Source organism: Cupressus sempervirens, chromosome 3, assembly GCF_028749045.1.
Source record: "Cupressus sempervirens isolate cs-2001-9-10 chromosome 3, ASM2874904v1, whole genome shotgun sequence".
NCBI lineage: Eukaryota > Viridiplantae > Streptophyta > Pinopsida > Cupressales > Cupressaceae > Cupressus > Cupressus sempervirens.
In genome coordinates this window covers 31,147,274-31,219,362 of record NC_143120.1, presented here as the reverse complement: position 1 = coordinate 31,219,362, position 72,089 = coordinate 31,147,274, and positions in this window count along the sequence as shown.

Here is a 72,089-nt window from a genome sequence, read left to right as displayed (position 1 = left end):
AACCCTAAAATTGGAGAGGGAGAATCGAGCGGTAAAGGGACTCCAAATTTCTATTTAAGGAGTCATAAGGTCACAAAGCAAAGTAAGGAGGTGGTCAAACATGAAAGCATGAAGTGTTGAAGTAGGTGCTAAGGGGAAAGAGAGTATAGTTACTCTATTTTGATAGATGACCACATATAGGATTGCATTGGTATGATGAGCAAGAAGACTCAAGGAGACGAAGCTTGAGATGACAAGCTGTCAGAGCTGAAGTGATTAAAGCCAAGCAAAAGGATTGAACTGAAGTGTGATCTAAAATCTAAAAGATATGTTGTAAGTTGTATCAGATCAAAAGCCATTATTGTTACTCTCTAGATATTGTCACAGTTACTATAAATCCTATGGGCTTAGGTTGGTTACTTTAGATGTTGTAAATCCTTTAACAAGGTGACATTCCATGTGAATGTTTCAACGTCCTTTAACTAGGCCCATTCCTAACAATATGGTTAAATCCTCTAACAAGGTCACATTTTACAGTGTGTTGTAAGCCTTTAATAGGGCAGGCTTTTAACAGGGTATCACTTTAGAAGAGTGAGAATTAAGTAGCATGTTATTGGTGGTTTTTCCCAAATTGGGTTTCCATGTAAATCATTGTGTCATGTGTTGATCTTGCATGTTTTATTTATGCATGTTGATTTGCTGTAACTTGCTAAGATGGTTGATTTAGGCTTGGATGGATGAATAGTTTAATGGGCTCACTATAATTGGTGAAAAAGTATTATTAGGCCATTTAGACCTTGGATAACTGATTCACCCCCCCTCTTAGTTATTGTAAAGTATTCTAACATTATCCCCTTTTAACAAATATCTTCTAAATAGATTTCAATCTTTGAGATATGATTCACACCTTTTCTCAAACATTAAATTGGAAACATCTATGTAGAAACTTGACTCTATCTATACAAGCTTACTTGATTTGCAATCAACATACTATTAGAAACTCAAACTAACAAATATTTTTCCTTCACTCAATCTCTTTAGGCTCTGATACCAATTTGAAAACAAAGAGAAATACAAATATAAACTGAAATAAAATTGATCTTATTTCCTTATTTCCTTGTTGAATACATTACATAAAACCTCTATTTATAGAGGTTTGAGAAGTCTCTAGATTACCAAACATATTTATTATATATATATATATATATATATATAAATAGTATATTGTATTTAATATGGGTGGCTAGAATGCCTGAATGTCTCCTACTGAATGACTGATTATGGATTGTGGATGGTAGGTTGGTGGGAGAAATTAATTCTACCAATATGTGGGCCAATTTTTGTTGAAGCTTCAAGAGAGCACACAATGATCTTCATGTTGGAAGTCTTAGTTGTAAACCAACATACAAAGAGAAGGGGGGTCTGAATCAAGATTTGTAACAATTTTTAACATTTTTCACAATACTAGTGCATTCACCACATTTACCATATCATATACAATTTCTTATGCATGCATAACTTATAAAATCAAACTCTAATAGCATATAAATCTAATCTATCAATCACATGCATGAAAAGTAATCACATGACACAAAGATTTTGGTTACCCAGAAACACTTCAAGGTTAAGTTAAGACTGGGCTGGGGATGACACCCACAAATATTCACTACTATAATAATAAAGTTAACTTGTTATGGTTCCAATGCTTGACCATATCAAATGATCTACCCTATGAGGGGTTTTCGCTTTTGAAATCTTTTAAACTATTAGATCTCACCTTGCTAGAAGATTCCACACTTACAACAAACTAAGGACTTTGTTAGGAGATTTTCAAACATCTTTTAAGACCACTATGTTAAGAGATTTACCCAATACCAATATGTTAAAACTAATTTAGTACCTAATCCTCTGTCTTCTTTGATAGTTTTTCTTGGATATCCTCTTTTCAATTTGATCTAATCTCTTATATGATATAGCTTTTCTTCTCTTCACTACTTTGACTAGGTCACTTTCTTTGTTCTACAATAAAAGAACTCTTTTCCTCTTCTGCAATGTTCATACATTCACACATGAATTGTATGAAAAGATTGTTCACTCTTTCATATCACCATACACTTTGTCATACAAAAATAGGTCAAGTTCTTCCCTATTTAAAGATTTCTTAAAGAGTTTTCTAGATGCTTCTTTATTTTGCCTCTCCATTAGATTCATTCATCACTAAACATAGGGATCTATGATCCACATCATAAAATATGTAATGATCTTTGTAATAAACTCTACAAGTCTTAAATATCTTGTCTATGCTGGCCTTAAATAGTTTACCTCAAAGTTTGTATCATTTATAAATTGAATGTGAATTCTGTGTTGCTTAACATTTATTATTTTTGATACTTAGCACTCACTATATATGTTGTTGATGCTCAGTCTTTACTATTCTCAACACCTTCTTTGTAACTTGGCTTCAACATACTCAAACTACTTGGTTAACATTAGACCTATCTTACATTAAAAATACTCAGTGACCATAGGCTTGCTTGGCTCCTATAAAGCTTGGTATATACATGTTTATATATAATTCCTTACATGACTTGGCCTATATAGAGTACCTTGGTTGTAGTGATGGCCATCTAACTCTTCCTAGTACATGACTAAGTATTTGACACTAATAGACAACAATAGTTAGAGATATCACGAATCTCCCCCTTTGACCTTAGTGGGAAAAAACTTTGTCATGATTACATCATTTAAAATGCTAAAATGAGTACTCCCCCAGAGCCTATGATTTAGTTCAAAATAGAACTACAAAACTTTGACTATGTCAAATGAACAAATAATGAACAATATATATGCATGACTATAAGTAGGTTGATTATTTTAGTGTCATACCATGTTTTCCTTCTACATTTTGAACTCTAATCTCTAAATCTTGACTTGTTCGATTCAATACAGTTTCCCTTTGAATTTTCTTCTTTCCCCCTATTTATTTTTCTAATTTCCCCCTTTTCTTGTGACTTATTTCTGTTGTTGGGGTTGAATGGGTGGAATCCAACCATATTTGTCAATAAAAGGTTTTTGAACCTAGGTGATCATAGCAAGTGCATAATCCCAAGTGATTCTTATTGATTCCAAAATCTGATTTTGCAATTGTAACCTAGCTACCAAATCAATCAAACTATTAGCCACTAAAATATTATGATCTTCATTGATAAGATCTTGTGTTGATTTGATTGCTCTCTATATAACCTCCAAATGAGGTATCAACTATGATTGAATGGAGATCAAATTTGATCTCATGTTGATGTTAGTTTCCTGAAGCTCAACCAATTTTACTTGAGCATTCAATAACTTATTATAATAATTTGAACTAGATTCAAATGTCTACAAAATAATGTTGCCTGATTTCTTCATATCAGCCTAAATCTGATTGATGTATGCCTGAAGATCACTAGTGAATCTTGGTACATCACATAGAATATTGCACAAATGTTATACTTGTTGGTCAAAAGAATAGTCTTGACAATTGAGTATCAACACACTTAACCATTTTCACTATATATGCCAAGTACATAATGTATGCTGAGCCAGAATTTCAATAGGTGTCGAGCCACAGTTGGTGCCGAGCAAGTTAGAACGTAGTATGTACTGAGTGATCCATGAAATATTCATGTGCTAAGTAATCCAAAAATGGTTAGATGCCGAGCAATATAGAACATACATGTGTCGAGAAATATAGTGTTTAATAGGTGCTAAGAAAACTAGGAAAGTAATAGATGCCAAGCAATCCAAGAATTAGTTCATACCGAGCATCAGTAATATAATGAGTGATGAGTAACTCAGGATCAACATAAGAGTTTGTGTCATCACAAACTAAGATGTAAAATAGTTTTTTCATGACTCACAAAGGGATAAGAAGATAAGATTGAATCCTTACAATTACCTATGAAATTAGCATGTAGGCAATCAGAAAATTAGAGATAACATGCAACCAATAGGTGAAAACAAAGGATTTGAGTGACAATTTTAAGTTCATGATTGCATAGCTAACCCTAAGTCCACAATATCTTTATAGGAGACCAAAAAACCATGTTGAAGTTGTTGAAGAAGTTGTTGAGATCACTAAGAAAAGAGTTGAGAAGGTTATTGATGGAGTTATCAAATTGAAAAATAGAGCAATCAACAAAGGTGTCAAGGACTTAGTGAAATGGAGTACAAATATACATCTAGTTGATTATAATGGAGCAGGGGATACATTTAGAGATTAGATCAAGTAGAGATCAGAATGAGAAGAGCAGATCTAGTACCTAAATCCAATAATTTGAGATTGCATTCAATTAGATCAAATGTTCTAATACTCTCTCACAATTGTATTAGAGGTTGAAATCCTATGCTGATAGGTTATCTTAACAGCTAGGTAGGAGAACCTTTGGAGAAGGTCATGAAAGTCCTATTAAATTAGGTGGGTTGAATAACATATTGTAAATCCTTTAATAGGGTGGCACTTCATGTAAGTGTTTGTAAATCCTCTAACTAGGTCACTATTGACAAAGTGTAAAGCTTTTAACAGGGCATACCATCAAAAGTGGTTGAACATTGATTGTTGCAATAATTTTTTTGGGTATCATCCCCATCCTAGTTTTACCTTCTTATTCATGGAGGGTTTCTCAGTTATCAATCCTAGCATTGTGTGTTATTACATGTGATTAATTTTATGTTCTTTTATATGTTTACAAGCATGCAATTAGTTTTTCAGTTATATGTTTAAAGGAGAAAAAGGGTTAACAAGGTGTGGTACTTCTAATTCACTACCCCCCCCCTCAAAAGTACTCTTCCCATTTGAATATTCCAACAATTGGTATCAGAGCACTGGTTCTCACAAGGAGAAGCCTAACAGCTTGGAGAAAAAGGTCAGAAGCTGGAAGTCTTCAAACTTGGGAAGATCATTAACAATCAAGTGATTGATGTGCAACTAGCTCTACAGAAAGTAGAGGAAGCCAGGGAGGAACTGAGAAAATCCTTGAAAAGAAGGAAGGAGATAGCCATAGCTTAAAATGACATACACTACAATGAGATTGATACCACACAAGTGTTTTACAATGGAGATTCCGAGGAATTTGATGCAACAATAGCAAAATTAATGGAGAAAAATAGAGCACAAGCTGAAGAAATCAAATTAATCAAGCTTGAACAAGAATCACAAGCCATAATCCTTTGTGAAATGACTGAACAAAAGAAAAGAGCTATTGAAGACAAAGCCATGATAGTAGATGACAAGAAAAATCTCACCAATAGGCTAGAAGAGAAGACAATTGAATTTGAAAAGATCTCAAATATGCAACTAGATACCTTAAGCTAGATGATGAATGCTCATCATGAGCTAAACATGAATAATGAACAATTATAGAATGAATTGAAGAGAGAAAAGGAAATAGCAAAAAGTTACAACAAACCCAATGAGGCCATCAAGTACTCCGAGCAATTGGTGAAATCACCAAGGGCTAGTAATGATACTTTAGGACTTGGCTACATCAGCACTGAACAAGGAGAATCATCCAAGATTGCAGAAGAAAGAAGCAACAAAGGTAAGAACACTAAACCCGCTTGTCATTTTTGTGGTAAAAATGGACATACCTCTAATGTGTGTAGAAGCAAGAATAGTCATTAGCATGATAAGGCTACAAATGAAAACAAGTGCAAAAAGAAAGGACATTCAACACAAGACTATAGAACCAAGACCATGAGGACACCAAGATTTGAGGGTCACTGCTACAATTGCAAAAAGTATGGACATAAAGCATTTGAATGCATATCAAAGCCTATATGGACACCTAATTAGCTTGCAAGAGGAATCAATCATGCACATCACTACAATTGGGATTACAATACCAAGTATAGCTATCACTATTGTCAAAAGTATGGACACATTCCTGAAAATTGCATAAGGATACATTTCAAGGGAAGTTATAGCAGGTGGCTAAACTAAACTACATGTTTTAGTTGTTTGAAGATTGGTCATATCAGAAAAAACTATCCTACAAAGTCAAAAGCACCAAAGACTGAAGTCAACAAAGGAAAAGAGAAGATTGATGTTGAACAAATAAGAGGACAAATGAACAAGACATGGAAGAAGAAAGGTGAATGTAGCACATCAAATGGAGGGATCACTTCATCCAAGAGGTCAAGTGATCAAACCTCATACAATTAAGCACAAGACAGATACATGGGGCTAATACATATAAAGATGTATCATACATTAGCCCAAGAAAACATAGAAGTACTGCAAAAAGGAAATATGCATGAGAAAAGATGCCAAGTTAAAAGTTAGAAAATGATGTCGAGCTACCTTTGGTTGTCGAGTGAAACTCTAGTATATGCTGAGTTGAACAGTCTGGTGGATGCCAAGTAAGACATATTAGTGGCTATCGAGCAATTGACAATTTCAGTTGATGTGGAATAAGATGTGATAGTGGATGCCGAGTGTATAGCTATAATCACAAATGTAATAAATGCTAGGTTTTTAAACCTAATAAAGTTGAAAATTTTTCATTTTTGAATCATTTGAACACAAAGGCGATTCTACAGTAATCAAACAATGATTTGTAGTGATTCCAATTGTGATTCAACTCGATTTCATCAATTCATAGGTATTTCATTCAAGTGTCAAGCTACATAGAGTTTGAAAACTTATTTAATTTTAAACTCTAGTTTGGTAAATTATGGCATCTGGGTCAAAATCTACCAAAGGAAAGGAAGGTCTTGAAATTCAACTAGTCACTAATGAAGTCAAATAGCTTGAGTTTAGGCCCATCCTTGAAGTTTCCTATAAGAATGATCCCATTGGTACCCTATCTATAATACCTGATAAAGTTATTATGGTCCAAGATGTCAAAAAATGCTATAACTATAAGATTGGAGCCATAGGTGACTTAGAAATTGTCAATGCATTTGATAAACTGTGTGATAATGGAAAACTTAAAGATGAATTCTCTATAGTTGAGAATAAGGGTCTGACCAAAGCCCTAGTTTTTCCTACTATTTTCAAAATGGAATGGATACACATAGTGTTGAGCAGAATCCATGATGGAGCTTTTTGGTTAGAGATAGGGCCAGTGAAGTTTACAAAAAAAATTGTCCATAGGGTTACTAATATTCCAACCCTAGATTGGCCAAAAACCCTTAGAAGCGACAAAAGGGAAGCCATAAAGAAGAATACAGGTGCAAAATGGAATAATAGGGGAATGACAATAGACACCATTACATAACCCCTACTAGATTATACTGTGAGAGTCATATCCCATAAATTCTACTAGTCAAGTAGAATAAACAATGTACCATGTATTGCAATGGATGTAGCCTATTAATTAGTGAAGAAAGATCATACATATGATCTTACAGAGCTCATGTTACAGTAGATCAATGAGAATCTAGGAGCTATAAGGAAGTCTAAGAGAGCTCAATGCAAATTTGGCTCAATTTTGGTTTTTATGTTTTTCTATATTATGAAAGAATTCCCTTCAATAGGCAAGGTGAAATGGGATTAGAATAAGACCACTGTTAAGCAAATAAATGGATTCATTGAGCAGATGGGTCAGAATTTTGATGCCCAAATGACTAGCTATTTTGAGGACTTTAAGAAGTCCATGAAACAGAGCATGAGGATACCAGTCTCACTGGTAGAGAAACATGTAAAGGACATTTTCTTTCTTGTGGATATTGATTACACTTATATAGAAGTAGTCATACCTAGAGTGAGATGGCTTAGGCCACTAGGTTATGAACTTGATGTTGATCAGGCCTCAACAACAATAACAACATTACTTGCAGAAGATACTGACAAGGCAACAAAACATTTTGGAACTTATGATGTTGTTAAATCTAGAGTGGTCATAGATCTTAAAATGGCCACTGCAGTGAAGAAGAAGGACAAATTGATCAAGAAGGTCAATAAAAGATTTGGAGTTGGAGTAGTAGGTACTAATAAAGAAGAGGAAGTAGGAGAAGAACAAGATGATAGTGAAAATGAAGAGGAAGAGCCAAAGCAAGGGCCTCAACAATTGACACAAGGCTTAGGGGAGGATAACTAAGGTCACTAAAAGAAAGGCTAAAGCTCACCTTGCTCCTCAACCCAAGGCAAAGAAAGTGACAAAACCTACACCAAAGAAGCCTACTACCAAAGCCACCACCAAAGCTACAACACAAAAGGCCAAAGAAGAGGTAAAAAAGAAGAAGAAAGCCACCAAGAAGACTGATAAGGAGCCAAGAAAGAGAAGAAAATATGTAGCTCAACTTGACTTAGATGAAGAAAAGATAGAGACGGATGATAATAGTTAGTTCAAAGTGGTAAGTCATCCACCTAAGTCTTAAATTGATAAATTATGTGAAAAAATTAGGAATGGAGACTTAAAAGATTTGAAGAATTTAGATTTAAATAAGCTCACAAAGGAAGAACAAAATAAAATAGATGATTCTATGTATACAATGATGGCAGAGTACAAGCACACATCTCTAGAGCTAGATGGCTCAATGCCCAAGGAATTATATAAAACCATTGAAGATAAATGGTATTTCTATCTACAAATGGAAAAGGAAATAAGGTAGTCTAATTTAGCTAGATTGTTGCCTGATTTGACTAAGGGTCAAATAATTAATGTAGTCAAGAGGCACAATAGTAGATTTACTCCAAAGCATAGGGAATTTTTTATTTTGTAGAATAAAATTGAAAATGTTGTGAGAAAATCCACATAGTTGTGGAAAATAATTTATAAGAAAATTGATGATGTTTTTGATGAGGAATACAAGGCAAAAGCAAGTGCTAAGATAAAGGAAATAAAAACAATAGGAAAGAAAGGAGAAGAAAGGAAGGAAGAAGAGAAGAAGGTTGTGGCAAAGAAGAAAGTGGAAGAAGAAAAGAAAGATGAAGAGGAGAATAAAGAGGAGAAAGAGGAAGAAAAGGGTACAAATGAGCAGCAAGAACAAAGTGTGCAAGACACACAACTATCACCTCCTAGCCCTCCTCATGCTATTGTCGCACCTACAAAGAGTATAAAAATAAAGGATGTTATTGACACTTCTTGTCAAAATGTCAATCCTTTGATTGCAGAGAATCTTAGAAAGATCCTTGACCAATCAACACAAGCAACTAGATTATGTTCAAGCCCAATACTAGTCAGTGTTGATGAATTGCAAAAGTCAATAGTAGAATCTAAAGAAGTCAAGGTGCAAACACAAGAACCACTCTTAACCACTCAAAATATTGGACTCTTATTGCTTCCACCTCCATCTCCACCAAAAAAAATAGTAGATGCACTTCAAGTTCTAAGTGCAAAAACAGAGGTAGAAATAGGAAAAATAGAATAGCCAGCAAGCACACCCCTAGCCATTGATAGTGGAGAGGAGAAACAAGCTGAAGAGAAGGAAGAGATAAGAGATGAGAAGTAGACTACCATAAAAACTTTGGTTTAACTACCCAAAATAGGTACTCCCACTCAAAATCTTTAGAAGCCAAGCACTAAAATGCTAGCATTGCAAGTTAGAACACCAAGCTCGAGCTCAAAAAAAGTAGCCAGGAAACTTTAGTATGGAATTCTTGATCTTGATGAGGAAATCACAATACCTTACTATGAATCCAACACTCTCACTGATGAGAAGTGCACTGGATAGAAGAAGAAGACAAGATGTATTGAGAAAAGAATATAAATATAGGCAAGCACTGAATGAGATAAAGGACATCTTTATGGATTCCTTCATCTTGTAGACACCTGATGAATCAAGGCTAATAGTAGAGCAACTATCTGACATAGTTGATCAGGTGAGAAATGAAGACCATGATACAAATGCAACATTAATGGAATAATCAAAAAGGAAGTTCCAAGGAAAGGTAAATGAGAAAATATTTGGTGATAGCACTATCTCAAGTTGAGCTAGCTAAGAAATTAGAAAGAGTAAAGATTGTACTTAAGAATATATTCTCCCTATACAACAAGTTGTGTGATTTTTCCAACTTCACATAGGAGACTAGCCAGAGGATACTGAGCTTGGAGAGAAATCTAAAGATTTCTAGTATGCAACTCCCAAATAATCTAGCTCAAAGTGAGAAGTATTTTGCTCAAATGCTTCACACACAAAGAGAATTAGTTGTATTTACAGCAAAGGAGGCAAATACAAAAGCTAAGTTGATGCGAATTCAGTCGTCTATAACCCCTCACTTAGAGGTACTCCATAAGGAGAAAATGTATGCCAAAAAAATCCTCAAGAAAGATTCAAATCTTTCTACCTCAGATGGACTTGTACATCTAGTAGAAAAGATTGCCATCCAGCATAAGTCATTGGACATTGCACTAGCAAATTGGGATGCAGCTCTGTAAATACTCCTGGAGGTAAATAGCACATTTTTGGCTAAGCATGGTATTACTCCATAGAACCCTTTGACAGCAGTGTCAAAAAGGGGGAGAAATATGTATAGGGGAAGAAATAAGGAGATATATATATATATAAATATGGGAGAATACCAAATTTTTGAAAATTTTGAGCCATTTTTTATTACATTCTTTCATTCATTTTGAGAATAAAGTGGAAAGTTTGTAAATAACCAAAAAGGGGGAGACTAATTTTAGTCTCTAGAATGGACAAGGCATAATCAACTTAGGGGGAGTGATAAGGTATATTGTTACTCACAATATTTTTAAATTCTTGCATGTACACCGAGTAGATAAAGAATGTGCTCAATAAGGTTAAGTTCATAAATGCTTAGTTAAGTGTTTTTGACACTCATGTCAAAAGGGGAGATTGTTGGTCAAAAGAATAGTCTTGACAATTGAGTGTCAACACACTTAACCATTTTCACTATATATGCCAAGTACACATTGTATGCCAAGCCAAAATTTCAATAGGTGTTGAGCCACAGTTGGTGCCGAGCAAGTCAAAATGTAGTATGTGTTGAGTGATCCAGGAAATGTTCATGTGTCGAGTAATCCAAAAATGTTCAAATGGAAAATAATACAAAACATACATGTGCTAAGAAATACAGTGTTTAATAGGCGCCGAGCAAACTAGGAAAGTAATAGATGCCAAGCAATCCAGGAATTAGTTCATGCCAAGCATCAGTAATGTAATGAGTGCCAAGTAACTCAGGATCAACATAAGAGTTTGTGCCATCACAAACTAAGATGTAAAATAGTTTTTACATGAATCATGAAGGGATAAGAAGATAAGATTGAATCCTTACAATTACCTATGAAATCAGCATGCAACCAATTAGAAAATTGGAGACAACATGCAACCAATAGGTGAAAATAAAGGATTTGAGCAGGAATTTTAAGTTTGTGATTGCATAGCTAACCCTAAGTCCACAATATCTTTATAAGGAGACCATGAAACCATGTTGAATTTGTTGAGATTGATAAGAAAAGAGTTGAGAAGGTTATTGATGGAGTTATCAAATTGCAAAATAGAGCAATCAGAAAAGGTGTCAAGGACTTAGTAAAATGGACTGCAAATATACATCTAGTTGATCAGAACAAAGCAAGGGATACATTTAGAGATTAGATCAAGCAAAGATCAGAATGAGAAGAGAAGATCTAGTACTTGAATCTAGTAATTTGAGATTGCATTCAATCAGGTTAAATGTTCTAATACTCTCTCACAATTGTATTAGAGGTTAAAATCCTATGTTGATAGGTCAGCTTAACAGCTAGGTAGGAGAACCTTTGGAGAAGGTAATGAAAGTCCTATTAAATTAGGTGGGTTTAACAACCTATTGTTAATCCTTTAACAAGGTGGCACTTCATGTAAGTGTTTGTAAATCCTCTAACCAGGTCACTATTGACATAGTGTAAAGCCTTTAACAGGGAAAACCATCAGAAGTGGTTGAACATTGATTGTTGTAGTGATTTTTGTGGGTATCATCTCCACCCCAATTTTAACTTCTTATTCATGGAGGGTTTCTTGGTTATCAATCCTGGTGTTGTGTGTAATTGCATGTGATTGATTTTATGTTCTTTTATATGTTTACATGCATGCAATTTGTTTTTCAGTTATATGTTTAAAGGAGAAAAAGGGTGAACAAGGTGTGGTACTTTTGATTCACACCCCCATCATAAGTACTCTTCCCTTTTGAATATTCCAATAGTACTTGCTGAATTAATCTGACTATGTTCTATATACATTGTTAAAATTGAACTTTCTTCTTGAAAATAGTTGTAGAGACTTTTTCCACAACCTTATTCTCAAATTTCTTTACTGACCAATCCATCAATTTTTCATTAGTTTCAATATCTCCAGCATTTATTTTCTCAACAATATTTACAAGTTGAGAAATGATTAGGGCTTGCTCATCAATGTTTTTATATATCAAATGCCACAAAAAAAAATCTTTAACATCATGCAATACCTACTTCTTTTGATGTTCTCTTCTTAGCTCTTCCCACTTCTTCTTCTTAGCCAAAATTTCTTGCAATAAAATTATTTTCTCAAGAGTGATATTTTTCAAATCCAATTGTGGGATATCAATTACTTCATACATACTAACTTCGATATCTAGTGAGTTGTCTTTTATTGTTTTCCTTGTGCAAGGTGTAGAAGTGTTGTTGCTTGGCGTTACTTTGGGAGATGGTGAGGGGGTATCACCACTCGGTCTTGCTTGTACATTAGTGCTAGAAAATAATAGGTGCACTCAACACTATTTTATTTTCCTCTTTATTTACCTCAATGTGAGGTTCTGTAACATTTGACCCTTCTTGACCTTTGGTAGGAATGTCTTCACTTGTGTATTTATTAGTTTCTCCTACCTCTTGCTCCTCCTTGTCTACATCTGAGGGCTTCTCTAGAGTGTCAGGGGTGTCGACATGAATTAGTGACATGCTTCTTTATGAAATTGGCATGCCTGAACTCATTTCATCTCTCTCATCATCTTGAATAGTAACAATCTCAATATCCATTGCTTTAGTTGTGAGACCAAAAATACTTTTTCCAAAGTAACTCATTCTATTGAATTACAAATTCAGTCTTATTTTGCAATATCATAAAGATTTTGAATTTATGAACAAATATGTTCCTGTATCTCTCCAAAAATGTATCCTTATTTTCTTGTGATAGATTAGGCATAACCTTGGCTAATGTCCCAATTCTAATGTTTTTCTCTTCTTATGTTGCACATTTCCACCTTCTATCAAGTTGATTGGAATTTTGTTCTCTAATTCACAAGTTGCCAATATGTAATTTTCCATCATATCTACCATGGCTTCTTCAATCTTAGATTTGTCCTCATCATTTAATGTATCCTATTTTACATACCCAAAACCAAATAAACTTATAGATCCTCAAATTATAGTGCACACCTCATCAATAGCTTTGGTTCTTCTTATAATTGGTCCCTTAACCAATCTTCTTTTCTTTGGTTTTGAACTTCTTGACTCTATGGTTTCCATTTCTTTTGCTTTCCTTGCAGATTGCTTGCAACTAGCTACTATCACCCTGACCCTTGGTTTGGTTGTTAGTGGAGGAGAGAGGGGTGTCACTACTAGCTTCTTTGTAGTTCCTATTGGCATTAAGTTATTATTGCCATTAGTGACAACACTTATCTATATCAGTATAGCTACTAAGCCCAACACTTAGTTTCCTATGCTCACCAAGCATTCTAGTGTTAACCAAGCTTTGAAGTGTTTAGTAGTTTACATTGAGTAGAATAGTGGCTATCGAGTGAATATAGGAAATGTGAAGCTTTAGAGTGTCTACCAAGCTTCGTAGTGTCTACCAAGCAGTAAGTTTGTGTCATGGAAATTCAGTGTAAATCAAGCATTGGAAGAAGTAGTGTTTACCGAGTGAAGCAAGGTAAACTCAGCATGTGGTATCTACAGAGTGAAACTACATCTACCGAGTCACCAGTGGTCACCAAGTTTAGAACTACATCGAGTGATTAGTATGGACCGAGCCTTCACTTCTACCGACTGCATGACAATGCCATGTAATGCAGTGGATGCTAAGTATCAAATGGTCACCGAGTTAGTTCAATGAACCTGAGTTATTTACTATTGGGCTGACTTTGTAACATATTGTTCACTTGTATTTTTGCTAACCTTGTAGTTTTGTAAATTGGAAAGGTATATATGTAAGATGCATTATAATATATCAATATATCAAAGTAAAATGAAGTATTTTTGAGAAGTGCATGTGATGGATTATTAGTAGCAGTTTAAGGAATGCAACAAGGTTAATACAGAAGCAGAAAAGTCATATCTATCACATAAGGTGATCATTGCATAAAGGATCTTATTAGCAATCAGTTGTAAGTAGATCCACTTCTTCATCCTAATAGTTGAATCAATTTCTAAATCCTTTAACAAGGTAGACTTAATAGCCTTTGTATAAATCTCTTAACTGAGTGCATACTTCATTGTATGTTTGTAAATCCTCCAACAAGGTGGGCCTAGTAGTCCTTTGTGCTCCTAATAGAGCAGATCACTAGAAGTGGTCAACGTAAGCCTTAACAGGCCAACTTTGTTCTATAGTAGTAAATTTTTGTGGATACCATCCCTACCCTAGTTTTACTTTCTATTTGGAAGGTTTTTGGGTCACCAAAAACATTGTGTTCTTTTGTGTGATGAATGTTTTATCTTTCGGTACTAATGTATGAATTAGTATAGATGGATTTGTTGTGAATTTAAAGAAAAGTTTTGAAGTTACTGATTCATCCCTCCCCTCTCAGTAACTTATCAAATCCTGAATATTTCTAATAGTTCCTTTATCCTTCTTGCTGGGTGGTGTGACAACAACTACGGCTTTATTCATGACTCCTCCTCCTTCTTCCTTTTACTCATCACCACTATCTTTTTCTACATCTTCTCCAAGACATTGAGTAATCTGCAAAGGTTCCTTGCTCATGCCCTAGGTACCTAACTTTTCCTCTAGGTCTTCAATCATTTTCTTCCTTTTCTTTTTACTTGGAAGCTATCTTGATATCTATTGTAATTCTTGCCTTAACTTCTTCATACTTTCCAAAAGGTTCAACTTTAGTATCAATATCTTATTTCAATAATATAAGAATATTTGCATTTACTATATCACTATCAACCTCATAATCAAATGTTGCTAGCCATGCATTTCTCGGCTTCACTACCTGCACATATGTGTTATTTGTATCTACTAAGAAACATACATCATTGTAATGTCTTATTACCAATTCTTTTGGTATTTTCATCCTTATCTTTATTCTTTGTTTGAATTCTTCAAAATATGTATCTATGACATTCTCAAAATTCTCTCCTAGTTGAGCTATGTATTCATTGATTTGCATTGTCGCTGGTTTCCTTGACCCCAAACAATATCACCAATACCAGGAAAATACTTCTAAATATAAAAGAAAATACACATAACAAGTGATTTGAACTTACATATTGAGTTCTTTTCCTTCCTGATAGATGTCTATTTTTCTGCTAATTGTAGTCTATGCAACTCAGCAAGATCATATTCATGATCTTTCATGACTATCTTTCATTCTTGATCCACTATCATATATAACACACTATTCAATCTGTTAGATTGATAGAATTTGTGAGCAATCACTCTCATTGTGAATTCAACCAATGGATTAGAAATTCTTGTGATGTATAACCCTTAGCCATTCCACTTAGCTTCTATGTTTGCTTCAACTTATTTTTGATTGAGACTTCACATAGCCTTCTTCTTATCTAATGTGGGATAACTAATAACCTTTTGAATCATCTTCTTGGTTATCTCAATTGGTCCATTGTGTAGAAAAAACTTCATGTTGTGGATCCTACTTAATACAACCTTGATGCATTCGATCTTAAAATTTCTTGGGAAATCTAGGGCACAAGTTAACACTTTCCTCTCAAAAATTTTGAATTCCTCCTTTGAATCTCCTTCATCACATAATTTCTCATAAAATTTTTGAATCTCATAATCAACTACTTCTCCAATCTTGTACATGTAGCAACTCTACACATCGTGTATCATGATTACATTAGGTGGTATTGAAGGTAACACAATCATTGAGTCACCTTTCATTGGGATCTTAGGAATAGTATAAAATTTAGGTGGAGGACAAACGTCACTCCTCACCTATTGAATATTACTAATTTCTACTCCTTGAGTCTTTCTTGTGGATGATGAAGCTTCTATTTTTCTCTATGATAGGGTTCATAAACTCTCTTCTCACTAGATCACTCGACACTACTTCAATCTTCAATCAAACAATCTTCTTGTCTTATATTTTTTGTTAAATTGCCTTAAGATCTCTTTCTCGCTCAAATCACTTTGTGCTCTCAAATTTTATATGCAAATATGAACTAATGTCTTCAAATTTTGATAAATACTTCCTTCTACTTGATTTAGGTTCTCCATTAATGTTGTGTACTCTAGTAGGTGGAAGCCAACTATCTCAGTCAATATTAAGTCTTCAAACTAGGACTTCACTATTAAGCTTGGTCACTCCCATCTAACTCAGCCTATACACCATCTTACCTTTTGAAGTACTTGGTCCATATTGCAATGCTTAGTCAATATATAAAATTCTACTAATGTTTGACATTGTCTATATAAATAATACTAGTCCTTTTATAGATCTATTCTTATGCATCTTTACTTGTGTAGATACATGAACTTTAGCACATTTTATGTTAGGAACTAATGTAAGATGTATCATTAGATATGCAGATCCATGCATGCCTTTCTTTCTTAGTTTGAAGTAATGTGATCATGTTCTCCACTGGATTGGGTGATCTCAACTCCATTTGTTCCTCTACTTCTATCTTCTTCCTTTTTCTACCATGTTTGATTCATCTCCTTCCTTGTTTGATCAATGTACACTTTGCATTTATCCTTGGTATTGTTGTGATTTGTTGTTGGTACTTGAGTGCTATAGTATTTTCTTGAATGTCAAATCTTGTGACATTTGATAGTTGTAATAGTAGCCTTCAAATATATGTGTAGTAGATGGATTCTTAATTCTTGATATACACTCATGTAATTAATGTCCTTGCTTCTTGTAGCAAAAACAATAACCAGTAAAATTAGGTTTAGGAATTTGCATACCATTTTTGCTTCTGCAAATATTTGTAGTATGACTAAGTTTTCCACAATGATAACATATTGGTTTCCCCTTTGACTTTGCATTTCTCAGTTCTCCACTCTTGGATGATTCTCCTTGCCCAATAGATGAAAGTCTTGATCCAAAAGTGTTGCTATATGACCTCATTATTTCTTCAAAGTATTTGATTTCTTTAATAGGCTTGTTGAATCCTTCCTCATATTCTTTCTTTGTTTTTAGTTCATTCTTTAGTAGATCATTCTGTGATATTAGATTTACTATTTCCACATCCTTTTTGTTCAACTCTTGATTTTCAAACATCAGTTAATTGATCATGTCTAGTTGAGTGTTTGTGAGCTTTTGTACATCATATATATCCTTTCTTCAAGTCTAGTTTTCATTTACCTTTTTCTTCCTTAGAAATAACCTTGTCTTCCTTAGCTTTCTTTTTTATCTTGGTCACTTCACATAGCCTCACTAATTGAATCTCATGTTCCCTATTGTGATGTGAAGCCTAATTAGACTCGGAGGTTTATTTAGCATGGTTTTCTCCCCATATTATTTCTACATGGGTTTGGGGGCAGCGCCCCCAAGACAAGGTCAAATGGGGTCCTAACCTTATATTATAAAAGGTGTCAACTATTATTTTCCTATTAGATGACTTATTCTATCCCTAATTTTTTAAGTGGTAAAAAGATTGTATAAAAAGGCTTAGGGTTAGGGATTTTCATAATGTAATGATGATATTGTAGCTTCTTGTAGTAGTATTGAGCTATAAGGGATTGCGGATTGTAATAACTGGATAATAATAATATTGGACTTGTTATTGGAAAATGTAGCCCAAGGATTGGGTGAACCACGTTAAATCTTGGTGTCTTGTGTTCTTTTCTATATGATCTATTACTTTATGATATTATTTATATTTGCATATAATTTTTATTTCTATCGGAGGTTAATCCTAACATTCCCATTTAGTCCTCTAAATTCTTCATTCAGGAGTCTATACTTTTCTAATAGATCTATAGATGATGTGTCATTTAAATTTACTATTTCAAATAGTCCTCTAGTTTTAATTTCTTCACAATGAAACTGTTTATCTTGAATAGCCAATTTGTTTATCCTTTTTAGGGTTTTCTTTAGTTCTTATCTTGATGTCTCAAGTTTTTGCAATATGAGTTGGATGTTAATCACATGTTTGTAACTTCTCCAAGAGAACCCAGCTATGATACCACTTATTGGAAGTCTTGATTGGAAATAAAGATACTAAGAGGTGGGGGGAGGGGAGTGAATTGGGATCTATAACACGCTTTAACTTTTTTCACAATACTAGTGCATTCACCACATTCACCATCTCATATCCAATTTCTTATGCATGTATAACTTATAAAATCAAAATTTCATAGCATATAAATCTAATCTATCAATCACATGCATGCAAAACATATTTTGGTTACCTAGAAACACTTCAAGGTGATGGTAAAGTTGGTTAATGCAAGAACTGTCAAATTGGCAAAATGGGAATGACTAATTTTAAAAGCAAAAACTATCAATCTGAAGATATCTTGAAAATTGTGCATACTAATTTGTGTGGACCTATTGGAGTAGAATGTTATAGTGGAGAAAAATTCTTTACTCTTTTTGTGGATGACACTTTATTTACAAGGAATGATGATCTATGCAAAGAATTTTTAGAGCAAATGAACAAAGAGTTTGAAATGTCTCTGTTTGGTGAGATTAAGTTCTTTGTTGGATTTCAGATACAATAGATCAAGAATTGTATCTAAATCACTCAATCTAAGTATATCAAGGAGATAGTCAAGAAGTTTGGTATGGAAGATTCAAAACTAGTTGGTACCCCCATGTGTATTGGACTGAAGCTTACCAAAGATGATGATTCCAAGGAGGTAGATTAGACCTTATATAGATAAATGATTGGGTATGTAGTTCATACAAGGCCTAATATTGCTCTTACAATTGGTATAGTGGCAAGATTCTCAACAAAACCTAGAGAAAATCATATGTTGGTAATCAAAAGAATCTTGAGATATTTGAAAGGCATTGAAGACTATGGTTTATGGTATAAACTTGGAGGAAATCTAGACCTAAAAGTGTTTACTGATGTTGATTAGGTAGGAAATCTTGATGACAAGAAGAGTACAAGTGGTGGATTATTTTTTCTTGGTAAAAGGTTGGTATCTTAGACAAGAAAAAACCAAAATTGCACATCTCAATCCATGGATGAAGTAGAATATGTTACAACAACAATAAATTGCTCTAGTATTGTTTGGTTTAAATAGTTGTTGGAAGGCATGAAAGTTGAGATCAAAAAAACAGTTGTCATTTTTTGTGATAATACAAGTGCAATTAACATATCAAAGAATCCAATGATGCATTCCAAAACCAAGAATATTGCTATAATTTTTTTTTTTTTAGAGAACTAGTGTAGGACAAAGAAATTAGATTGGAATATGTCCATACAAAAGAACAAATTGTAGACATATTTACCAAGTCATTACTTAAGTATGCATTCTTGTATCTAAGAGGCAAGTTAGGGGTCATTCCCCTATCTAAAGCTCACTAAATAAAGCTTTAGTGATGCATCAATAGAAGCCTAGTTGAAGATCAATTAGTTGATGCAACATAGTCAAAAGAGAACATTTCATATGAATCAGTACTCAAGGTACATTGATACTCATTTGGTATGTGTTGTCAAAGAGGGAGAGTTTACTGTCATACCTTTTTGAATTTTTTTTGAAGAAAGAAGTTATGTAATTCCTTCATAAAGGGAGATTACTTCATGAAAGAAGAAGTTTTTGATGTAAAATCTAAGAGGGAGAAACTTTCTATCAAGGAAAGTCTTGTTCTCAAATTCCATTGTGCTATGACATGTTGTGTTGCCATCAAAGCCAAAGAGGGAAATTGTTAGATTGTATGTTGTCTTTGATGTTACACAAATGCCATATCATTGTCATTCAGTGCTTATTGAGCTCACTTGGTTAGCAAGATAGTTTTCTTGTCTACTGAGCATTCTTAGAGATTACTTTGCAAAGACAGTGTCTATCAAGCTCACTCGAGCATTGAAGGAAATTATGGTAGGAAGCAGTGTTAATCAAGTTCTCATGGTTGATGAAGGAAAGTTGGATAGAGTTCTCACCAAGTTCACTCGGTTGCCAAAGGACTTTGCAAGTTCACAGTGTTAACCAAGTTTTTGTTGGTTAACATAGGAGATCATGTTAGGACTAGTGTTTATCGAGCTGGGTTGGCTATCGAAGGATTTTGTTGATTTGTGATATGAAGTTTAAATTATTTCAAGTATTGATTTCAGCCAACTATGATGATGATTATTGGTCATTGTTCTAAATGATATAAATATAAGGTCAAGTTGTGATTTTCAGTAGTATGCAAGTGTATTGATTGATTAAGAAGGAAAGTGTGTGAGCAAACTTGAAAGATGGTTAAATATCCTTGTGGAGCAGCAAAGTAATATTTGATTAGGAAGAATCAAGCTTTTGTGAATAGAATAGAGATCTAGATTCAACAATTTAGTTGCATCTCAAGTAGATCATTTCATTGTTACTTTCTTACCATTTTAGCAGTGATCCAAAATCTCTTAACAGAGTTGGTTTAATAGCTAGTTGTAAATCTTCTAACAAGGTGACAGTTCCATTGAATTGTTTTAAAGACCTCTTATAAGGCCACTTCTAACAAGCTAATTAAATCCTCTAATAAGGTCACACCTAACAATGTGTTTTTGTAACCTTCAACTAGGTTGGCTCCTAATAGGGCTCACTTCAGAAGAGTGAAAACAATAACTAGTTACATTGGTGATTTTTCTCATATTGGGTTTCTATGTTAAATATAATGTCTCTTGTGTTCATTTCTTTTCTCTCATGTTTGCAAATCATTACTAATTGATGTTAGAATAGTTAAATTAAAACATAATCTGCATTTACAAAGTTAAGGCATTTGTTAGTATGTTTACCAAGTGACATCAGTAATTAGTTTTATCAGACATCTAAAAGATCTATGTAAATATTTTTGTGGTAACTGATTCACCCCCCTCTCAATTAATCCATCTATATTTCCAACAAATTTTACCAATGTAAACTAAGTTGAGCACTGCTTACCAAGTTCGCAGTTCATGTGATATGTGTCTAGTCTTAACTGGGCTACTCTATGTTAACCAAGTGACTCAATGTATGCCAAGTTTGCGAAGAATCTAGCGTTGATTGAGCTATGTAGTGAGAATCAAATGATTTATTTTATATGCCAAGTTTCACAATATTTTCTGGGTCACTAGTGCAGACTGAGTTCAAGACTACTTAGAAGTGATCAGTATGGACATAGCTTCTACATCTACCAAGTAGATGATGATGCCGAGCATTAACAGTGGATGTCATGTATTAGAACCTCATCAAGTCAGTCTTTAGAGCCTAAGTTTCTACTCTTTGGCCAACTTTTTAATATTTGTGTAAACTTGTATTATGGGTGACTTTGTAATTGTGTAATTGGATTGGTATATATGTAATGTATTCTATCACATCCAATGTAATGGAATGAAAAAAAATATTAAGAGAGAAGAGTCAATTAAAAAGGCTACAATAGTATAAGGAGCAACAAGGATTCATCTATAATAGAAGGTGATTTGTACACTCAGAGAAATCTCATTCAACAAACCTAGTTGTAGACCAGAGATCAACTACTACTTCATCCTAATAGGTGGATCAATCAAATGCTTTAACAAAGTAGACCTAACAGTCTGATATAAATCTTTTTAATTGTAATAGATTTCCACAATCCATGCTATTCTATTTATGTTTCTAGGTGAGATTGTGTGTAAACTTACACACAATCTCACCCAGAAACATAAATAGAGTAAATCTCTTTATCAAGTGCATACTTCATTGTATGTTTGTAAATCCTTTTTCAAGGTGGATCTAGTAGTCCTTATTGCTCCTAATAGGGTAGATCATCAAAAGTGATCATTGTTAATAGGCCAACTTTATACTATATTACTAAAGCTTATGGGTACCATCCCCACCCCAGTTTTACTTTCTATTTGGAAGGTTTCTAGGTCACCAAATCTTGTGTTAAAGTGTTATGTATGCTTTCATGTTTTCAGTTTCTTATGCATGCAATTAGATCAGGATTCACATAAATGATTAATTGCTAATCAAGTTAAAGTTTTATTGGTTACTAATTCACCCCTCCCCTCTTAGTAACTTAGCTTGTTATAATATTTCCAACAATTGGTATCAGAGCATTGTGGTTCTAGGAGAAAAGTTTAACAGATTGAGCAAAGATCAAAGAAAATGGAGGTACTCAGACTTGACAAGGCTATTGACAATGAGAAGAAAATTTGGAATTAGCCATTGGACAACTCAAGAAAGCAAAAGAGAAAATCTCTCAATCACCAAAAAGAAAAAAAGATCTTGCAATCTAGATGAATGATTCACTCTATATTGAAGAAAAAATTGAAGACATCCATTCAAGAAATTCAAATGAAGCTGATGATGTAATCAAAGAACTATTGGAAAAGATTAGTACTTTTCAAGAAGAAGTAAGAAAACTAAGAAGAGAGCAAGAATTTCAGTCAATAAGATTATGTGAAGTCATAGAAGAGAAAAAAAAGATAAGAGAAGAGATGGAAGGAAAGAACAATGAAATTCAACACCTATCCCTTTAGCAAACAGACTTCATTGATTAGCTCACCCATGCAAATGAAGAAATCATGAACCTAAGATTAGAAAATGAAATATTGCTCAATGATATAAACACTAAAAAGTATGCCAATGAAAGAATGATGAAATCCCAAGCAGACATGAATCAATTGAATGAGAAAAATCATTATAGAGTAAAAGGAAAAGTAAGAATTGGATACATTGAATAAGGTGAATCATCCAGGCAAGGAGCTCAAAAGAATAAACCTACTTGTAGTCACTATGGTAAGATATGGCATACTTCAAATAGATGTTGGAGCAATGGAAAAGCAAAATTCAATGAAAAATGCTACAATTGTAATTAGCATGGTCATAGAGCTAATGAATGCAAAGAGAAACTAAGATTTGAAGGAAAATGTCACAAATGTAAGAAGCATGGGCACAAATCATTAGAATGCAAATATGAGATATTAAATCCAATAGAACAAATTGTAAAAGCTATATTTGGTTGGGACTATAATAGTTGGTGCAGATGCCATTACTGTGGAGAATTTGGACACATTGGAATGAATTGTGAAAAACATTACTTAAGGAAAAGAGATACTACCAAAAGATGTTTCATTTGTATAGAACTTGGTCATCTTGCTAAGAACTATATGAATATTGGAAGAATTGAAGATAAAAAGAAGGCAGAAGCTGATAACATCATTAAAAAAATGAGACAACAATGGGTTCCAAAGTCTACCAAGAATGCAAGTCCAAGCAATGAAGATCAAGTCATTCAAGAATTGAGTGACTCCACTATTTCCACTTGATTTCTCAATGGAGGACTGAACTAGGTTACTAATAAAGATATCTAAATCAGTTCTAGTTGACAAGACAAAAGATCCATATCAGCATTCAAGATGCAAAGGGATCACCAAGCAAGAAGTACTAACTATCACCGAGTTATTTTCCTTACCAAGTGAGTTTAGGTCATTGATTTTATCGAGCAAGGTCAGGAGTTACTAAAACTTATGTGGCTAGCAAATAATGGAAGACTATATTGAGTATTCAATGCAAGAAAAGTGGATGATAGTCTGTCAATTTGATCTAACATTCATACTAGGCATTTATGGCAGAATTTGATAAAAGGAGCGAAATCAAAGTCATTATTATGTTGAATTTTTGAAGAGCAAATTGTGTAGGGCAGTCTTCAAGAGAATTTAAGCAATTTGAGAGAATTTTTACTAAATTTTTTTGATTCTCTCAAACCCTACTAAGTGAAGATGGTAGCTACCAGCAACAAAGCAAAGCGAGGTTCAAACATGCTAGTTCATGATGTAGAATGGAAGGCACCGAATTTTAAACTCACTCCTATAGTCACTGAAACCCTAGATCCAAGTGGAGTGTAGTCACAAATCCCTCCTAACGTACTATTGATCAATGGCATTCATTCTCATTTTAAATGTGTGATTCAAGATATGGAAACACTAAAGATGGATGAATACTTAAAGGGGTTATGTGTTGATGGCATATTGAAACCTGAGTATCAACATTTGGAAACTAAAGGTTTAACCCATATTCCTCACATGCCATGAAATTTTCAAGTGAAATGGATTAGATTCATCCTCAGTCATGTGGATAATGGTTAGCTATGGCTAGAGCAACTAGTTTTGATCACAAAAAAATGATCCACAGGATCACTGGTCTCCCAATGTTGGCAAAAGAAAAAATGACTAAAACCCTAGGTCGGGTTGAACTAGAGAAGAAAACCCTAGCCAAGTGGGATGGAAGGGGCATGAAAATAAGCAATGTCACTAACATAGAGTTGAAGTTTGGTATTCATATCATTGCACACAAGATCTACAGTTTGAGCAGATTAAATAGTGTGCCATGTGAAGTTGTAGACTTGGCTTATAAAGTACTCAAGAATAATATTTATCTTGACCTTGCTGAGCTACTATTAAATCAATTCAACAAGAACATGGAGAGCATTAGAACATCAAAGAATAATCCATGTAAGTTTGGCTCACTTTTAACATGTTTATTCTTCTATACTCAAAAATTATTTCCATCAAAAGGTACTATTGTTTTGAGGAAAGATGTGCCAATACTTTATCAAATAAATGAATACATTGCCAAGATGGGAGAAAATTACACCAATATCATGGATAATTATTTTCATGCATTCAAGGAGAATATGAATAAAAAATACTGAATCCCCAAGAAACTAGTTGAGGACTATAAAGATGATGTTTGTTTTATGGTGGATAGTGATAAGGTATACATTTAGGCAATTAGGCCTAGAATTACATGGGCGATACCTCTAGGATATGAGGCAAACATTGATGAAATAAAAGATATAATATAGGCACTAATTAATGAACCAGTTGACCCCAAGGTTGCATATTTTGGCACATGTGATGAGGCTAAGGCCAAAATAGAACTAGAGATCAAGCTCCGTTAGGCAGTTAACAAAGGCAAGAAGAGGATTGCCAAGTTGAAAACAAGTTCTACTCTCTTATTGACTGAGAGAAAAGGTGAAAATGAAGAAGCAGAGGATAAGGAATTAGTGGAAGAGGAGCCACTGAAGAAAAGGGGAAAGGTAATTATTACCAAGCCAACTAAAAATGTTGTGTTCATAAGGAGATCCTCAAGAAAAAAAAAGTAGATATAGAAGGAGGAGACATAATCTTTAAGAGGTCTCCACCCTCATTTGAGGAAAAGAAGAAAGTAATGGAAATAGGTGCAGGCAACACAAACTTTAAATCACTCAAGTATGAGATCAAAAATGCTAATGAGTAGAAGCAAATAGAAGATATGTTGATTTCTAAGATGGGTAAGTGGAAGTACTCAACTGATTAGCTCACTTAGTAGATTCCAAATGCTTTAATGGACAAAATCAAGCCAAGATTGGATCATGCCATGCAAACTACCAAGATACTCATGAACAGACCTTGAGGTAGATTATGCCAAATTTGAATGACAAGGAAATGAAAGATTCTTTAAATAAAAATTAATAAAAGATAACATTAAGATTCAATACTTGTCTAATTTTGTTGAAAGAAATAGAGCACATTGTGAAGAATGCAACAAATACATGGATAAATGTCTATCTTCTTCATAAATTGAGTGATTTTCTAGTTGCTATGAGTGATAAGGATGATTTTGATTAGGAGAAAGATGAAGAGATAGATGATGAAGAAGTAACTCATTTTGATAATATTAATGATGAAGAGCAACAAGAGCAAAAGGCTACTGAGCAAGATACACAAGATGTTGAGGAAACTAACATAGTTAAGATTATTGTAGTGGTTATTGCCTCACTTCCCCAATCTCCAAGAAAAGCATTGATAACACCAAGCATAGAGTCAGCCTCAACAGGATTGATTGTGTCTAGCACTACAAGCACAAGCATCCAATCAATCTCTGCACCAGTCCAACTCTGCACATCATTGACTGAAGTACCAAACACTTCATCTACTAAGCTACAAGTTCCAACCTCTACATAAATTTTGGATACATCAAGTATTCCTTCTACTAGCATGGAAACAATAGGTATGATTGTAGTATCAATGTTTGCAACAAGTCCTACTATTTCAACTATTGTTTCCATTCAAAATACATAAGCAATAAGTGCAAGGATAGTTGAGACCAAGCCTCAATCGAGCACAATTTTTTTGAGTAAAGGTAATGAAAAGGACAAGGAAATAGATCTTGATGAGGAGATTATCATTCCCAAATGGGACATCTCCAATCTAACTCCAAATCAGATGCAAACCTTTGGTGAACTTATACAAAAGAAATCCAAGCAACAAAGGCTAAGAGAAGAAAGGAATAATGAGTTCAAAATCATTGAGGATGCTAAGAACATTTTACCTGTTGTGGTGTCCATAACACACACCCCATTCCTCACTAGGAATGGGGATCCCCTACTTTTTTTGACTCTCAAACTAATAGTTCAAGTTTCGGGAGAAGAAATTTTTATTAGAGTTAGAGTTCTAGAGTTGTCAAAATTGAAAAAAAAAAGGTAAAAATGAAATAAAAATTTGAAGTCACGTCACATATAAGCACGTGCGGGTGAAGTTAATGCCATGCACCCACACAGGGGTGCACCATGCACCCTACTCAGTGGGGGGCTATAAAACTCCAACCTTGGCTCATTTCTACCAATTTATTGTATTCAACCGGTGCTCCAAAGTATGAACCCTTGACTACTACTCCCATATGTGACGTGCTCTATGCATGGCACCATTGAACTTGTGCTACACTTTGCACATGGCACCACTTACATATGCACCACACCATGCTTTGCGCATGGTGCCACTTACACATTGAACTTGCATCGTACTACGCTTTGCGCATGGCACCACTTAAATATGCATCGCGCTGCACTTTGCACATGGTGCCACTTACATATGTGCCATGTCATGCTTTGCACATGCTGCCAAACACTTGCACCAAATATTTGCATGGTCTCCTTGTGCTACTTTAGCACATACCGTCCTCTAGATGTGCATTGCACCACTTGTGTTTGGGGTGCCACTTTTGTTTGAGCATACATCTAATCACACACATTCTCGCACTCCACACACACATTTAAATATATATATATAAATATAAAAATAAAAATAAATTAAGAATAAAAAAATAAAAAATAAAAAAGGGATAAATAAATAAATAAATTCCCAAAGAGGACATTTTTTTTACTCATGTTTATTTATAAGATTTTACATTATCTTTGACTAATAAATGCTTTTTTCACAATGTGCAAGTAATAGTAACCAAATGACATCCACATCCAGAGCAGCACCCAAACCTATAGTCTTCAAGCTCCAAGGCATACCTTCAAAGTCAAGGTTCCATGATGATTATGTTAAGATCAAAGATACCAACCTCGAACACACAAACTTGGGAGAATTCTTAAGAATTTGCAACAATCCAACAGAGAAATCAACCATGATGTCTACTTTGATTCGTTTAGGATTGGTGAATGCACCATCACATCCAATGATTATACAATTAGTTGAATTAATCATGACCCTGTCTCAACATTTCATTCTCGATGAAAGGGTAGTTAAGAGTGTCACCAAAGAAGTGGTGTTGGATCTATGACCTAAATACATTGAGAGGGTCTTTCATCTTCCTAGAGCCAATTAGTTTATTAGACTCTCCTATACAACAGTTGAAAGGTGGTATAGGGAGCATCGACAAGAGGCCATTGGCATCATATAGTCCTCATACCTCATCGAGAAGCCTCCTCAAGGAAAGATAATGGGCAAAGTAGATATGACTCGAGGATACATAAAGGATGACATTGGATACTCTATCATTCTCCTGAATAGAATCATGGGCTTAGCTATAGTAGGTCATCTCAGTACATTCATGGTCAACTTCATTGAGTCCATTAGATAGGCAAGGATACCACTAGACTGGGCCACCACACTAAGTGAAAACTTGTGTGAGCAACTGAGGATAGTGAAGGACAAGAAGAATTTTTACATGACTTCTTATATGGTGTACCTTGTAGTGAGGGAAAAAAATTATCCTGGTTTGTATAGGAAAGGCAGCATGCAAGACCCCAATCCATAGCCATACATAGTCTACCCTCAGTTGGTGAAGAAGAAGCTCTCAGCGTAGAACAAAGAATATAGAATTGTTAATGATGCATTTATTTTTGTGATCATTCAATTCATTGAGGGAGACTATGGGAAGAGGTTATCCAATGAAGCCAAAGCACAGATCACAGTTCTTGGAGCCTACTTCATCCAGTTCAAGATATTCACATATCTTTGGGTAGCTAGTGCCTCAATCAATCCTAAGAAGCTCCCTAGATATCCTAGTGACAAACTGGTGCTTCTAGAGATTTTTTGGCAGATTGAGTCAGCCTATGAGAAATCAAGAGGCAATGAAGACCTTGTTGGACATGGCCATTGGTTATTGGAGCATAATAGGTGAAGAGGAAATAGGATATTCCAACCTTCAAGTGTGAATGGGAGAACTATCCCCTTGAAGAGTACAACTCTCCTCGGCCATATTTTGATAATATTGAGAAATTGGAGAGTCTGGCAAGAAAGGACTTCCATCATGAGGATGCCATAGAAGATCACTCGATGAATGCCACAAATGACTACAATGTCTGCATTAGGGACTATTTTAGGATGATTTTGTATCTAGTAGAAAAGGCTCTGCATTTGAACATTCTTGATGAGATAAGGTAATAGGATTCTAAGGAATTACTGGACCCCTTGTTCAACACAGATAAAATTGGTGAAAGACCTATTCTAAATACAGAGGTTGATAGGGAGGAAGGATATGACATTAATCATCGAGCGAGACATGTCATCTAAATGAAAAAGAATTGGATTAAGAAACCTTTTCCACTTGATCCAATTCCAGATACAATGATCTTCCATGCACATGCTCACCTAGAAAGGGGTAAAGGAAGGAAAGTCACAATTCCTACCTTTACAGCCCAGTCTCCTATCAGGCCAGAGATAGTATACCCTAGTTGGATACTATCACCATCTAGAAAGGAAGGGAAAAAGAAAGAGAACCTCTCCTTAGAGGATTTAGCTAGAACTTGTTCTAGAACAAATCTCTCCCCAGTAGTAGGAACCGAGTCCACAAGGGTCCCAAGATCTTGGAGCTACTCAAGTCCAAGATGAACCTCAGTTGCCTCCTATTGTATCAAGCCAACTAGAAGAGGGATAAATTCTAGAAGCCTCCATTCCTCCTGCACAAGAAGAACCCACTTCTTCTTCTATCCCTAAGAAACATAAGAGGATCAAGATTTAGATGAAGAAAAGGAAAAGCATCAGTAGAATATTAGTGTCTAATCCATCTATCCTTGAAACTATTTTGGAGGAAGAAGAAGATGAGGAAGAAATAGAATCAAAGGAGGAGAAGGAACAAGTGCCCCTACAGGGAAGAACTCAGCTAGAAAAAGTCGTAGAGTTGGAAAGAAGAAAGAGTGCCACAAGTACCTCACCATCCACCGAAGTAGAACCATTAGAACTCTCTTCTTTAGAAGATGAAGTGCAGTAGTGGGTGAATGAGCAAAGTGAAGGGGGTGATGATGTTTTCTCTATGAAATTTTTTGATTTCATGCCTATAGGTACAGAGTTGGTTGGAGATAAGATTAGGGGCACCCCCATAGGTGAACTTCAATAAGAAGATTGGATGCAGATGCCACCATACACACAAGGTCCTGATCTTACTTCTCCATCTCTACCACAAATGGTGGTAGAAAGTGGCTTGATAACTCCTCCACTTCAGAGTTTAGAAGAATAGGTTTAGAAGGAACCATATTCAAAGGAGCAACCCAAACAAATGGCTATCGATGAAGGGTTGAAGGAGGGACAAATGGTAGAATATTCTCAACCATCTTCCCAAGACACTAAGGTACAAGCTATAGGATCCACAGAGACTAAAGCTATAGAAAGGGAGTCCTCACAATAGGAGATGACTCCAAGCAAGAGTGATAAAGGGAAGGAGGTAGTTGAACACACACCTTTATCATCAAGAGCCCAATCTATAGACAAATAGATCCTGAGATGGTTCTGAAAGGAGATGATGAGGAGTGCCAAGCCTCAATTTTTTGTTTTGAAGGATAATATTTGTGACATTGCAAAGATCTTGAACAAACCCGAGTCTCCATTAAATGAGGCAACACCATTTGCATTTGTCACTACCATACAAAACCAACATTTATTTACACAAGTGGCTCTCCCTCATAAAGGTGTAGATGCAGAAAGCATTAGCCTCAAGCATTATGAAGTGAAGGATGTTATGTTAGGAAGGCCTAAATGGGATTTATCCTAAAAAATGATGACTATGGGAGTCAAAGAGGTTCCCAAGCATATGGAGCAAGATGAGATCAAACTTTGAATACTTCGAAGGCAAGTTGAGATCCTAAAATGATATCTAGCCAAATTTGTTGGTCCTCTTGATCTTGAACACCTCAAGAGGACTTTGAATACCATTCTTAGAGAAGGGGAAGGTGTACAAATCAATCCATTTTTGAAATCTTCTCAGGAATGGAGAGGAACCCTTGAAGATAGAGGTGTAACAATAATCATAGGAAATTTGAAGTTACTATATGCTACACAGGAGAATGTGAATAAGATTGTGGCAATTTTGAGGTAGGACTTTAGTATCATGGATTTGCAAACTCTACAAGTCATAAGGGGGCAAAGGTACTGCACTTTGATTGATGTATATACTGGAGAAGAACTAGATATGATTGATGATTGGATAGAGAAGATAGCAGAAAGTAATAAAGTAATGGAAACATTACACAAGGAAATCCATCGGCTCAAGGACCAAGCCCAAGAGTGAATTTTGGAAGCAAAAAAGTTGTATAATGATGCATGCTTGGACATTTTTGAAGATGAAGAATGAGAGAAGCTATTGCTAGTTGAGCTAGTAGTAGAGAATTTTAAGAAGACTTTAGAGGAAGCATCTAGTGATGAAGATATCAGACAAGCCTTTAGAACATAAGAAGCCCTATTAGAGTTTGACACCAAACTTGGAGATTTTGCAGAGACTTGAATTGAGGTGGACAACTATAGACAAAAGGTGAAAGATAAATATGAGGCTTTAGATCTTTTGGATGTGGCTAAAATTACTAAGATGATAGAGAAATTCAAGGGCAAACATCCAAACATAGCATTGGGATGAAGAAGAAAAAAACTCAGATGCCAGAATTTCGATTTTGACACTTAGTAAAATTTTGAGATTTTGACCCAGTCAAGGTCTGCAGGTCCACAAGTACATAGGTCAACAGCTCTGCAATTCAGAGGTGCATAGATAATTAACTGCCAGTTCCAAAAATAGCATTTTCCATGCATTAGGAGTGCATTCTGATGGTAGTTTAACTTTGACACATGCCTAATGAAGGACCAACTTCCATTTTTTATGCCTCCATGGAATTCCACTTTGACTAATGGCTTCCTCCTACTTTCACCCTCATGTTTTCCTTGTTTTTGACATGTAAAGGGCTCATACATCCAATTAATGAATAAAATATGGATGGAGTCCCTCTAAGCACCTGATTAATTGTTAGTATATATATATTTAGTTTGTTTTATTAGTTAAAAGCATTTTATTACATGAAGAATATCTCTCACTCTCAACACAAATTGAGGAGATGATTTCTTATAAATACCCCATTGTAAAATGTTACAAGGGCTGCTGTTATTATGCAATAAAATTATGCTTTTTTAGAGTGTAGTCATTGTTGCTTGAATGTGTCATATTTTTGTGGATTTTATTCATGAGATTTTGATTGAGCCAAAAGTTTATTGTGTTTTTCTTGGTTGTACAATCTTTTAATTCTGGTGTTTGCTATAGATTTATTAATTCTGCTGACGTAACAAGCTTGGGAAGAGATCACCAAATTGTGTCTGCATAGCTTTTCATCTTGCATGAGCACACTTTTTGTGGCCTTGCAATTTTATGAAGAGTGAAACATCATTTGATTATTAAATTTTCTCACCAATGATTGCATCAGTGGATTCTAGAAAGCATTGCCCCTATTTTCATTAGTTTCCTACCGATTTCTTCAAAAGTTTAACTCATAGTGTGTAGTGTTCTATAGCTTATGTCTATTTAGGATTTCAATTTCAGGTTATCTCAATTTCATTACTTTCTATGCTAACCCCTTGTTAGAATAGGAACTCATTTTAGTTGCATTGTTAGACTTGCATTCATTAAAAATTAAAAAATACAAAAATATTGGTCTTTTGTGTATTATTTTGAGACAACAGAGAGATATACTTCATTCTAAGTTTAAATCAGAACTAGCAAAGGCCTCCTGATGAACACTCACATTTATCTTCAACTGAGTAGATTTTGGTATTTTGCAAGACAAATACTGAACCTTGGAGTTGATCCCAAAAAGATTAGCTTTTCAAGAGAGGAATTGCACAATGGATTCCTACCATTGACCTCATGCATAATGACCACCCAAAAATACCTCTCAACCAATTTTGTATTAGTTGGAAAAGGCAGTCTAGAAATACAATGAATATTGAGATGGACAAGACAAGTTATTACATAGAGCAGAGAAAAAGTTTGAGAATAAGGTCTTAGAACTTATTGCTCAACAAAATGCCATTCACCAAGTAGTGTTATCTACTATTTTGAGCTCTCTAGAAACTTCTTGTATTAATGTATCATTACATTTTAGTAAGCTATGTAATATATCAATTTTCACAAAAGAAAAAAAAGATAAATTATCTAAAATTGATGAAGATCTGAAGGCAAGTGCACAAAAATTGTAGCTTGACCCAAGTTCTAGTTCTAGTCACTTCAATAGAATTAAATTTCTAATAGATAAGTAGGTAGAATTTCTCAGAGAAGAGGCCAAAACTAGATCAACTTTGATAGATATCCAAAACTTCTCCCTAACATGGATGCATTGCAGAAGCATATTGTACATTAAAAAACCCTCATCCATCACAATAACGTCTCCATTGCAGACCATATGATTGAATTGTTAGCAAAAGTATAAGTGGCATTGCACACATGCAAGGTCTTGCAAGAGAACTAGACCAAGACTTTGGTGTTGACACTGAAGGTATATTCATAATTCTTATCTCATTTTGGCATTACTATGTAAATATAAGAATATATCTTTGGCATTAATGTAAAAAATGGGGAGAAGATATGATAAGATATAAAGGGGGAAAAGTTGTAAGGATATATAAAAAGAAAAGATGTAAAAAGATAGGGGGAGAAGAGTGTAAGAAGAGTGTAAAGAAAATATACATTTTATGTATAGTATACTATGAGCATTACCATGTACATAAATGTATCCTTTACAAAACCACTTTTGAAAAAACTTAAAAATAGTATACTCTACCAAGTTGGAGACATAAGGTGATGGATAATTCAGTTTTGACTGATAAGTGTTTTTGTTACTAATGCCAAAGGAGGAGATTGTTGACATTCTATTCATGCTTTTTATTAGTGACATACACTTATTCATATTATAAGTTCATACCAAGCATATTATATAGCTAACAATGTTAACCAAGAATTTTAGTTGTTACCGAGCTCTACAGTTACTACTGAGTCCTTTGAATAGATTCTAGTTTACACCGAGTAGTTTCTACAGAGTTGAAGATCAACAGTGTAAATTGAGTATCTTAGTGTATGTTGAGTTTACCAATGCAAATTGAGTTGAGCAGTGTTTACTGAGTTCACAATTCATGTGATATGAGTCCAGTGTTAAATGAGCTACTCTGTGTTAACCAAGCGACTCAATGTATGTTGAGCTCACATAGAATTTAGTGTTGACTGAGCTATGTAGTGAGAATCAAATGATTCAGCTTATATGTTGAGTTTCACAATATTCACCAAGTCACCAGTGTAGACCAAGTTCAAGACTCACCGAGTCAGTCTTTAAAGCTCGAGTTTCTACACTTTGCCTGACTTTGTAATATTTATGTAAACTTGTATTGTGGCTGACATTGTAATTGTGTAATTTGATTGGTATATATGTAATGTATTATATCACATCCAATGTAATGGAATGAAACAAATATATTAAGATAGAAGAGCGAATTACAAAGGCTACAATAGTATAAGGAGTAAAAAAGATTCATCTATCACAGAAGGTGATTTGTACACTCAAAGAAATCTCATTCAACAAACCTAGTTGTAGACTAGAGATCAGCTATTGCTTCATCCTAACAAGTGGATAAGTCAAATCCTTTAACAAGGTAGACCTAACAGTCTAATATAAATCTCTTTACAAGTGCATACTTTATTGTATGTTTGTAAATCCTTTTGCAAGGTAGACCTAGCAGTCCTTATTGCTCCTAATAGGGAAAATAATCAAAAGTGATCATTGTAAGCCTTAATAGGCCAACTTTATATTGCAATACTAAAGCTTTTGGGTACCATCCCTACCCTAGTTTTACTTTTTATTTGGAAGTATTTTGGGTCACCAAATCTCCCTAGTTTTACTTTTTATTTGGAAGGTTTCTAGGTCACCAAATTTTGTGTTAAAATGTTATGTATGCTTTCATGTTTTTTTAGTTTCTCATGCATGTTGTTAGATTAGAATTCACATAAAGGATTAATTGCTAATCAAGTCAAAGTTCTATTGGATATTGATTAACCCCTCCCTTCTTAGTAACTTAGCCTATTATAATATTTCCAACATGAAGAAATTGAGGTTTTCCTTCCCCAATACCTTATTCAGAATGTCTTCTACCTTCTCATTTGTAGGTTTGTATTATAGCTGAAAAATCTCTTGTTGCACACAATCCCTGATGAAGTGATATATGATGTCTATATGTTTAGACCTATCATGAAATACTTGATTCTCAAACAACTTGATGTAACTTTGATTATCATATTAGTCTCAACTCTCTAACCAAAATAGGCTACTAGTAACTTCCAGAGCCATATAGCTTCACATGACTCCATGTTAGCTACTATGTATTCTACTTCTTCTAAACTTAGAGCCATAGACTTTTGCTTCCTACTAAACCAAGAAAAAACTCCTGATCCCAAACAAAATGACACCCTGAAGTGCTTCTCTTATTTTTTGTACTGCTTTCTCAATTTGCATCAGTATGGCCTATCAATCTGATTCCTTTACCTTAAACATATTTGATCCCATACTCAATTGTACCCTGTAAGTAACACATCACATTCTTAGTCATTTTCCAATGCACTCTCTTTGTCTAAAATATGAACTTGTTAACATTAGGGTCAATTTTTCTATTAGTGACTCAACACTTAATCAGTTGGTTACATTGCTACCAATCTCTACAGTTTCTACCAAGGTTATCATTCATCCACTAGTGTTAACCAATTGTTTCAATTTCTACCAAGCTACACAGTCAAATTATAGTTCATACTGAGCTACGTAGTGTTTACCAAGTAGTTGAGATAGTTTTCAGTATAGCCTAAGCATAATGGTGTCTACCAACCTATCCAGTAGAAGTGATGAAGATCTTAATGTTAATTGAGCTCTGTAGTGTTAACCAAGTTCTACAATGTTTATCAATCTCATAGTGTTAACTAAGTGAATCTATTGTTGACTAAGTCATTCAATGTCAACCAAGTGATTATGTATCTACCAAGCTTCTTAGTATTCAGTGAGTCACATAGTGCTAACTAAGTTTAAGCTACTTGAGGTGATCAGTATGGACCAAGCTTTAACTTCAACTGAGTGCCAAATTTTTCTGAATGTTGATAGTTTTTTTCAAGACATCACCAAGTTGTCTTTAGAGCCCAAGTTAAAATAGTTGGGATGACTTTGTGAATTATGATGAATTGGTATTTTAGTTGACTCCATTTATTAGCTATTTGGATTGAAATATATGTATCTAATTGTATCATATCCAAATGTGTCAATGAGAAGTAATTTGAAGTGTATAAGTGTGAATTGAAGAAGGCTACAAGGAGTATAAGGGACAATAGAGATTTATCTACTACAACAAGGTGATCATTCCAATTCAATGAATCTCATTCAGAAAATCAAAATTGTAGATTAGATATCAACTGCTGATTCATTCTAACAGGTGCATTAATTAAATCCTTTAACCTAGTGGAGTTGATAGTCTTTTGCTAAATCTCCTAACAGAGTGTATACTTAATTGTATGTTTGTAAATCCTTTAACAAGGTGGACCTCACAGTCCTTATTGCTCCTAATAGGGTAGATGACCAGAAGTGAGTAATTTTTAAGCCTTAACAAACTAACTTTATATTGTAGTACTAAAGCTTGTGGGCATCATCCCCACCCTAGTTTTACTTTCTAATTGGAAAGTTTCTCGGTCACCATATCTTGTGTTAAAGTTTTATGAATATTTTATTACTTTCATTCTTTCATGCATAAAATTAGATGAAAATAATATATGAAGGATTAATTGGTGAAGTGAGTTAAAGTTTTATTAGTTATTGATTCATTCCTCCCCTCTCAATAACCTAGCCTACCTTATATTTCCAAAAATTGGTATCAGAGCTACTAGTTCTCAAAGAAGAATTTTAAAAGCTTGAAATAAGATCAAAGGAAACAGAGGTATACAGGCCGGAAAATGCTATTGACAATGAAAAGATGGATCTTAAATTAGGTATTGGACAACTCAAGATAGAAAAGGAGAAACTCTCTTAATTATTGCAAAGAAGGAAAGATCTCACAGTACAAATGAATGAAAATCTCTACATTGAAGAAATAATTGAAGACTTATGTCTAGAAATAAATTTAGATGAAGATGATGCAACAATCAAAGACCTATTAGAGAAGAATTATAATCTTCAAGAAGAAGTCAGAAAGCTAAAAAGAGAGCAAGAAATCTAATCAGTTAGATTATGTAAAGTCATGGAACAATAAGATAGAGTCACAAAAGAGATAGAAGAAAAGGATAATGAAATTCAACAAAAATCCCTTTAACAAGCAGACTTTATTGATGAACTCAACGATGTAAATCAAAACTTATCAATTTAAGGATATAAAATGAAAAATTGCAGAATGATCTTAGTATTGAAAAGAAAACAATGAGAGAATGATGAAATCTTAGGAAAGCATGAATCAATTGAATGAGCAAACTCAATATAGACACAAAACCAAAGCTGCATTAGGATATATAGAAGAAGGTGAATCATCTTAGCAAGGAGCTCAAAATAACAAAAGACCTACCTGCAATCATTATGGTAAGATAGGTCATACATTCAATAAATATTAGAGAAATGGTAAAGAAAAATTCAATGGAAAGTGTTACAATTACAATAAGCATGGTCATAGAGAAAGTGAATGTAAAGAAAAATCTAAGTTTGAAGGAAAGTATCACAATTGTAACAAACAAGGAAATAAATCTTCAGAGTGTAAAACCAAGAAGTGGAACCCAATAGAAAAAATTATGAAAGCAATATTTGGATGGGATTACAACACATGGTATAGATGTCATTACTATGGTGAGTTTGGAAACGTTGGAGAAAACTGTGTGAAACATCAAATGAGAAAAAAAGACACTACAAAGTTATGTTTTGTTTGTATGGAACTTGGACATCTTTCCAAGAACTATATGAACACATGTGGAATTGAAGATGAAAAGAAATCCAAAGATGACAATATCAGAAAACAAATATGGGTGCAAAAATTTCTAGAGAATGCAAGCCAAAGTCCTGAAGTTGTTGACACCCAAGTTAATGAGTTGGGTGGCCCCACCAATTCAACTTAATCCCCTATGGAGATCACTGGAACTGTGATACAGAAGAAGACATCTAACATCAGTTTTAGCTAACAAGTAGAAAGATCCATATCAACATTCAAGATGCACAAGGATCATCAAGTAATGATGGATATTCAAGACCTGACTGAGTAAGGTCAGGTCACAAGACCTTACCAAGCAAGGTTAGGTTGCATATTTTTTTTAGGATATAGATGTCGAGTTAGTAGTTTTTACTAAGTCAAGAGACCTTACTGAGTTGAAGGTGTCTTCTAAAAAACTAAGTGGAGGACATCCTATCACCAAGAAGATATGTGTATGAACAATTAATGGAGATCATAAAGACATCGTGTCATGTGAAGCAGTTGACCTAGCATACAAGGTAGTGAAGAAAAGCTTATCCTTTGACCTTGCCAAGCTACTATTGAATCAATTAAGAAAGAATATGGAGAGAATCCAAGTATCAAATAATAATCTATGCAAGTTTGGTTCTCTCTTAACATGTTTATTTTTCTATGTTTAGAAGTTTTTCCATTCTAAAAGTATTGTAGTATGGAAGAAAGATACTTTAGTATTGTAAAAAATAAATGAATTCATAGTAGAGATGGGAGAAAACTTTACTAGTATGATGGAAAACTATTTTGACACATTTAAGGAGAAAATTCAAAGTAGAATTAGAATTTCCAAGAAACTTGTAGAAGATTATGAGTAGGATATAAGTTTTATGGTTGATTGTGACAAGGTTTACATTCAAGCAATTAGACCTAGAGTGGCATGGGTTAAGCCTTTGGAATATGAGGTTAACATTGATGGCACTAAAGATATCATTGAGGCTCTCTTGAATGAGCCTATGGATCCTAAAGCTACATATTTTGGCACTTATGATGAGGTTAAGGCTAGAATTGAGCTTTAGATCAAGCTACCTCAAGAAGTAAATAGAGGAAGGAAGAGGATATAGAAAATAATGAAGAATTATAAGTCATCAAGTTCTCCTCTCATGATTACCAAGGGTAAAGGATATGATATCAAGGATGAAGTAGAGGAAGAATAATTTGAGGAAGAGGAGTCTCCCAAGAAGAAAGGAAATGATATTATAACCAAACCTACTAAGTCTTCCCCTGTTGTGTTTATAAGAAGATCTACCAAGTCCAAGAAGAAGTTGAAGTTGGGTGAAGATGAAGTTGAATAGATTATCTTTTAGAGGTTTGCACCTACCCTTTAGGAAAAATTAAAGAAGATGGAAAAAGGAACTTGTATGGTATTATTAAGTCTCTTAAGTATGAGACTAGGAATGAAGAAGAGAAAAAAAAGATTTAGGATACCTTTGTGACAAAATTGGGTAAGTGGAAATATTCACCTGATGATCTTTCACAAAAATTTCTTGATATGCTTTTAAAAGTAGTTAAATCTTGATGGGAGAATGCAATAAAAACTACCAAAGACATCAGTGAACAAACCTTTAGACAACTTATGTCAAGTCTTAGTGAGAAAGAGGTGAAGGAACCTTTAAAGACTAATGAGAAGAAGCTCATGCCCAAATTCAATACATGTTTGATACTACCTAAGGACATTGAATCTGTGGTGAAGTCTAATACTACCACATGAAAGAATATCTATGGGTTGCACAAGCCTAGTGACTTTGTTATGCAAGTTGATGATAAAGAAGGAGAAAAACATGATGCTAAAGAAGAAGTAGAAATAAAAGATGATGAAATAAATGATGTCAATTTTAATGATGAGGAGGAAGAATAGGAAGCCACTAGAGGAAGCCTTCCATAAATATAGAGTATTAAAGAATCTGATGTAGAAAAGATTGCAACACAAAATTATGACTTCCTTTCCTTATTCTTTGTGCGAAGCCTTAATACAATCAAGTTCAAAGAAAGCTTCTAGCGATTTGGTTGAGGAAAAAATACAACACCATGCACACAACCAATCTTTGGAATTGTTCTGTCAAGTACTTTAATGACTAAAGTGCCTAGCACTTCATCTGTTGAGTAGCAAGTTCTTATAGCATTAGGCTTGACCAAGAAATAGCAAGGTATTCCTGTTGTTAGTGTTATTTCTATTGTTAGTAAATTTAGTGCAATTCCTACTTTTTCCACTATTTTTTCCATGATGGCTAGTACAATGATAGATGAGAATCTATCTCAATCAAGCATTGAAGTTCTAGATAAAGGTAAAGAAATTGCTTCTACCTTTCCAAAGATTAAGGGTAACAAAGAAGATGAAATTGAACTTGATGAGGACATTGTTATTCCAAATTAGAATACCTCTAACCTCACTCTTGATCAAATGGATATCCTGGGTGGACTTTAAAAGAAGAGGGCTAAGCAATAGAATCTTAGAGAAGAGAAGAAAATGAAAAATCAAGTCCTTGAGGATATAAAGAGCATATTTGTTGATGCTCTGAGTATTGAGGTTGATGAGAAACAACCTATTCTAGATCAGTTAGTTAAAATTGTCCACAAGTACAATGAATAATTGAATGGACAAGAAAAGATGATGCGAAGAGAAGAGAGAAAACTTGAGAATAAAATGTTGGATTAGGTAGCACAAAAGATTGCTATAGATCAAGTAGAGCTTTCCTATTGTTACTTCACTGGAAACATCTATCAGTAATGTTATTTCTTTATTTGTCAAATTGAGTGACACATCTATCTTCACAAAGGAGATCAAGGATAAATTACCCAAGATAGATGAGGAAATGAAGGCAAGTGCACACCAGCAGTCACTTGATCTAAGTTATAGTTTTGTACACTTCACAAAGATCAGATATTTGACAAATCTCATGGAAAAATTGTTGAGGGAAGAAACCATAATTAGGGCCACCCTTGCAGAAATTCAAGGCACAATTCTTCCAAACATGGATGCACTTCAAAAGCGCATTGAACATGAAAAGGCTCTCATCCAGGATAATAACTTCTCCATAGCTAACCATGTGATGGAACTATCAGTAGGGGTATAGATAGCCTTGCATACATGTAAGGTATTACAAGAGAATTGGGACAAGACTATGGTACTAATCTTAAAGGTACATTCTGATTTCTTGTCACATTTTGGTATTAACTTGTAGATATTATATACCTTTAGCATTTATGTCAAAAAGGGGGAGAAGAAGTTTATTGGTATAGAGTAAGAAGTAAATGAGAATATTCTTATTAATAATACAGAGGAGAATATTATTGACAAAGGGGGAGAAGAATGTTATACTCTAGATATATGTATGTAGAAGGGATATATGTATGGGGGAGTAGTAATATGTATAGATAAGCATTAAATATGTTTACAAAATCATTTTGAAAAATTAGAAAATAGAGTATTTTTCTGAGCTACAGAAGCGGGAAGTCAAAACTGATTTGAAGACACAAAATATTGATAAAGGAAGGTTTTTTGACTTATTCAATTTTTTGGTTTGATAAGTTTTTTTGTCACTTCTACCAAAAGTGGGAGATTGTTGATACTAAGATAATTTTTTCTATTAGTGACACAACACTTAGTCAGTTGGTTACATTGCTACTGAGCTCTACAGTTTCTACCGAGCTTATTATTCATCCAATAGTGTTAACCAATTGTTTTAGTTGCTACCTAGCTAAATAGTTAGAATACAAGTCATGCTGAGCTTCACAGTTTTTATCAAGTAGTTGAGTTAGTTTTCAGTATAGCCTAACCATAGTAGTTTCTACCGAGCTATCTAGTAGAAGTGATGAAGGTTTTAGTTCTAATCGAGCTCTATAGTATTAACCAAGTTCTATAGTGCCTATCAAGATTGTAGTGTTAACAAATTGAATCTAGTGTTGACCAAGCCATGCAGTGTCAACTGAGTGATTCTATATTTACAAAGTTTCTCATTATTCACCAAGTCACACAGTGTTGACTAAGTTCAAGCTACTATAAGTGATCAGTATGGTCTAAGCTTCAACTTCAACCGAGGGCTAGAGTTTTTCAAGCATTGATAGTATTTTTCAAGTGTTAGAACATCACCAAGTTTATCTTTAGAACTCGTGTTATAGTAATTGGACTAACTTTGTGAATTATGGAAAATTTGGTATTGTAGTAAACTCCATTGATTATTTGTTTGGATTGATATATATATGTAACTCATTGTATCATATCCAAGTGTATCAATGAGAAGTAATAAGAAGTATATGTGTGAATTGAAGAAGGCTACAAGTAGTATAAGGGACATTAGATATTTATCTATCACAATAAGGTGATCATTTCAATTGAAGGAATCTCATTTAACAAATCTATTGGGACTCAAAATTGAAGCCCAGATTTTGAGTACCATTAAGAAAATCAACCCCTATAAATGCTTTTTAATGCATGTGTACTCAACTGTACTTGTGAGGCCTAAGAGGTGTTTAATGTTTCTAAAACCTTACATTCAGTATGCCTATGTGTTCCATGATGATAAATGACCATTTCAAGTCATTTTATGAAGTCTTGTTTTGAGCATTTCACAATTTTGCATTTTTGCTTAAGTGTCAAATAGTGATAAGAGGTTGTGTTTGCAACTAAATATCTCGCACCCAGTAATGTTTCATGACTCACCACCTTGGAAAAGTTTAATGTCCATACTAAAGAACCTATGTTTCATATTTCAAGCCATTTTGAGTCCATTTGACTAGGTTTTGAATCCCTCAAAGTTAGTCATTTATTGATGTCATATTGATGTGAATTGTTCTAAATTCTGGAAGACCCTGTTTGACAAGTTATAATTTTTGACCAGTTGAATCAAATGAGAAAATTCCTTTTGCATTGCATTTTAGAGGTTAGAGACTTGCTATGTTTCAATTTTGAGCTTATGCTGAATCTGTTTGATCAGTTTTCAAATGTGATTCCAAATGTAACTTGTAACTTTTTACTAGTGTTATATCTCAAAATCCGATAGGTGAGATTGAATGGATTGTACCACTGTGTTGTACTCTAAAAATATTTGAAGTGTTCCAATCTTCAAGTCTTGATGAATCTGTCTGCACACTTTCCCAGGTCAATTCCATTTACAATAACTGCTTTTCTACCAGTGTTTCCAATCTATGATTTCAAGTAGCCCACTTTGACCATTTTCCATTTGCGTTTTGTTATTCATCATGAGCCCAAATAATAGATTCATATTGTCCTCATGATAGTGAACCAATGTCCTAGTTTTTGTTCTCCCAAGTGTTAGTTTGCCTTGTTTTCAAAGCCAAATCCAAACATAGTTTATTGTTTTCTAACATGTTTTCTTGTAGGCAATTATGAGAGGTCAACTTCGATAGTCAATATCTTTTGACTGAGAATTTTTCATGAGACGAGATTCGACAAGATAGGAGTATGTGAAATAGAGAATCAGTGTGTCAGTTTTCAGAGCCCAGTCAGAGTTTTGGGTCAATTTTTAAAGCTGGTCAAAGGACCCTCTAGCATTAAATTGATAGTTTGCAGACTAATGGTAAAATGAGCTTTAATTGATGGTTCAGTGGTCAAACTAGATTCTAATCAATATGAAAGGGTGCAGGGATCACTTTGGCACTTCATGTATTTGTAAAAGAGATTCCCACTATTATATATAGTAGACAAATATCAGATCCAAATGTGGGAGATTGGAAAAGTCATCCCAAGTGTTTAAGAAAATGCATGATAGAGATGTGGTTTCATGGACTATTATGATTGGGAGGCTTGTTTAGAGTGGGCTTGGTGAGAAGGCCTTGAATTTGTTTTCTCAAATGCAAATGTCAGGGATGAAGCCTAATTAGTTTACTTTTGCTAGTTTATTAAGTGCATGTGCAATGCAATTAACACTAGAGTTGGGAAAGCAAGCTTATGGCCATATAATCAGAAGCAAGTTAGATGAGAGTTCCTTTGTGGAAAGTGCTCTTTTTGATATGTATGCAAAGGGGGAAGAACTTAAGAGTGAGCATTTTTTAGAGAAGAATTGATGCACACAATATTATCCGTAGCAAATAAATAGACTATGGTGTTGAAAAGAAGCCACACTTTGTGAAAGATAATGCCCATAGAAAATTGTGCTAGAAGCATGAAGACACTAGGTGATTAGAATGAGGAACAACACCACATCAGAGACTTGGAAAAATGAAAGTTTCTTGGTGGCATATGAAAAGAAAAAGCCGCAGTCTAAGAATAGAAGCACATCAAAATAGGGGAGCCCAATTTATGTGAAATAATGTGGCGGCAACAATGCAAAAGAGATAGTTTTTGTCGGTGGAACCATTGGAATTGTAAGGAGAGCTAGGTAGAAAATTTCCACATGCCATGCAAGCATTCTACTACAATCCTGTTGAGATTTCACCTTAGTTGAACTTAATACATGTTTGAATTAGGTCTACAATGCTTTCCTCAATCTCTCCTAAAATATCTACCATAACTTCCGCATTGGGAAATTGGTGGGTAATTGTTTGTGGCTGTAAAACCCTTGTTGCTCTACCCTAAGAAGAACTCCAACTCCCTTCCCATTATTTTGGCCATCTCAGATCTCTTCTTGCATGCATCAGTGTTGTGGCCATCACACCTGCATTAACCAGAGACCTACCCCACAATCTTGAGTATACCATCACCAAGGAGTCTTCCTGCTTAATTACCTATTCCACAATTCATAAATGTGATCAGGCAGAGGATAGTAGCCTTGAATTCTTGTCAAAGCTTTTCAAAGCTATCTACTAATCTTATCATTGCAAAATTTAAGAGCACTCTAACGATAGTGGAGGAAGAAAACTACAAGGATGTACTAGGCGTGAGTTTACAAAGGGATGTCAGGTTAAGGAATGAAGAGCTATTTCATGTTCAAAGTGGCTTGTACATAGAAGCTTGTAGGAATCCACAACTACATTAGGAGAGAATATAGCATATGAAGAGAAGATGCCAATTCCAGAAGCCGCATCACACAAAGAAAAGTCTTCCACTCCAAGATAATAAATAACCCCTGCATGAAGGTGTTCCAAAACATGCACAGGAGAATCAATCTAAGACATATATCCCACATTTGCCAAGTTTGGAAAGTTTTTTCATTTTAAATATTATTCAAGATGCATAGTAGGGCGTCTTAAAGACACAGGCTTTTGGAAGTAGTGGCATGTGAGTGGGGCCCGTAGTCGATTGGGAGACCTCAAATTTTGAGCCCTATAAGAAATTTTAGATGAAGATGCACCAAAAACCCAAATGCACCTAGAATTTGACATGTGTCCAGATCAAATGATAGGTGCATTCCCACTTCGAGAAGTTGCAAGGTAGTTAAATAATGTGGGCAAGTAGGAAAGCACCATGTGGCAGTGGGCCAAGGTGGTGCCAAAACAACAAGTTCCAAACCAAATGCTGAGATTGTGACATGTGGCCAAATCCTATGGTGAATGCTTCCCTGCAATATGAAGTTGCTCAACCGTTAAGAAATGCAAGTAAGTAGGAAAGTACCACGTGGCAACGGGCTTGACTGGGAGTTTTTGAGAGGTGAATATAGGCATATTATATATCACTAGAATTGGGAGAAAATGAACTTTTTGATTATGAAGTTTTTTTTTGCATAAGAAGTAGTTTGTTCAAGTTATTCAAGGTTTTCTCCCAGATTCCCAAATTGCAACTGTATTCAGGTGATGAAGTTCAAAACTATTTTCTAACATGGTAATAAGCTAAATGTGGGTTAAAAATGGTAAAAATGTAGTTAGGGTCAAATTTGGTCACCCTTATTCAGTTTAAACCCAAATTTCAACCAACATTTCATGAGGCAGTTTAGATATTTGGTGACACAAAAGGTTTTCATCATTTAGGAGAGATATTTTCATATCAGTAACAAAAGATTAATGAAAACCAAATTAGAAAAGGGGAGAGAGATTAGAGAGAGTCTTTTCATTTCTAGGAGAGGTTTTTTAAGTGGACACATGTTGTTTTCACAATAGATCCAAGAATTCCTTCCTCCTATATCATTCTCTTTCTCATTTCTTGTAGAGGTTCTAGTTTTTTCACTGTGAGACCATTGTTGGTTGGAAATTCTCAATTTTTTTATGAGACCACTTTATTGGATCCAAAATTGTGATTCCACCTTCATTCTTTAGCATATTCTCTCTTGTATGAACAACAATAGGAAAGATAGTACAACTAGTTCTAATATGTTAGGTGTTTTCATGCTTTGATTTCATGCATTTGATTGTATTGTTTCAAGGAAATAAATAAAAATGATCAAGAATTTCATTAGTTTCATTTTGATTCTCATCTCCTATCTCAATAATCTATAGTCTTATGTGGTCTAGGAACAAAGAGTTGAGATCCATTTGCATCCCTTTAAGGTTGTATGTCTGATACATGTTGTTGTTGGAACAAAGGGCCAAGTAAATGCTTGATGTGTTTGACAGGGTTACTAGTTATTTGATAAGGATATTTCATGAGAATGAGATCTAGATGAATATCGATGCTTGATTCACAAGGTGATAGGATAGATCTGATGTCTTTGTGTATGAAATATGTCATTGATATCATACATGCATGCATTTGATTCATGAAATTGCCCAATGGTTAAGGCGTTGATTAGTTATAGGATCATTTGTTATTACTGCTAAAAATATGAGGTTTTGCTAAATTCAACATCATTAATCAAATGCTTTTCCCTTTCATGTTGAAGGGCTACAACCAAATTCCCTCACTCAGCTTGTGCATTTCATAGAGTTGTAATTTGCTACTGCACTTTTTTGTTATTGCATAAGTCTTTAGGATAAATAAGGGTTAAATCTACTAGTTATAGATTCAAGAATATGTTTTGCACTGGTACCATATAATTTAATCTGAGGTCCACTTGCATAGGTTTTGCAGAGCCTGAAGTAGAAGAAGGGTCTAGCCTTATAGTTGGCCCGGTGTCTAAAATGGCATGTTGAAGATGGGAGTTAGCTGCCCCTAGATGTACCATATTCTCATCAGGGTAATTTGAAACCCACAACATTTCAAAACACCAACAAAATCAAAGTTTTAGATCAAATATCAACCACTGATTCATTCTAATAGGTGCATCAGTTAAATCCTTTAACTAGGTGGACTTAACATTCTTTTGCTAAATCTCCTAATAGAGTGCATACTTCACTTTATGTCTATAAATACTTTAACAAGGTGGACCTCATAGTCCTTATTGCTCCTAATAGGGTAGATCATTAGAAGTGATCAATTGTAACCCTTAACAAGTTAACTTTATACTACAGTACTAAAGCTTGTGGGTATCATCCCCACCCCAATTTTACTTTCTAATTGGAAGGTTTCTAGGTCACCATATCTTTTGTCAAAATGTTATGAATTTTTTATTTCTTTCATTATTGCATGCATACAATTAGATCAAAATAATATATGAAGGATTAATTGGTGAAGTGAGTTAAAGTTTTATTGGTTCTTGATTCACCCCTCCCCTTTTAGTAACCTATCCTACCTTATAGTTCTGACAAAACTGACTAAGAGATCTTACTACAAATGCTATATCTAGCTTGGTGTTCACCAAATATATGAGTGAACCAATCAAATGCATATATAAGGTGGGATCATCTCCCTTTACCTTAGATGTAACTATCTTCCTCCAATTCATGATCATAGGAGTAGACATGGATTTGCAATCTTCTATCTTGAACCTCTTAAGGACTTTAATGAAATATTTCCCCTAACCAAGGAAAATCTCTCCATGTCTATCTACTGCACCTCTATGCCTAGAAAGGAGTTCATAAGTCCCAAATCCTTCATCTCAAACTCTTCTCCAAGGTCCCTCTTATAATCCTCTATCAGCCCTAGTGAACCTATAAGAAACAAGTCATCCACATATTGAACATGAATGAGAACCTCACTTCAACCATCAAGTAGTATAGGTTAGCATCTACCTTACTCTTCACAAAGACCATTCACTCTAATTATGTATCAATGTGCTCATTCCATGCTCTGGGAGCTTGCTTGAGTCTATAAAAGGCTCTCATCAATCTGCACACATGGCTCTCTTTTGTGTGTGCTAAAAAGCCCTCTGGTTGCTCTATGTATACATCCTCCTCCTCCATTTCACCATTAAGGAATGTTGTATTGACATCCATTTGATGGATATACCATCCCATTTATGTTGCAAATGTGATCACAGCTTGAATGGAAGTATACCTGGCCACTAGAGAAAATGTCTCCTCACAGTCTCTTCAGTCCTTCTGAGAAAAACCCTTTTCCATGAAACTTGCCTTGTATTTATTGATGCTACCATCTCCACCATACTTTATTTTGTAAATTAAGAGTGATCCAACTACTACCCTATCCATTGGTCTAATAAATACCTCTCACACATTATTCTACATTATTGAGGTATATTACTCAACCATAACATCTCTCCATACCTGATGATGTGTAGCCTCCTAATAGATGGAAGGCTTATTGTCTACCAAATGACTGACTAATGCTACATAATTATTGAACTTAGTTGGTTGGATCCTCTATCTTGTACTCTTCCAAGTAGCTCCCAAAATCTCTTAAGTATCCCTTTGTGTCTCTTGAACCTCATGGGTCCCACCACCAACTATAGAGGATGGAATATAAACCTTTATGTCTTCTTGATGAAATTCTTTCTACACTAGTTGCTCCACATTCTGTGAATATATTCACCACCTGAGCCTATACTTGTACAAGTAATTTTACTTTGATTCCCTTTACTTGGTGGAGATATCCTTGTTGGGGCTCTTGTTGGTTTCTCACTCCAATCATCTACTAGAAAATGCTTGAACCTCCTAAATACATTGTCCTCCATAAACTTGACAATAATTATTTTCATCCCTAGAATAAAAATCTTATATGCCTTTAAGATTTCATTGTACCCCAAAAAGTACCCCCTCTTTGAAATCTTATCTAAATTGGTACATGTATCACCTATAATATGATAATATGGAAAACTACCAAATATTTTGAAATGACTAACATCTAGCTTCTTAGTTGTGCAAGCTTCCTTTAGTGTCATCTTCCCTATACCTTGTGTGGAACTCTATTATCAATGTAGACTATTGTACTACCCACTTCTTCCCATAAATAGTGAGGCATGTCCTAGTCATATAGTATAGCCCTTGCTACCTATGATATAGAATGATTCTTCCTCTTAGCAACTCCATTCTGTTGTAGATTTTAAGGAAGAGTTCACTCTATCTTGATTCCTTCTTTGGTACAAAATTATTGGAAGTCATTTCCTTTGTATTTTCCTCCATTGTTTGATCAATGAACCTTTATCTTCCTTCTTTTCAAGTTCTCCACAAGGACCTTGAATCTCTTGGAATCGATTGAAAACCTCATCCTTGGTCTTCAAGAAGTATATCCAAGTCAACTTGGAGAAATCATCAATAAAAGTAACATAGTACTCATATCCTTGAAGAGACTTTGTTGACATTGTTCCACCTGCATCTAAATTTACTTGATCAACAAAACCCTCAGATCTAGTGTTACTCCTTGAAAAATATTCTCTAGTAAACTTTCCCAATTCACATCCCTTACATGCAACATCATGGTTTGTGCTTGCCTCTAGAGCACCTGTCACTATTTCATGAAGTAATTTAAGTTCTCCATGATGAATATGGGCCATCCTCATATGAAAAAACTCTCCAAGATCTCTATGACTATTTCTTCTCACGAGTTCATTAGGAATATCAAACTACAGCCTATAAAGGAAACCACTCCTAACTCCAATGGTTATGGGTGATTTCCAATTGTTGTGCTTGATCGACACATGTTCCCCTCTAAAGACTACATTATACCCTCTATTTTGAAAAATAGATACATAAATCAAATTGATACCTAATCCTAGCACATGCAAAATGTCATGAAGTGGAATTATCTTTCCATTCTCCCTCTAAACCTGAATAGTCCCTTTCCCAACTAAGTTGAGTTTTGACAAGTTTCCATAGAGATTTGGATACTAATGTTCTCTTTCTTATAACTAGAGAAGAAATTTCCAACTCCTATCATTTAAAATGATGGTCCTCTATCTATATACCAAACACATTATGAGGTTGATATGATTATACAAGCTATGATTGTAAACTCATCTTCCATCCTACTAGAGAGCTCTTCAACCATTGTTGAAGCTACCACCTGCTTATTTCCCTTCTTCTCATTCTTCTTCTTCTCTAGGAAATCAGTGACATAGTGACCATATTCTTGACATCTAATGTACTTGTTCTTAGACAATTCCTTCTCAATTTGTGAATTAGATCCTTTTCTCGACTCTTTCTTGGCTTTTCCTTTTCCCACTAGGACAACATTTTCGTGTTCCACCTCACTAACCTGAGTCTTATTGGCCCCATTGACAAGAATTAGTCTAAACTCCTCCTAAATAAAATCACTCCATAGTCAATCCCAAATTGTTATGGTGTATTGTTCATTAACAACTTGAACAAAGATACCCCACCCCACTTTTTAGTAAACCCATCTAGGGCTGTTCTCACTATCTTATCATCACTAGGGCTATCTCCAATAGTTTCTAACTCATCCTTGACAAGTTTGATCCTAGTGAGGTAACTTCTGATGTCTTCTCCCTTATTCATTCGGGCATTCTTCAAATTTTCTCTAAGAATCAACTTCCTATTAGTGGTAGCATTCTAGTACAAATTTTGAATGGAATCCTACATCTTCTTTATTGTATCTAACTCTAATATATGTGGAACAATATGATCCCTTACACTTTCAAGGATTATCCTATTTATATTGGAAACTTCCTTCTTGTACTCTCCAAGTTGTGTTGCATTTGGAGGTATAGCTACAACACTAGTAACATAATCCTTGATACCATTCTCTTCCAATACTAAATAAATTTTGGCCTTTGAGACACCAAAATTTGAACACCATCCACTTTTTGCTAATATCCTAAAAGAGTTGAAGTCATCTCAAGGGGTAAAAGAAATAATAATTCCAAAGTGAACAAACTAGGTTTTATAAACACTCAAATTATTTCCTAGGGAAAATTCCACCCTCAACACAACTTTGATACCTTGCGAATAATTACTATTGCAATCAATGATTATTAATCTCCTATCTTAAAAGATTATTTAACTATCAAAAATTAGTTTCAACATGATGACACAATATTTTGGGACAAATTGTCCTAGGAAAACCCCCAAGGGAGAACTAGTTTCGCAAATGGAAAACATATTAACTTCTGTGAATTGAGAGTTACCAAAGAATTCCCTTCCTCTCACTAGAAGAACATCAACAAACTCCTAATATCTCTTGTTGATATTCTGCACTGATAATCTAAACGCTATCACTGTGCCCTTACTCCCACTACAAGATTATTTTTTATTAGCACAAACACATTTTCTATCACTACAAGTGATTCTTAAAAACTTCATAATTCCAAATGCCTCATAGCCCCCCTTCTATACTAGCCTCACTAAACAATCAATGACTGAGATTAATCTCAAACAATGGTTGAGATAAAAGGCACTATAACAACCAAAATTGAATCGATTGCAAGGAACTAATAATTAAAAAATATTTATTAAGTGAAGCAGTCTTGAGAAAATAAATAAGTGTTAGATTAGGGCAAGTAGAATAGTTCCATGCTACAAAGACTAGCACTTCCTCTTAGTGAGGAAGTTGTTCTACATGATGTATGTGGGAAATATGGGTCTCCATCTTCACACACACTTGAACACGGTCCTCATCTAAAGGATCATATTGGAATGAACAAGGGATTGTTCATTTGAAATGACCAATAGGTCGATCTGTTGCCTTCTAACTAGAATGATTATGCTACTACTCTTAGATCTAGAAGCTAGCAACTAAACATCTAGTATGAAGGATTTTTAATAGCTATATGATATAAAATATTAAACTAAATAAAATGCAAGTATTAATCTAGAAACAAGAAAGAACAGTTAATCTATATGTATGAAATTTAAACTATATGAAAGTAATATGGAAATGTAAGATAGGAATGTAAATTCTTGAGTGATTAATTCAACATAAGTTTGATGTAATTCAAATTCAACCTTCTTAATGAGGAATTGAAGGCCTCTTAAATAGAATCCCAGAATTAATCAATGACCAAGATCAATTTGAATGAGAGATCAAGATTGGAAATGAGATTCAGTTAGAGTGGAAAATTCCTTGTGCAAATGAAGTTAACTAATTCACTTCTGAGTGTGAGAAAGAGTTAACTAAGTTAATTCCATTCCCAATTCCAGTTCACTCTTCCATTTCTATATTGAAGAAAATATTTTAGAGAAGATATTTAATTTAATAAGATTGAATATTACCTCATAAATGCATAATCTTTATTTAATTGAATAATTAAACTCAATAATTAAAATGAAGATATATCTTATTAAATCAAATATATTTAATTCCCTTGTACATTAGCTAAAAAGATAAGTTTAATTAATTAAAGTATGAAGACTTATAATTAAATTAAACTTAATTAATAGGTTTAATGTAGCTAATTTGAGTCAATACTTGGGAATTAAATAATGAGTGTAATTAATGTAGATTAGGGATTTTCTACATTTGGCACTTAGGTAAAGTAGCGAATATCAGAATCAGAATTGTAAAGTAAAATAGGACTTAGAACTAATTAAATAGACCAGAATTGGTTTAGCATGGCAATGTGCCAATTTTGGGTATTACATTTTCCCCTCTTTGAATGAATGTGCGAGAAACACATTTGATTTAAAGAAATCAGAAGTATGAAGCATAGACCAATAAATTAGATTGGTTCCAAAATTGTGAAGCATAGATCAAGAAATTAGATTGGTTCCAAAATTGATGATACAGAGACCAATTGATAAGCTTTTTAAGGTTATCTCCAGAACGAAGCTTAATCTTAGGGAATCTAGATAGAAAATCTAGATACCAAAGTTGATAAGCATTTTAAGGTCATCTCCAGAATGAAGCTTAACCTTAGGGAATCTAGATAGAACACCTAGATACAAAAATTGATAAGAACAAAGATTATCAATCTTCATAGAATTGTTCCCAAAACAAGATTCAATTCTTAGGAGTCGGGGTTAGACTGTCCTGACACTTGTCCATTAGAAGATGATAAGATTAATCATGATTCATAGAATTATCCCCAAAACAAGGCTTAATCCTCAGGAGTTAGGGTTAGACTATCCCAATACCTATCAATCGAATAGTAATTGAAAGAAAAAACTTAAAATCATCCCCAAAATGAGGCTTAATTATCAGCAAGAGTTAGTATTATCTCCAAAATGAAGCTTAATCCTTAGCGAGAATTTAGAATTATATCTAGAATAGAGCTTAATATCCCGAAGTCCAAATAGAACACCTATATACTATTCCATAAAAGATAACAAGACCTATCATGAGTCTTATAATCATCCCTAGAATGTAGCTTGATCCCCAAGAGTCAGGGTTAGACTATCTTAATACCTATCTATCAAACTCTAATAAGAACTATCATAAGATTGATTAGCTAATCAAAAGATGAGATAGATGACATAGATGCTAGATAGAAGGAAATAATTCCCCGAGTGATGAGATTCTTTGAGTGATGAGGACATAAGATTCAAATTGAGTTGAAACTAGTTCTGGAAGATTCAATGATATAATCATCTTGCCCCCTTTGGGAGTGAAATCGAAAGATGACACACCAAAATAGTGATGCAGAGTAGTATACTGAAAGATACTAAAGAAATTTGAGGTTCAAAAGAATATATAAGAGATCTAAAGAAAAGTTGGGGTCAATTCAAAGTGATTTAAAGGTACAAAAGACCAAGTTTGACCAAAGTTGACTGGATTTGATTAGAGTTGACTTTTTCCAAAAAATTTGGTAAATTTGAAGAAATTATGATTTGAAAAGATTCCAAGATTCATAAAGTATCAAAAAAATGGATTACACAAGCATTCAATCACTTTCACAATATAATTTTGTGTTGTTTAAGTGTGTTAGATTTGGAATTTGATCCTAAAAATGAGTTTAGAGTAGCCAAATTAGCTAGGGGTAATTTTCACGCTAATTGGAGCACCTTGAAAAATTAGGTCAAAACCTATATAAGGTCTAAAAGGGTCATTTTCAAGTTATTTGTACTTTTTCTTTTGTGAAGAAGAGAGCTCTAAGGAGAAACATGGTGGCCCCTATGTGTACGCATTGATTCAAGAACTCCAAGTGACATAGTTGGCCAAAAAACTACAAACCTCTTGTGATTCATCAATAATCTTGCTTCACATTGAATTTTTTTCATGTTTTGAGTCATTTTTAGCATGTTTATAGGGCATTTTGAATTTTGTTTTGTCAATTTTTGTGCGAGGATGTCATTCCTTGCACAACTCCAATCGCACTTTACATGAAGAAGTAGCAAGCCAATACTTCTTCGTCAGGTTTGGTGGCTTTCCTTGTGTGGAAGATACCCATCTCTTGTGCAAGAAACCCTAAACTAGGCAAGTTTTTTGCTAATTATTTTGAATTTTATCGCACAAGAAAGTGTTTCATCACACAAAAATGTGCAAGCTCATGTAAAAATTTTGTGTAATTTGCAAGTTTAAATGTTGGAAACTTGATTTTTCATTGATATTTTGCACTTTCTTTCATCATTTTTGCCTATTTGAGACTATTTGTTTGCCTGTTATTTTCATGTGTGCAGGTTAGCTTTCCCAATGTCAGATTTAGATCACATTATTTTCCTTACAAAACCTTGCTATAATAATTAGATGATGTTGATATGGTACATATTGATGCTCTAGAATTTCCATATCTTTGCCAGATCCCCACATTGCTAGCAAACCACAACCTATTGACTGCTCTAGTTGAGTTTTTCCATTTGAAGATGAACACCTTCCATCTATTCTAGGGAGAGATGACTATCACCCTAGGATATTTATAAGATACTTCATATACTATTCCAAGGGCCACAGAAAAGAACAACAACATTGAGGGCCATATTCAAGGAGGACCTCATCATGGAAAGAGCCATCACCTAGGATGAGCCAGTGCATATCTATGGTCCCACCCATAGGTTGGCAACAATACTTGGTATGTTCATCAGTTGCTTTCTGATGCCTGACAAAGGTCAGCATGGTTTATAGTGTGTATGGGGATGGATGTTGTAGTTGATTCTAGAGGCACCTGAGTGATATAGATGGGGTTAGTGCATGCTCGCTCATATATTCCATGAGATGCATTAGATCGTTTATCACAAGAGGAAAAGCATGGTCATCGGGGTCTATGTTCTTTAGGTATGGGCATGGGAGCATTTTCCCATTACAAGACCCATTTTTTTAGATGAGAGACATCCTATGGAGCCATATATATGTTGATATCAAGGCCAGTTGGCCCAGACAGCTCTCAGGAAGACTGATGAATGGAGAGGTCATCTAGATGACCTGGTAGTAGTGGTGTGGAGACTATGGAGAGAGACAGAGGCATAGGATTATTAGAATTATTTTAGAATAACTGAGAGGGGGTCTGCATCAATTATTCAAGGTCTAATGTGTCCAATTGAAACTTTTAGCTAAACTATAATAGGCCAATTCATACTATCATTTATCCAAGATTTTATCCCTTATCCTAGCTAGTTACTCTAAATCAATATGCAACAATGAAACACATAGAACCATTACATAACATAGATATTTAAGTGGAAACCCAATTTGGAAAACCACCAGTAACATGCTACCTTCTTTTTTCACCCTTCTGAAGTGATGCCCTACTAAAGACCTACCCTATTAAAGGCTACAACACACTATTAAATATGACTTTTCTTGCTAAGGGGAGTCTCATCATTTGACTTTTCTTTTATATGTCTCTAGTTCTTGAACATGCTTAAAGTGGCTCTTTGATCTTAGTGCTCTTGGTCTTTTTGTCTTCATGGTCTATGCATGCTTGCTAGTTATCCTTTTGCTAAAATGGTTACCTTTATTTCTTGACTACACTCTTGGGTTGGGAAAGTTGTTCACTTGTCACCCTGCTTGCTCTATCTATTTGGCTATTTGGGCATCTTTCCTAGTTATTGACTTGAGTCATTCATGTGATAAGTTTCTTGGACATATTGTTTGACAAGTCACTTTAATCTCTCTCTACTATCTTGGCAAGTGAACACTCTACCTCCTATAGTTTCAACATCAAGTTATCTTCTAGGCTCTTTTATGCTTGGCTTTGCATCTAAAACTATGGGATCTAAACCTTGTGCTACCAAACTTCAACCAAATCTAGATGATCATGATATCCTCGATGTCACTAAAAAGTTTCAAGATCTATATGCGCAATACAAAAAACTAGAAGAGACAAATGATTTTTCTTACCTTCATCTTTCTAAGCGCATGATAGAAATGAAGTCTAAACTTGAGAAAAGGTTGGAGGAGAAGATTGCATCATTACATGAATCTTCCTTAAGGTCTTTACATGCATGTGAGTCACCTTCTTTGAGGTCAACCTCTTCTTCTAGGTCTACATGCTCTACTTCAAGACATCAAATGTCTTCATCTTCTAGATCTAAAGACCTCTTTAGAGAACAAGCAAGTGATACCTTCTTTCAGCCTATGCCAAAATTTCATGATGGACCTATCTTTGACCAAGATAATGATGAATACATGAATGCATTCTATTCACTTGAGAAACAACAAGAAGATCCTAGACATACTTCTAATAGAACTTTTTCTCCCTTGGAAGATTCTTATGATGACACTATGCAAAAACCTTTTAGCAATAAGATCATCATGTTACCAAAGTCTAGCTCATATGGAAACCCATTCTTGGATATTTATTGTGCTTATCATCAACATAATGAGCATAGTACTTCAGATTACATTGAGCTAAAACATAAAATCCAAGATCTTATTGATAATGGAATTATTGATACCTCTAATGATTCATGAGATGGGGATACTTTTCTTGAGCAAGATTACATTAATGAACCTATGTCTAGTAGCGGCTCTATTACATCTTCCACTTCTTCCAACACTCATGCATCTCCCAACACTTCAAATCTTTCCAACATGCCTCCATCAAATAAATAATCTAATGCTTTCCACATTGACTATGTGTATCCTCAAGGGCTATCTCTAAAAGAAACTCAAGCTAACCTTCACTTGGCTGCAAACCTTTTCCATGCTACTAATCCTAAACATCCTCAACCTCCATTCACTACTATACCTAATCCAAGAACTACTCCATTCACTCTTCATTCTCCCTTTTCCTTAGCACTGGCTCCATGTCAAGAGGACTCTCAAAACGAAAAAGCTATAAATGTCAAGAAAGATCAAGATCAAGCACCCTTTCATCTCTTTCAAGATTTTTCCCCTCCATATCATATATCTTGTCCACCCCCCAAGTATGATGAAGATACCACTTCCATTATATCCCTTGAGCTTATTGAAAATTATGAGAAAGTTCTCTTCATATGCTATCCAAGGCTACTTGTCAAGATCAAAGCATCCCCTCATGTTCTACTTCTCCATATCCACTTCAAAATTGTGCTCAAGCTTCCAGTGCTTCTATTAAAAATGTTGTTCCTATCAAAGGTAATCATGAGTCTATTGATGGCTTTGACCATGTTGCTCATTCTAAAGATGTTGATATCCCTTCCCACTATCTCTTTGCATCTTCTAAATCTATCCTTGGTCCTTATCCATCTAAGCTAAAGCATTCAAACCTTCCATCCATATTGGGGCCTTATGTTCCTCCATCTCCTACATTCACTCCTAGCTCATTCCCTAGCTCTCCTATAATACCTCAAGATCAACAAAGACACTCATCCTTGATGACTTTTCACCCATCTATACATCTAAACCAGTCATATCATCCTTATTCATCCACAAATCCCAAGTCCTTTGGAAGTGAGAATAAACATAAGAATCCATTGAAAAATGAAGATCACTGTGTCCCATCTAATCGACATGTGAATGCTAAGAAGGAGAATGCACAAAAGAGACCGCAAAGGTCCAGTATTAAAAAAGCTAAATCAAATAAAATATGGGTTCCTAAACTCATTATTGAAGAAATGTGTTTTGAAGTATCCAAAGGAAAATCTAAAGCTATATGTATTCCCAAGTCTCTTTTAGAAGACTTGAATATTGAAAATACTTCAAAGTTGACATCCAAGCTTCCAAAGGCTTCTATTCCATCTTCTTCCAAAAATCTTCCTAAAAATATTCCAAAGCCTTCCACTCCACTTTTTTCCAAATCTTTTCTACCACCTCATACATCTAAATCTCAAGCTATTTCATCCATGATTCCTCCATTTTTCCAATACCCTTCAAGGTGTGTGTCAATGTTGATCTTGTCCAATATTTTAGCTACCCACATGAAATCCTCTAAAGCTTACACCTCCTTTCTATACATGAACTCTTATCCTCCATATATTCTTCCTACTACCATTTCCCTTTCATCACCCTATCAACATCTTTGAGCATACCTTTCTATGGTCTTGGCTTATATGGCTTATCTTTCCTATAGGAGCACTATCTAAATTCAAAAAGCTTGAGCTCTTTCTAAAAATTCAAAAAAAAAAAGAAAAAAGAAAAAAATCAAATAAAAATAAAAATGAAAATGTGCCTTGGTGAAAACTACTTCTTGTGGCACCTTGGTAGCAAAAGTAAAGAGAAATAAATGTGTCCTATGGTGAAAACTACTTCTTGTGGCACCTTAGATAAGTACCATGATGAAAACCTAGCAAAAAGGCATCATGCGTAATTCTTCCATCATCCATCTATCCCGTCTTCTCTCTTTGATCTTGACAATGTTGAGCTATCTTTGCATATTGGCTATCTTATCCACGAGATTTTCTATTGTGCTCTCCCATTCACTCATAGCCTCTATCTTGAGCTTTATTCTTATTGCTCTATCCCATTGCTATACTATCTAGTTGACCCCTTGGTCTTGATCATAATAAATGAAACATGGTTCTCATAGGTCTCTTGACATGGCTACTCTTTTGGACTACACACTTCACGCTATCTCACTTGTTGGTTACATTGCTTATCCTGCATGCTATCTTTCTCATTACTTCCATTGCTTATCCAAAACATGCTTCATATGACTATTTCACCTCTTTCCCTAGCTTGGGTACTCTTGAGGAGTCAGTCCTTGAGGATCATTTTCACTTGCTTCATACTCTTTTTTCATCCATCTTTGCTTATCCACTGGCTCGTTGCTCCATCATATCCTATACCTTGCTAGACATTGGGAGAAAATGATGTGATCTTGCTTGAGAACTAGTGATATCTAAAACCTTCTAAAAAATCCAAAAAATCAAAAAATGTCCTGAAAAAATGATCATCTTAGTGAAACCTAGCAATATACACTTTGATGTATCACCAAAAAAATATTCAAAAATACAAAAATACAAATTTTTTTGAAAAAAGTCCTGAAAAAATCTGTCAAGTGGTGAAAACCTAGAAACAGGCGCTACTTGAAACCCTTGCACCTATGTCTATTTGTCTCAATCATCCACTTTGCTACACATTTCCTAGCTTGGACTTGTTTCTTGTCCTCATCTCGATGGCATAGCTACTTAGCCTATTGAGGTATTCTTGTGCATTAGGGTTTCTTTGACACGATATTTCTCACTATCAGAATCAAGTCTTGAAGAAATGGCCAAGTGACTTACACACACACACTTTTACACTTAAATGATTGAGCTATGCTAGTCTTTATCTACTTTGTGTGCTATCTATGATGATCTCTTTACTATATGTTCCATCCCTAATAGTCTTTCAAGGATGTCATTGACTAGAAGACTGGAGGCATGGGGCATGTTTTCTTGATTTCTACTTGTGGGTATACTTTGTTTGTCTATAGTGTTGTAAGCATTTGTGCTTGTCCTATTCAACACTTTGACTTATAAATGTATCATCCTTGACTGTTTTGCAAGACCGCACTCAGGGTTTATCCTGGCGCTTATGCCTTGATATAGGTGTAATCTTGCTAAATTAAACATAGGGAATCTAATCACGTAGTTATCTTGACTTACATGTCTTTGATGCTTAGATTGGATTTCCACATACCTCTTTGATATTGATCATATTCATATCCTCATAAGTTATAGTAGTGATGGTTGTATGATCTCATGATATTCCTAATAAATGCTCAATGATGAAATTAAGAGTCTAAATGTTATACACTTCTTGTTGGTAAACCACTTTGCATAGTAGCTTGCATTTTAGGTTCATTTTCTAGCTTAGTCTTTCATTCTTGCATATGGGGAGAGCTCTCTCTTCATCTTTTCATAGACATATCGGCTAACTCCTTTCATATATTTCTTTACTTTCTTCTTGTTCATGTCTTTTCACCTTCTTAATCTTTCACTTCATCTCTTTTCTATCTTATCATCATATTATATAAAGTTTTGACCTCTTAAATAATTTTGCCATCCTAGATTCATTTTCGAGATCAAAATCCAAATTCAAGTTCATCTTGATGGTCAAAATTGTCTTTTAAGATTCTACTTTCTTCTAAGTAGTTAGCTGACTGTTTGAGGTCTAATCTTTGAATCATCGTTGGGGCATCTTCATTTCTTCATGTCTTCATCATTTCCATACTTCATATCTACTTCAATTCACCGTTTCATGTCTAAAATCACCTTTCTACTCATTTTTGACCTAATTTTTATGCTATATCCTTCAAGGTCAACTCTAGTCAAACTGAGGCATTTTATCAGTTTCTTATAGTCATTCTTGGGTTCTAATAATTTATCTATCATATTAGACATTTCTATATCTCAATTTTCTCATGTCTAGCTAGTTTCTGCTTCCTCTTACCTCATTTCGATTTCGATCCCGAGGGGGCAAAAATACTATATTGCTGATTTTTACAGCTATCTATTTCTTAGGAGCATTTGTTTGACCTTATCACTTGCTCTTGATCTATTCACTTTGCTAGGTGTTAGAATTCTTTTTGGATCCTAACATCATCTTCCTAATGTTCAGTACTACCGCTATCAGGCTGTGCATTCAAGAATTGCTATCTATTTTTGCATTTCATTCTTTGAAATTAGATATCTATATCTATCACCACCTACTTGGATTTCTATTTTCTTTGACATAATGTATTCCTAGATCGATCATGCATTAGTCAAAGAGAGGCAAATGTAATCACCTAAAAATGGTCATCTAGACTATCAGCCTCCTTTTCAACATTTTGGCTAGATTAATTTAATCACTTACCTAGGCCAAATTGCTAATAATCAATTAATTTGATTATAACCTATAGTTTGACTATACTATCCTAAGTTCATTAGTTGATTAAAAGAACATGTCCCCTTTTAATTAAATAAAAGACCCCATTCTTCTAACCCACTTAAAGTGCACACATAAAGTCCTTTTTCTATTTTGCAATTAAAAGAAAAGGCTTTGTGACTTTTGTCTTATATTACAAGTGAACTTATATTCTATTGGTTGACTTCTGTGTGCACATGGATCACTCCTTTTTTCAAATTCCACCGTTGATCATCCACCATCTTCATCTTGATCTCTACCATCCGTACGACTTTAAAAGGGAGAGAGCTTTCCCCCTCAATCCATCCTCATTTTGAATATTGTTATGCTGCAGGTTTTCTAATAGGTTTCTTTGGAGCTTTGTGGAGAACTTCTCTTTCTTGTCTACATTCTCTCATGCATGGCATTCTAGCTTAGCTTAGCTTTCATTTTTACATGTAGCTTAAATCACATAGTCTAATAGTTGGATTGTAAGACTCTTATACATGTTTTAGCATAGCTCCACTTTGCATCTCATTCTATCTTAATCTTCATTTGCATTGCATTCTTGAGGAACTCCTTGGGACATTTGCATTCTTGCATCTTGTCTTTGGAACCTCCCATTGCATGGTTTACTAGCAAGAAGAGTATCTCTAAGGCTCATCTAAGAGCCCTTGAACTTGAAATACACTCTCTTGCACTTCATGGATAGGGAGCTCTAAGCTAGCATCCAAGCATTCTGAACTCATGGAATCATTTGGATAGAACGGTTTAGAGTGGGACACTTTCGAGTGTACAAGCACAAATGCTAGGATGACCAAATTTTTTCTTGCATGCAGACACACCAAACACATGAGAGATCATTCTTATGCTAAGTAATTAGTAAGTATTATGTCTACAATGACCCTTACATTTATAACCTAAGATATAAGTGTGCTAAGTATACTCGCAATGACTTTTGCATTCACTTAGTGGGATGAGTATCAATATTTACTATAGCATATAGAATTTACTCAAAAAAGCAAGGAAAAGAACCGACCTGATTGAGTTATCCATATAAAAAGAGTTGAGGTACACATGACCATCCAATACGAGATAGAGACTCTTATAGTGGACATCCCTTTTATATGGATGCTCCAAATCATTGGAACTAAACCATAAAATAGAAAGCAAGAAAAAGATCATGCCCCCAGTCCTCACTAGTCTAGATAAAAGAGACATCATCAAGTGGCTCGAACAGACATGATAAAGCAATAAAAAACCAAACAAGAAAAGAAAAGCCCAAACATATTTCAAACTAATATGAATGTCATCATTTTAGTGTTTGTGTTATAGGATGATGTCAATTGTCAATGTTCAGAATATTTGTAAAAGAAATCTCTTCAATAGTGTGATGATAGTAGACAGATGCAGTTAGAACAACTAGTGATTAAAGTCAAAGAGGAATCTTCAATAAGAATAACCTTAGTAGGAAATTGAGTGATAGTAGGCAGACACAGTTAGAACAATTGGTGACTCACATAAGAGACCTTCCATGAGAGGAATCTCTAAAGTGACATGAGTGATAGTAGGTAGACACAATTAGAACAACTAGTGACTAATGCAAGAGAGATTCCTATGATACTGTAGGGTGTTGCCCCTAAGTTATGACAATATTCAACCCATGGATGCATGAGCAAAAGCAGCAAACTAAAGTAGGAAAGAAATTGTACAAGAGCCAGAAGATGCACTACAAGATACAACATTTGGGACAAGAGGCGCCTATTTACTAGGTTTTCACCTTCTTGGTAGAGATTTATTTATTTTTTTTCTGCTACCATGATGCCTATTTGTTAGGTTCTCATCAATGGCACTTTTTTTTTTTTTTTTCAATTTTTTTGTATTTTTCTCCTTTTGATGTTTTTGTTGTGTTTATTTTTTTTTGAATTTCTCCATTTTTTTGGTATTACCAAGGTGCCTATTGCTAGGTTTTCACCAAGGTAATGATTTTTTTAGAACCTTTAAGTATATATAGAGAGCTTCTAAAATTGAATCAGTTGTAGAACCACTTCAGATGGAGAGTGTTGATGGGATCCTTGAGCACATCTCCCTCAATTGTAGAAAGTTGGTATGCACCAGATCCAAACATTGCAATAGCAACATATGGACCAAGCCAATTGGGTTCAAACTTCTCTTTTTGTACCTATTATGACTGATTCTTAGCATTTTCTCTCAAGATGAGATCACCCAGTTGGAATTCACGTGGCTTAACTTTCTTATTGTAGCTTCTAGACATACGCTACTGATAGACTCAAAGATGATCACATGTCACTTGTCAACATTCATCTAATAATTCTAGCTCTTGAAGCTAAGATATTTTATAGTCATCATCAATAATGAGGCCCTTCATGGAGATTCTCAAAGTAGGAATCCCAACCTCAACTGGAAGCACAACATCCACTCCATATACCAAAGAAAAGGGTGTTGTACTTGTTGGAGTTTTGATACTAGTTTTATAAGCCCATAAAGTTGGATTAGTTTGAAGGTGCTAGTCCCTTCTAAATTTATTAATTATATGATGTAAGATCTTAAGGATCACCTTGTTGGATGCCTTTGCTTGGCCATTACCCTTGGGAAAGTAAATAGAAAACCAATGTTGTTTGATTCTAAACTTTTTGCACAACTCCTTGAGATCCTTGTTTTTAAACTGTCCTCCATTGTCAGTAATGATGGAGGAAGGTACACCATACTTATATATGATGCAATTCAAAATGAAAATAAGTACAATTTTTCTAGTTTCTAGAGAGAGAGGGACTGCCTCTACACATTTAGTGAGGTAGTTTGTAGCTGTAATGATGAACTTGTGTCCATTTGAAGAAGATGGGTGAATCTAACTCACAAGATCAAAGGCCCATTGTTGGAATGGCCATAGTGTGATAGATGGAATTAGCCCTGTTTCTGGAGCATGAATTAGATTCCCATGGAACTGGCATTGTTTATAGGACTTAGCATATTTGATTTCCTCTAGCTCCATATTCGGCCAATGGTAACTAGCTCTACTAAGTTTATGAGCTAGTGTCAAGTCATTAAAGTGAGATCCACAAATTCCCTCGTGCACATCAATTAATATGTGTTTGGACTCATCTAGTTCTAGACACCTAAGGAGTGATCCATTGATACCTCTCCTAAACAAGTCGTCAACAATAATAACATACCGTGAAGGATTATAGACAAGGTGGCATTTTCATTCTAGGTTAGATTGTCCAAAATTGTTTGGTCACGCAGATAAGAGTATATATGGTGGTAGTGGGATGAAATGTGCTACAATAGAATAGATCCACTAGTAAATTTGAACTAAATTTTTGATGAATTTTGGTCAAAATTTTGATGCAAGTTGGTCAAAATTTTGACCCAGCAGTTCGTGGTAATTTTTCTCATCAAAACTTCAACTAACATGTACGTTGATAAAAATTTTGACTAATACATTAGTCAAAAAAATTTAATTTTCGCTTAGCTCTAATTTGTCATTGTTGGTCGAAATTTCCACCAATGTTTGGTCAATTATTTTACAGAATTGGTGGAAATTTTGACCAATTCTTAGTAGAAAACTATCAAGAATTGGTCAAAATTTTCACACATGTTTGGTCAAATTTTTTTTAATTGGTGGAAATTTTGACCAAGTCTTGGTAGAAAACTATCAAGAATTGGTCAAAATTTCCACCAATGTTTGGTCAAATATTTTTAATAATTGGTGGAAATTTTGACCAAGTCTTGGTAGAAAACTATCAAGAATTGGTCAAAATTTCTACCAATGTTTGGTCAATGTTTTTATATAATTGGTAAAAATTTTGACCAATTCTTGGTAGAAAACTATTAAAAATTGGTTGAAATTCCACCAATGTTTGATCAAATTTTTTGTGTGTTGTATCAAGCAATTGTTTCTTATCCAAGCCATTTAATTTGCAACCTTTTAAATTTCTGCAAAGATAAAGTTGGAGCAGGAGAAGTTTTCTTCTCAAAGGTGTCCTCTGATTTTAAAGCATCCACTTTACAATCAAAGGACACCTTTGAGAAGAAAAATTCTCCTGCTCTAAGTTTGTCTTTGCAGAGATTTAAAAGGTTGCAAATTAAATGGCTTGGATAAGAAATAATTTCTTGGTACAACATGGAACAAAGAAGAACATAAACATATAGCATGGGCATGTATTCTTTGAAATGAAAGCATCCAATGTAAGCAAAAGTAGAACTATTGAAGTGTGAAGGATTTTGCATTGCATCTTACTTTCTGTTGGAAGTTATTTTCAAAAAGAAAAATAGAGGTGTCTATTACAAAGCCAATACTTGTAATCCACTAATGAATTTTCTAATTGGTTTACATATGTGTTTCTTTGCAAACTAAAGCAATTCCTTAGTCATTTTTGTTTGTACAAGTTTGTTAGGAGAAGATCTAAGGACTTGTTACTCATAAATCCTAATTCATCAATAAGTTGAATGTCAACTGGTTAAAATTGTTCATCAAAGTGATTATCGGATACAAAGCTAAAAATACCATAGAAACAATAATAGTTATTTAGTTAGATGGTATATATATCATAATGCTTTCCAAGGTCAACTCAACTAATTAAGAATTGGACTAAATTCTTACAGTATCTAAGTTACATGTTCTGGTCTATCATATGAAACATCGGCTTAGTATTTGAAAAACTTATACAAAAGTTTGTGTTCCATGATAGAATGAGTACACTAATTTCATGTCATCATTATTCAACTTGATAAGTAATGTCATAAACTAGTTGTGGCCTAGAGTTTGGTACTTATAGATAAACAATCCTATGCCACTACACTACTCTTGGTAGGCCCACAATGGCAACCTAGCACCAAAGGCTCCACCTATCTAGGAGACCAATTTTAGTTTAACTCTATGTAACCAAAAGTATTTGATATATCAAGCCTTTCATCCATTTTTCTAGTTCAGCCATTTATTTGGTGCATATAAAGCTGTACATATGAATGATGATTACATAGAAGAGTCATTTTCTAACACAAACTTAGATAATTCTCCTATAGTGATCATTTTCTAACACACACTTAGATAATACTCATGCTCTTGGGTGCTCTATCAACAATATAGTAGGTTCACTCTTTGTAATGAGAACCATGAAGCTAACTTTAAAAAATAATCAATCAGGAAATACTTCCAATTAGTAATATTTTGAAGCCACTTTTGGCAACTTTTTAAAGATAATTCAACATAGATTCTTGTCATAAAGAATTGGTGCTACCTTAAATTGGTCGTAGTTATAAGATAGAAAAATCAATTAACTAGCTGGACATAACTACGCACTGTATGAAATTGAATGGACTTGCTCTTATATGTATGGAACAAATTTGCACAATTACATTTAGTTCATTGTGAGTAGAATGTGATGATGGCCATGTTCATGATATTATTTGCATTCCATCACCTAGAAATGTGCACCAAAATCCTTTTCAGTTGACATGACAATAGCCACAATCATGGTGATGATACATGTTCAAGCCTTGTAACAATACTTTTAAGGCCAACAACATACAAGAAATTGGTACATTAATCATTGGGTAAGACAACATGGACTAAAAATAAAAAATTAACATATCCAAAACCTTGATATGATAATAATTCAATCATCAATGTATACCCATCTTTTAATCTTCATCCTTCAAACTATGAACTAGCAATCAGTCAGCATGCTCATTTATCCTAGCTATGATTTCCACATTATATTACATTCAATCTTTGCAATAAGAACCATGAAGCTGATTCAACAAAAAAAATCAATCAGGGTGTGCTTTTGAATAGTAATATTTCCAAGCCACTTTTGGCAACTTGTAAAAGCTATTTCAATGCAAATTCTTGTAACAAATCTTCGGTGCTATCTAAGATTGCCCATAGTTAAGAGATCTAAAATTCAAAGAACTAGTTGGATATAAATGTACACTGTATGAAATCATTTAGATTTGCACAATTCTATACAGATCATCTGTAAGTAATAGGTGATGATGAGGTAAACTCTAACCAGTCCTTGCTTCACAAAATCAACTACACTGAGGGTGCTTTCTTCTAAGGATGATGATCTCATTTCTCTTATCTCAATCTTAGTAATTTCCTTAAAGAAACTACACTATACCCAATTCTCTTCACTCAATCTCAATCATTTCCTTAAAGAAACTTTTGATGGCTAGTACCTAGTAACTCTAGAAAAAGTAGTGTTGGGAGTGAAGGGAATGTAGGATATTTGGTGAAAGGAGTAAGCATACAACTAGAGAAAATTTCTTGGCTTAGTTGAGTTTCAAGATACCAAATAAAGCCTTACAGAAAGTGGATTTATTGATGCCAAAAGAGTTGTGTTGATGTCTCATGTGGTCACCATAAATGTGGAGAAAAAGTTTGTATGCATAAGGAATAATTATATTGCTAGGAGGAAATGAAAGTAGTCCTAAAAAAGAAATATGTGCAACATAGCTTCTCTAAAAAGAATCTTTTTAACCATTGACCAAAAAGCAAGCATAAACAATCCACAAAGAAACATTGGAAATAATATTCCTAGACATAAGCCATTGGTTTTCCTACAAACCTATTGCCATTGGTAGGATTTTTTTAAACCAATTGTAAGAAGTCACAATAAATTAAAAAAGAAATCTAAAGAGATTGTCATTCAAAATAAATTTTTTTACTTACCAACTTTCCATCAACTATCTAAACTTTAACCTATTAACCTTTAATCTCCATGACTTCTCCATCAATCTAGGCCACTTTAGAATCTTGCATCCATGCTTGAGAACCTACAAGAATGTTTACAAGAGAAAGAACACTACTTGGTGGTTAACTAATGTGGGAACAAGAACTAATAATGGCAGTAGATTTATATTACAAGATTGCCAACAAGATACTTTCATAACCTTAATATCAATTTGATCCATCAAATATGACATTCTCAAAAATTTCTCTCTAAGGACAACTCACATGTTTGAGGAAAGAACTATAACAAAATAAATACAAATAATCACATTTGATGACTGTAACTATTCACTTACTGAAAGAAAACAGTGGCAAGAGCAACTCTAGCAACACCTAACCTAAGAATGAGAATAAAAAGAGGAAACAACAGGGCATTCAATATGTTGTTGGCCCCTGCAAAAGTTTTAAAACCCACACCTCAGGAACAAGCTTATGTGCATGCACAATTCAATAATTTCAAAATTTATAATATGTGGACATTATAAAAAAGTTGAAACAATAGTCTGATGAAAGCCAAAGTGAATTAAAAATCAATAAGTGAGTTTGAAATTGTAGGGAAATCAAGATACCATTTTGATTTATATTAGGATACTAGAATAAAATACAATTTTAAATTTTAATGCAATTGCAAGGGGTGCTAACAAGATCATTATATAGGGAAAAGATATAAATATAGATTAGATGGGGTAAATACATAACAATAGTAAAAGAATGAATGGACTTGCCAAATCATCATCTCATCTCTATAACCCACACAAAATGTTAGATATAAGTACCTCACTCTCAATGGTATCAAATTGTTTTCCTATGTTATAGATGCTAGGCATATAACTATGGAGGAAGCAAGAGATTTTCATCCATTGAAGTTTTAAGAAAAGCAATCTGGGTGTGAAAATTGGAGTTAATAAAGTTTTCATATCACCAAATTGCATAATTTATGCTCAAATTTCCTGGCATGGTTTCTGAAATTGATCTCTTGAGTAGTTTTAAGGAGTTTGAAATTGTTTCAAAATTTTCTATTCATGAGTGGATGGAATTCTAGTTTGGATGTTGTTGTGTTATTCTTCCATAATTGTTGAAAAATACATTAAAATCATACTTTTTTAGTCTTAGAAATTCAGAATTTTCCTAGCATGAACTTCTAATTGGACATTAGTTTTGAAGAAATGAAGGAATCAAAATCTTCATAGTGTTCTCTATAGAATGTAATGCTTGGTGGTGGAAAATGTTCAATTATTCAAGATAATAAGCTTCAGTATTTTTTCACTATCAAAATTATTGCAAAAAAATCAACAAAAAAATATGGACAAGGAAAACACATAAAAAATTATTACGCTAGTCAAAGTCCATTTTCCAAACCAACTTCAAAATTTTTGCTAATTTTCTTACCTAGGGTATCTCAAGCCATCATGAGAGTGACAGTAAAATTCAAAGGCTAGTGCTATCCAAATCCTTGACACACTTCAACATCCTATAAAGTTTAAACTCAGAAAGAAGCAGTCTTGATATGCATAAAGATCCGGTGTTGTGGCACCAAAAAAAGATTGTATTGGCAAACCATCATTATAGTGATGGTAAAATTCAAATGAGAGTGGTATCAAAAGAGAGATCATACTAATGTATGAAAGCCATGGAAATGATGATGATCAAGTTGTTATCTTAAATGTCATTCATAGTCTATTGAAATTTGAGACAACAATCTACAGAGCTTATAATCACAAATGATTATTGCTCAACTCATGTCAAGTAAACCCAATTCAAATGACCTACATGAAGGTGGTTATCTAAAATGGATAGTAACAATACTTTTGATGACCTATATAATATTTGATCAATGATGATTGGTTGTTGACACTTAACATTATTTTTTTTAAATAACAATATTATTTTAATATATATTAGGACATCTAAGCTTGACTATTAATATCGTGTTGTTTTTTAACTTTTGAACATAATTGCTGCTGCAAATGTGTATATTTCTTGTTTTTATATCAACAAAAACAACCCTCAAGAAACATTTGACCAAACCCACAAACCAAAAACCAAACCTAAACTGATAACTTAGGAATAAGACATACTCTCACAAACAGCTATGGAGAAATGTGTCAATCTTTTACTACTATAAATCTATTAGTAGAATGAATTTTAAACATGTGGGATTGAGATAATTCCACCCAATCAATAGTTGTAGCTAGTGTACATATTATATGATACTAACCACTTATTCCAGAGAGACCTTCCTCGAAAGAACATATATTTACAATATGGATAAAGAGCTATCTATCAATTTTTAAAAGAAATGACATGTATTAGTATACCATCTGTAACTTCTAATGCACTAAATAACAACTAAGGCCAATGGTTCCATCACTTTCCATTCTTGGTAAGGGCACTAACTCTTCCCAACACCAGTGCACCTCATGCACAAACTCTATCCACATTACAAAGATTGCTGACACACATATAAAGACAAGTGCAAAAATGAGATGTGAAGTCCTTTCATAACTTATAACTCATGCATTTCCATAGATCCAAAAGATAATATAAATTCTTTTTAAATTAACGAATCCAAAATCCATTAATTCTCATAACATTGCTCATTCTTTTTAGTTTTTGTGTTAATAAAGTGAATATAATTCTCATATCACTAGTGCCTTAACGTCAAGAATGAATGCTGTGAAAGTCTTGACTCCTTGGCTTTGGAAGGAATTGAAGAAAAATGGTCTAATAAGGATTGGATAATTGCATCACTTTGTAGATATCTAAGAACACACTACAGATTGAAAAGCTCAGGGTATGGTAGGGAAATTCATGTATATTCTAATTTAGAAAAGGCTTCTAAAGATAAAATTAATGAAAAAGAGGGTCCTGGAAAAGAGGCTCTATCACAAATCCCAAAAATGAGGATAGAATATACCTCCAATAAAAGACATATTTGAAGAGAAATTTTGATATAGGTAGGCTAGATAAAAGAACTTGATAAAATGTGACATAAATTCCTAGAGCAGTAATCAGCATCAAATACTAAAGAGCCCAACTTTCCTTAAAAATAGGCTGTGGAAAAGGTTGATATTACTCACAATTAGATATTATCAATGTACCAATAAAATCATAATCATAGTTTTGCTCAATGGACGAAGGCATTTTTAGTTGAACTGGAAGTGTGGGTCTGTCATTTGCTATTTATTGCAATGAAAAGCAATGGTCAAGGAGTTGAATTTCAAGCATTTATTTTCAACCATCTGACTTGTAGAGAAGGATTAGAATGGAAAATCCCAAGTCAAGGATTGAATCTCAAGTATTTATTTTCAACCATCTCATTCCTGAAGCACCTTGTTGTTAACTAACATTTATAATGGATAATATATTGTCTGATTAATGAAAGCCTTTACCAAAAAAAAAATTTCAACTATGGTAGATAATACAAATAAGAAAACTATATCTTGCAACCAGAATTAATGCAAAAGAAATTGCTTCATAGATAATAATGTAATACCTCCCAAAGAATATTTGTTGCAAATTTAACAAATGTCACACAATGATTTAAGCAAATAATATTCATGCAACTGATTTCTTTTTATCCACTACATTATATTGAAAACCACATAATATGAGACTAAAATAGATGCCTAAAATTAAAAATGAAGGTTACCTTGGTTTGGATGCAATAATGAAGGTTGCTCCAGTAGTCCTCATCGACTATGGTTTTTGGATTTCTTATGGGGTTGAGGTTGTTTAGAGCAACTATCAAATGACTATTGCAAACTATAACATTAAGGAGGGCTATAATTACTTATTTACAAAATAGCTAAGACCAAAGACAAACATCTATTCGAAATAAGGAGTGTTTGTATGGTGGCTTGTGGACCGCAACACCATCTATTATCATATGGGAGTTATGGTAGGAGAGAAATAGACACATTTAAAAAAATAAAAGGATAGGATAGGAACAACATATCAACAAGATGGAGGTTGCCATTATCAAGATTGTGAATAATAGAATATTGAATATTCAAAAAGTGGTGGAAAAGATGACTTATTGGGATGAGAAGATGAGAGGTAGATGGATTTGAGTTTTGTGATTCCTTGGTATGTTAGTTTTAGCTTCACTTGGTTTCAAGAATACTATAATATTCTCTACTTAACAAGGCCAACCACGTAAAGGTGGAAGCTCATTTGGCCTCACCGCCCTCCCCCAACATCAATCTAAATTACCCATTATCATCTAATTACATACTTCATTCATCCATTTATGAACTATAACATTCAATCAATAGAATCACATAACATTCATTAATACACAATACTAATCAAGAACTCATTAACACATAACAATATTCAATAACATTAAATAAAAATCAATATT